The 72,089-nt window shown below is 34.1% G+C and overlaps 1 long non-coding RNA gene across 1 annotated transcript; it reads right to left on the minus strand.

Annotated features, from left to right (window-relative positions):
- Positions 1-14,639: 14,639 nt before the first annotated feature.
- LOC135154641 (uncharacterized) lies at positions 14,640-20,913 on the minus strand. Its single transcript, XR_010294014.1, has 3 exons — positions 20,620-20,913; positions 19,976-20,032; positions 14,640-14,724 (listed from the first exon to the last, which is right to left on the minus strand). It is a non-coding gene; the product is annotated as an uncharacterized LOC135154641 (long non-coding RNA).
- Positions 20,914-72,089: the final 51,176 nt, after the last annotated feature.

Genomic DNA, 72,089 nt, shown 5'->3' on the forward strand with positions numbered 1-72,089 from the left:
TCCTTATCATCTAGTATGATCCAATTTAAATCAACGCCTGGAGTTACAGTAAATTCCCCCCAAAGTACTTTACACATCACAATACCAATTCATTGTATTAAATTCTGTGAAGATAGAAGAATATACATGTTTTCATATGAATAAAAAAATGTATATGACCTAAGTGCGACTGCTAAAATAAAAATCTGTTTTTATCAGACAGATTTTTTTATTTTACATGAAAATTATTTATGATAGGGAGCCAAATCAAAGTGAAATTACTGCATTCCTTCTTTCTTTTTATATACCAAGAACAATCATTACAGTCAGTTTTCATATTCTTCCAAAATGACATGAAAAGAAGAAAACCAACAGTAATTCCACAACATGACTTTCCCTTTAATAATCTTATCTTTCTTAGCATCTGTTTATTTCTTTTCTTTTTATTGAATTCTGATAAAACAATATTTGAACTATCTCTTTCTATTGTGTCCTATGTCATGGGAAGCTTATCACATTCAGACGTTGATCAAACATTGTCTGCTATTTTCAAACACTGGTGTACAATAAGAACATATTTAGCATGAAATGTATATCATCTATAAAAATACATAATCACGATAAATATACATAATACAATATCAGACTTGAATGTTTCCAGGTCCAACATAATGCTTTAAAATTTTATTTGTAGGAATATTTTTTAAAGATTTTTTTTTTCAAATTCCATTACAGTGATCATCAGTTGATAAACTTTACAATTTACAGGCCCGGGAGTGTTTCCATCTGTTTTTATTAGCTTTTTTAGCAAATTTTTATATTTTATCTGTCAATATTAAAACAAATTATATTAAAATCTCTTTATATTTCTATAAGGCATGCTGAGGGCTAAAATCAACCCAAGGCCACCTAAAGCCATGGCCTCCGATGCCCTAAGAATGGCCTTGATGCCCTTCTAAATATGTGTGGATTGAAGGACAAAAATAAGTGCCCTTTTGCCCGGGGCCTTGGTGCCCTGCAGTTATCCAGTGCATGTGTCCCATCGAAAAGTACATTTTACTAGTGATATCCTATTTTAATGGCCTTGGATACCCCTTAAGACAGCACCACCTTCCCTTTCCCTCAAAGGGCAAGTCCACCCCAACAAAAAGTTGATTTGAATAAAAAGAGAAAAATCAAACAAGCATAACACTGAAAATTTCATCAAAATCGGATGTAAAATAAGAAAGTTATGACATTTTAAAATTTCACTTATTTTTCACAAAACAGTTATATGCACATCCTGGTCTGTATGCAAATGAGGGGACTGATGATATCACTCACTCACTTCTTTTTGTATTTTATTATCTGAAATATGGAATACTCTAATTTTCTCCTCATTGTCATGTCAAACAAAGTTTTATTTCTCCCTAAACATGTGGAAATCCCATTGTTTAAACACATCTTTGTGGTTCAGTCAAGTTGGTCTTTATTGTCAAATCTGTACAAATTGAAATATTGTATAATTCAAACAATAAAAAAACAAAAGAATGGTGAGTGAGGGACATCATCAACTGTCTCATTTGCATGTCACTAAATTGTGCATATAACTGTTTTGTGAAAAATAAATGAAACTTTAAAATGTCATTACTTTCTTATTTCACATCCAATTTTGATGAAACTTTCAGTGTTGTGATTATTGAATTTTTCTCTTTTTATTCAAATGAACTCTATGTTTGGGTGGACTTGTCCTTTAAGTACTTGCCCTATGAAAAATTGGCCTTGCTCCTTTGAATTCTTAATTCAAACCCCACATGCTTATCTGTTGAGATACAGGTACATCTCATTGTCTGGAATTATTCAAAACCATGGAACTATTATACTACTGTGATAGTAGGCCAGTGTTCAAACCAATGGTAGACAGGAGCAACATATATGCTTTTCACACTGTACTTTTTTTCCTTTACCCGGGAAATTGGTGGGGCTAAGGGGGGGCCTTAGCCCCACCAATTTCCCGGGGTTAAGCTTAGCCCACTTCGTTTTCACACTACGTTTTAGCAAAGTGGGCTAGCACGGTAAATAGTACGGTACCATCTGGCCCTGCAAAAAAGCAGGGTTAGCCGGCTTATTGTGGTGCTAGCACCACAATTGCGGTGCTAAGAGATGCAGTGTGAAACGAAACCGGACTAAGGAAAAGTGGGGCTAAGCAATAGCCAATCACAGAAGTCGAAATTGCACGCTAATCACGCTCTGTATGGTAAAATCATCAATATTCATGAGCTGTGGGATAGTCCGGGGTTAAGGCGTTAACCCCGGCTAAGCAGATAGTATGGGGTTAAGAAAGACAGTGTGAATATAAAAAAAGATAGTATGGGGTTAAGGATAGTCCGGGGTTAAGGATAGTATGGGGTTAAGGAAATGCAATGTGAAAAGCATATGAATGTCTTTGCAGGGTAATATAGGTCATGTTCAATAGTTTGCATTACAATGCACTGCACGGTGGACCTTGATCCATGATCATTTCATGTATGTATTAATGTAAACATTCGTCAATAATGGATGCATGTGATTAAATGATCAAACTCTATTCTTACAGAGCACATTATCTCCCCTGGCAAAGTGCTATCATTATGTGGTTTATCAATCATGAAATAGCATTAAATATGATCTAAAGATTAAAAAATCCATGCTATTTACTTCTTTAAAAATTAATGTGCAGAGAAATAACTTTCTTTTAAAAAGGACATTTACAGAGAAGGCAATGTTTCTTGACTTTCCATTGCCTGAGCATGGCTAGCCAGGGCACAAACTGCCACTTGGGGAGACATTAATCTGTACTTGTATTTAGCCACTCTGTACCCAGGTTTGAAATGGTATCTGGCTATGTTAGAGTTTAATTGCAGAGATAAAAAGGATGATTGGTGTCAAATATGTCATAATTATTATTCATTATCATGATTACCATTGACACAGATCTTTAAGGAATGATCAATCTGGGATCCGTTTGATAAAGACTTGTTATCATAACAAATACACAATTTCTAATACAAATTTAGCATCAGCCAATTAAATTGAATGATTTCAGTAGCTTTAAACTGTTATTGCAAATGTGTTATTAAAACAAGTTTTATGAAACGAGGCCCTTGGTGTCTGGCTCCCACACTTACATCGAATGTGTCAACAAATCTAAGAGCAATGGAGATTAATGTAAGAGTTTGGTCCAGGTTTGAATTATCATTTTTATTCTTATCTCTAAATTACAAAGTCTTTTAATTAAATTTGCTTTGATGTGCAGAAGAGTTGGATTCAAAGTCCCTGTGAAGATTACAGGGTCACAGACTTCACCTTGTTATCTGTTTACAATCTCTCGTTATCACCCTTTACAACTGTGTGCACTCTTCCATGCTTATGCACATTAATGAATCTGCTTCATACTTTGAAAAGTTCAATCAACTGTGTATTAACGTAGGTCTTCATTTCTTTGTGAATTATCGGATCACCATTTTTATATATATACCTGGGCAGATCCAGGATTTTCCGGAGGATGGGGCTTTTTGTACAGGAAAATTTTGACAACCCCCCCCCCAAAAAAAGTTCTTCAATGCCAAATCGAGATCATTTGTTCCAGGAACTATTTGACAAGCAAAAAAAAACGGAAAAATAATTTCTTCACTACCAAATCAATGTCATTTTGTTCCATGAACAATTTGACCAAAAAAAGGGGTCAACACTGGCCTATGCATATTCCACTAAAAATACTTTTTGTGCATCTCAAAAGGGGGGCAAGGGCCGGATGTGCCACCCCCCCCCCCCCCCCCCCCGATTCGCCACTTATATTAGTACCCCAAAAACAATGATACCTTTAAAACGCAAATCTTCTAGAAAATTTCCTAACATGATTTTTTGGTTAGAAATAATATTTGAGGGTTTTCTATCAGCTTCCACTTATGAACTAATTATTCTCACAGCTCAAAAAAACTCAAAAATTTATGAAGGTCTCAGACTCTCAGAGATTTCAAAAAATACATGGATGACTATTTGTTTTCTTAATAAAGCATTATTTTTATCCTTCATATAAAAGCCCAATTTGCTGTTTTTCTGCATGTAATTGTGGAATAAAAACAAGGAATGACCATGATCAAATACAAGTTAAAAGAGCTTCTTTTTTTAACTCAAATAGATTGATATTTTCCCCTGATGTTTGAAAAGAAACTTCAATACAACAGTATTCTGTGCTATTGTATCCAAAAATCATTTGCTATATTCTTTTTAAGCAAGCCCATCTGGAATGGCCCTAACTGTAACATATCAATCCACCTGTAATAGGATTAAAAACAGTTATACCAAGGGATTAAAATGTTATCAGAATAGTAACTGGATATGAAGGATTAGGATTAGAGTATTAGAGGTGTAAGATAAGGTAACTGAGAAGACAAAATTCCACTCAATGAATGTTTACTTAGTGTAGAGTCTTGTGTCACCATATTCTAAAGTTGATTGATTAAAGACAGTAGCAATAGCTTTACTTTGATAAATCTACAAGGGATTAATCACATTAATGAGAGATTAATGAAGAGATTAGCACACAGATGAGCATATATAGGGAAAACACAGGAAGCAATATCATAAGAGCAAATTATGCAGGCAAGCTCAAAAGTTAGTGGCATGCATGTGTTATAGGAATAAGTTATATGTACGAGGAGAGACTTAGGATGCTTGAAAGAAAAATATGATATTATACTTATGTACTTGTATATGGGTGCATTAATGTTTAGGTATATTATGTATGTGTATGTATATTGTATGCATTTATGTATCTCGTATCTAACATTTCATCCAAGATTGGTATTTTTCTTCTGTTTTTTTTTTCTTTTTCTTTGTATTTTTTTTTTTTTTATTTGGATACCTCGTTGTTACTATGTTATGTTTATGTTGTATTATTTTTTTTTCTTATGTTTCTTTGTTTTTTATGATGATCCTTAAATGTCAGGATTTTATATCAATAAACTTTTGAATTGAATTTGAATTGAATTGAATTGAATTTGCATGTAGAAATGAGGTTTCAGGAACTATAGGAAAACCAGTTGTGACTGATTTTGCAAGAAATAAAACTGCAAGATTTTTTATATTATAACAATATAGATAATGGAGAGTGAGCAAGAAACTTACACTTTGTAATGCACAATTGAAGAAAACCATTATCCACCTTTATCATATTTCATGTAGATATGCACAAGTTAGTAAGCATCAAGAGGGGGTAAATATATTTTCTCTATTTCAACCCATCCCCCCCCCCCCCCCCCATTCCAAGAATGTGGCAGAAACTGACACATTTATCTCAGACAAAACATTATACATAATCATCATTATAGAAGTTTTTCTTCAAAAATTTTCTCCAAAAAGAGGTAATACTGATCAAAATAATCAATTCTCATTTTGTTTATTTTCAGAAACAAAGCAAACAATATTGACTACACCTCCAACCTTTTACTTTGTACATGAATGGTGTTTTTTCTGCAATTTGATAATGTACAATTTCTATTCAATGCATTTCATATTGAAGAAATATGATGTGCCAGGCAAGCATATATTTTTTTTAGATAAAAGGCACTCACATGAATGGAAATATGAAAACCACTAAGAATGCCACAGATCAACTTAGTAACGGAGAAAAGCAAACTTCTTACCACTAAGCTAACCAATAGAAACCACCAACCTCATGATCACAGTCCCTTATACTCTGATTCATGTTAGGTTTCTGCTCTGGACAGCACCCTACCCGCTATACTTCAATATCAATCATCACACTTTCATTATAATACTAAATGCCCCCAAAACATAAATATAATGTGTGAAGACAATGTATTGAAACTTGATATGGAAGTTTACAATATCTGTCTCTTTATTTTTAAGTATATCCACAAAGCTTCACAAATCTAAATTGGGTTTTTCAGCTTGAATATAAAGACATCCCATTCTTATATTCAAATTGAACAAGAAAACGTCATCATTTTTCGAAAAATAACGACCTGCAATTTTAAAGCTTAAAGTCTCTTTAATACTATCAAATGAAAGTCATTATCATACAATGATTTTTGCAGGTATCAATATTTCTGTGTCAATAGCTACAGGACACTCTTCATACTCTGAAACTGTGGGGGAAATGAAGTAGTTTGTATTCCTGGTGGTTTTAAAAAAAAGACATTAAAAGATATCATTGAATTACACGGAAGGAAAATGCTGTGTGTAGTTACAATTGCTAACACCAAAATGTTCATAATTTAAATGAGATTATTCTCTCCATTTTCAAACCATAGAACTGTGCATGAATATCCATCAGGACTTTAAAGGATAATCTTCCATCATATATTGATTTAGATATAGATTATCATTCAAAATCATTACAACATAAACATTATCATTGGATATTATAAGCAACAAACGAATGCAGAGGACAGAGGGGGGAAATGAAAATTGAGTTACATATCCAGCCCTAAAGTGGGCAAATAACGGTAGACTGTTTTTCTCCACGGTGAAATCTAAGCTTACCCTTGTTGAATAGAGACCCACGCTGACTTTTCACGCCCCGCCTCAAGCCCAACAATCGGTCCCTCCACCCTTTTATCATCTCTCCCAAGCCTGCTCTTTTTTCATGACATTTGATACTACCAAAGGAGCATTCCATCAAAGAATATGAAAACTCCTCCTGCTTGTTTATTAATGAATGGACTTCAAATCACAAACTGACACATCTCTCTTAAATCGTGGATTTGGGTGCTTTGTTTTCAGGTTCATCAATTCACATGCCACTTCATTTTACCCCCCCCCCTTTTTTTTAACATATCACTTCTCAAAAAGAATCTGAAATCCAATTATGATATAAATATCACATTAAATTTGATGTTCAATATATATCCCATTAGCAAGAGGAATATTTGAAATATTAAAATATTCACCGCAAACCAAAACTAATATAGAGCAGTAGATAATGAAAATACTGTACAATTACCATGCTGTGTCTCTAATGGGGCGTTGCAATAAACTTACGCTCAATTGCCAATCGAGCGCAAGTCCCCAAATTAAGCATATTGGTGAATTGAAAGAAAGTTTAGATGCAACTGAAAGCAAAAAATTAACTACAAATGATTTGCACTTGATTTTGTTTTAGATTAAGTTTCTTGCGGCATCCCAACAGACAATGCTCAATTCAATAAATAGGTTCCCAAGAATTAGCTTTATAGAAAGGAAGCTTAATAGTAAGTGAAGTATTTAATTCATGGTGAGAAATATTAAACAAAGTTTAAAAATATTCAATCAAAGCTTCACAATGACAATATATCTTTTCAAATATTGAAATTACTTAATGTAATTGAGTTTTATTTTTAAAATATATATTGCATTCTATTACCACTATTGATACAATTAAGTTTTCCTACATTTTAACTTTGATATTGCTAGTGGTAATAGTAGAATGCAATATAGCAATATATATTTTAAGAATAAAACTATCTTTGCATTGCATAAAGAATATTCATTCAATGCTTTGTATGAATTCTATCAATGTATTGATTGTAATGCTTTGGAATATTTTGGATAATTAAAAGAAACTGTAGAAGAGGACTTGAGAATTTGCATCAACAAGTCATTTAGTTTTAAAAAAGGGTCAATTCATCAAGTAAAGATTCTTTTATGTTGAACCGTTTATTTTTTTATCTTGAAAAAAGAGTATGAATATCAGATACTTACTTTTTTCTTCATTTAAAGACCTAACCTAAATCATCTCTTATTTTATTAATCATTTTCAACAGTTCCATTTTTATATACAAAACTAATAAAAGTTTTATGCATTTTGAGGGGGCAGCATGGGCTATGGGGCAAAATTTCTAATAGATTGCAAGCAAGCAAGCAGAAATTTTGACCTTTTTAATACAAAATCAAATTTAGTGACAAATTTTTACATAATATTCAGAAAATGGTATATTTTACCTCTTTTTCTTTCATTTTTCTTGGTCATGAATAGTTACAGGGAGGGGTCCATGTCCCTCCCCCCCCACCCTCCCAGTCTGTAGACCGATGATCCTTAGACAAAACCTGAAGCAAATCATGCATCTCTTCCTTTAACGATGTTGGGATGAGTCACATGTGATTTTGTGATATAAAGACGCAGTATCAGGAGACATTCCAGCTAATGTAGCATTAACATGATAATTCCTTTCAACAGACATTACCTTCCCTCCTGAAATCACTTGGAACCTCAAGAACTCTTCTCATGCCATCCAACTCAGAAGCACATGGATATGAGCCATCGGGAATCTTAAAGACTCATGAGTAGGCCTATCCAGGAATCATAAGTATGATTATGACTATATAATGCTGATGAGAAGATCATCACTGCTTAAAGGGATGGTCCAGACTGGAGACATTTATATCTCAATAAATACAGTAAAATTCACACAGCAAAATGCTGAAAATTTGATCAAAATCGGATAACAAATAACAAAGTTATTGAATTTTAGAGATTTGCATTATTACGGTGAAACAGTTCTAGGCATGTCTTCATGAATATTCATTAGGGGGTTGGTGATGTCATATCCCCACTTGTTCTTTTGTATTTTATTATATGAAATTAGGTTTATTCAAAAATTTTCTACCAAGAACTAAAACAATTCGATTGACAACTGATTAAGTACATTAGTTATTTATTGCCACGACTTATTTCATCATAATGGAGACACATCATTTACACATGTATGGAAAAATGAAACATTTAGGATTTCATGTAATAAAATAAGAAAAAGGAAAGTGGGAATGTGACATCATCAGCCCACCTCATGAATATTCATGATGATGTGCATATAACTATTTTCACAAAAAAATTGATAAACTTTTAAATTCAATAACTTTGTTATTTGTTATCCAATCTTGATGAAATTTTCAGCATTTTGCTCTTTGAATTTTACTCTATTTATTTGGATATAAATATTTTCAGCCCAGACCATCCCTTTAAGAGAATGGCTTGAATAGTATGTCTATCACTTATATTTTTGTGGAGCTTCTTTCTAAGCTCACAAGCCAAACTTTGCTACACTATAATACAATTTGGATAGGACCCTATGAGAATTTCACAGGCTCCATGTCAACTTTCCAGGGCTTTGTGGGCATTCTTTTTTTTGGGGGGGGATGCAGATTCACCCAAGCCCCTGTTTGACCCCCAAAAATGTTTGGAAATTGTGGACTAGCACCTGAAGAAATGATATATGAAATACTCACACACCTGACCTACCCCGCCCCCCCCCCCCCCTAAAAAAAATCTATAGAGCGATTAATTGATACAGCTACTGAGCAGTAAAATAATTTATTTATGTTTGTTTGCTTAGAAATTCATTACAAAAACGAATGAAAATATATATATATATATAAATAAGTTAACAAAACATAGGAAGCACCAGATTGTTTGTTTGGGGTAATATTTAACAGTTTAATAAAATATATATATATATGGATAAATTACAATTTTAACAAGCTTCATCCACGAAAGGATTTCTGTATGAATTAGAAAAAATAGCTAAGAATAGACCCTATTTTTCAATTTCATAGGAAGCACCAGATTGTTTGTTTGGGGTAATATTTAACAGTTTAATAAAATATATATATATATGGATAAATTACAATTTTAACAAGCTTCATCCACGAAAGGATTTCTGTATGAATTAGAAAAAATAGCTAAGAATAGACCCTCTTTTTCAATTTGATTTAAATGTTAAAAAAACGATTTCATATACCAAATGTTGATTGAATTTGATATTAAAACAAAATTTCAGTAATTAAAAAAATTTCAAAAGATAGAATCAATCACCAGACTGCAAAATAAGTTAACAAAACATAGGAAGCACCAGATTGTTTGTTTGGGGTAATATTTAACAGTTTAATATATTTAAAAATATTTAAAAGTTTAACACTTTCAGGCAATCTATGACTGCAATTTGATTACAACAATATAAACAAATTAATAATGTTCCCTTTTTATTCATTTATGTTCGAACATGCAATTTAAAAGAAAAGTAAGTAATAAAATATGTATTTATTTATCGTGCAAAAAATATTTCTATGCATTCTATTTCACTGTGAGAGCTCCCTACATGTAGATGATGTGCTTACTACTGGAATAAATACGTTTTTAAGTTTAGTTTGAAATAAGGTAGAGTTGTTTAATTCCTAACATTGAGACACTGATATTCTAGGTATGTTAGTTGGGTTAATTAAATCTGATTTGCTTGTAATGTTGCAGTTCATTTGGGTTGTGGATTCAGGGGTGTATTCAACAGAACATGGAGTGAAAAGAATCTGATCAATTGAAAGTGATTTTCCAAATAAAGAGAGTCCACAGTATAATAAATAGATTGCATTTCAAGGAGGTGCTATGCATCTTAGGACAGCGGATCTCGCGGCACTTTGCAAGAACAAGAAGCTGACATTTTGAACCGTCAATTAAATTCTCTTACTGATTACACAGGCAGGAAACTCAACTCTCCATCAGCCTTTCCCTAATACTCTTTGGAGAGAGGGTCAATAGCGGAGAGTTGTTGCCATCGAGCAAATTACTCTCTCGGCCGGCCGGGCCGAAACACTAGAATAACTACTTTATCCTGCCGATTGGAATGTCAGACTGATGGGATATAAGGTTCACTAATCCAGCCCTCTGCACCCCTACGGCTGGCTGATACGGGGCTGAGCCGAGGGTTGAGTTTCCATCATGATGTCATGTACACACAACGTTCACCACTATCCGTCCATGTGCAATATACCGTGCTTCTACGCGTGAAACTGTGTCCTGTATGTCCAGAGTGGCACAATCGTCAAGAGCACAGCTTTTTAATGGTTAACAACGTGATATAATCACATTGCATTTGAATCAATACTACCATCTGAATATACTTCAATATCAATGAAATATTTAGGCAAGGTTCAATATCCTTACAAATTAGTTATTTTTTAAATCGCAATTCAAGTGGCAGACACTTGCACATTTAGGATAAGTGTCATATTCTCACAATGCATTTTTATCGTAATTCAAATTACAGACATTTTGCAAATTCAATGAATGGAGATTGCTACAGACATAGCCTAATCCATCTTGTCTTCCATTTCCACTTAAAAATTGTGGGATATACTTATCGTGGCATTTCTTTAAAAAAATCTAAGATTTCATCAGTCTCTGTATTTTTTTTCACAATGTCATTACAGCCTGACTTTAGCTTTGGCATAGAATTCCCCCAAATGTGTCAATTATTATTCCAATAACACGAATGGGTATGCCCTAAAGCAAGTATAATGTGGAGAGGATATGAAATAAAATTGGGTTGTAAAACATTATGCAATGCAGTATTAAGCCAACCACTTACGAAGTCAGGGATTTCAAGGGTTTTATAAGCAAAAACACAGTACATGTAGCTGTAAAACATGAAATAATTCAAATCCAACACAAACGAGACAATATATTTAATAAAGATATATCTCATTGATTCACTCATTCAGTCATTGAACAAATAGTACTGTATAATCTAAAACCTAAAAATAAAAGAAATGATCTGGTGGATAAACGCAAAATCATTTGATGAATTCAGCTTCAAAGTGGTTATCACATAGGGGGGGGGGTGTTCCAAATAAGGATTGCAATTTATTTCAATAGATTTGACTATTAGTCGGGTGCATTGCTATGTCACTGTATAACTTAGAAAACATGCTAATGTTGCACTTTTGAACATTAATTTTGTCCAAGTAAATTCAACAATTCAAAAATAACTAGCTTCCTCATGTACATCCATACTGGGGAATCTAATTAATAGATAATACCTAGGCAGCATCTGTACATTACTGTTCACGATCAATGGTGCAATATGGAAATCTGAATTCAAGGAAAATATCACACAAGCAATTATTATTGATATATCTCCCAAGAATTAATTCAGCATTCAAATATCCCTCAGAAGTTACCATAAAACATAACCCAACACACCAAGTAGGTTATAAACAGAAGAATTTCATGTGTACATAAAATGTCACTGTAGTCTCACATGAAAAAAAAATCTGTCTGGGTCTTTGTGTGGGTGTGTACAATAAAACCTTTACAAAGTCAACCTGTTCTACTCTACCCCTCTATTTGCAAAGCCGTTCTTGAAATATGAATAGCAGTGTGCTAAGTTTCATCCATGTCTACAGCTGACTCCGGTTTCTATTGTTGTTTTGAATATCATTTCATACATCTAGGTTGTTGACTACCAAACAAAAGATGCACCCAAAAACATTCGCACAACTGTCTGAGCACATTCATGCTACCGACGGAACGAAGTGATGTTGTACTTCGTGTCTGATCCAGGCAGGGCAAAACACAAAATAAAGACCAACATTGCAATATTCAGACTAACTACAAATATGTGTGCCTCCCACAAAAAAACAACTTGACTGAATAAATGATAAAACATCGGGGCCCTGTTGTAAAAAAGTCACCATAATTGCTATCCAACGGTTAATATGTTAATAATGCTCAAATGCAAATCAAAGATTTCTTGAAAAGTTTCCATACGACATGATATTGGAATCAGTTATCACATATTGGTAAATTTATGCAATAGGGCCCTGGTGAACTCTTTCAATTAAAAAAAAAAATCTTCTCAAACTTGCAGTCTTGTCATTTCTTGCTTTCTAACATGCATTGCATGTGAGTTTTTGTGGGGTTTTCTGGAGAAGGGTGGTTTTTTAATCAGATCATGTTAGCACCCCACCCTATTGAATATTTTGTACTTTCTGATTAAGCATGAAAAATAAAAGACAAACTCTATGTGGGGCTCTAATCTAAATGTTTACAGTTTGACATCAATATAACAATCTGATATGAAAACCAAACCACACAAATATGTTCATAAAGCAAGTATAACCTTTTTCAGTGATTACTTACTTGACCTTTTTTTAATATGTTTATTCTATACTTTGAACCTTATAATTCAATGATTTTTTTTTACTCCATGTTTATCACAATTAAATCATTAAATTTAACATATTCAATTTCTTGGAAATTAATCATTTTGGGGGAGTAAAAATGAAAATGTTATACAGATTGTAGTATTCCATGTGCATGATGTGGTAATCAAGCTTTTGAATATATACAATTTATCATGAGTGACTAGGGAAATTTTATATTACTTTCAAACTTAAAAAAGTTGAATGAAATTTTAATTACAAAATTGTAATTACAAAAATAGCTTTGAAGAATTTGCAGAGTTCATTTAGACAATAGATGGAAGGGATGCTGTTATTATATTTGATACAGAAGATATTCGAGAGTCACAACTGCAGAATAAGTTTTGAAAAGTTATCTCACATTAACCATCTAGGCAATACTAGAATGCTGGTAGACAACCAAGCCCCTGTATTCTATATATTTAATAAATAATCAATACACAAATGAATGGTTGACCAATTTATAAAACTGATATTAAAACTATTTTGAAAAATTGAATACACTCTCAAACAAACTGAATCAATTCAATTAGTTGCAATACTTCCAATTTAAATATTTTCAAGGGGTAGACTAATTATCTATTTTTTACTCTATGGGTATATCTTAAATTATCATCCTGAAAAAATGACTTTGACAATTTCCATCCATATCATTGAATAATTCTAATACAGTAATAAAAATCTAGATTTGGTCTAAAAAATGTAAGAAATCACAGCTGCTCCCTGGTTTTGACAAACAAACAGACACTAAAATTTTAGGTAAATATCAATTCCACACTTCAGGGACATTTCAAAGAATTTCAATTTGACTTAAGTGCAAAATATAATTTATCCATTATTGTTCCCCATATCTTACAAAACATTTGTAATTTCATATCAACGTTGTATGTTTGGAAGTTTGTTTGTTTGTTTTTATGTCTATATAGTTCGCACTTTGCTTCTCCTTTTTAGTTTTCTTTTAGTTCTTTTTCTCATGTTGTTTTAGTTATATATTTCTAAGTTCTATACATATTTCAGATGTAAATAACTATACTATTCAATAATTTGGTGGGGATGGTACGGTTCATGAACAAATTAGAATGACTTCATTGAACTAAAATGAACTAGATTGAACATTTCAAGCCTGTGAAACAAATACAAATACATTGGCAAACAATCGTAAGTGATGACAGGAAAACATACAGGAAGACCACAGAGCATCCAGTATTCGGGGCTTCCCGGGTCAAATAATCACTTTGATGATCTTATTCACATCAGAAAGACAAAAATCAAAACAACTAAGTGACATCTATACAGGGTCAACACGGATGCCCTGCTTCTTGTTGTACATTGCATAAACATGTGCAAAGGAAACAAACATTGAACTACACCAGCCATCTAATTTTTTTTTTTTTTACATTCATGATACCATCAATTATTATATTAATTCAAATACTGAAATGTCAGTGATTGGGCAACATAATGTGAAACAAGTATTTATGTTTTGACTTCATAGCAATGTAAATTATAAAGGCAGGAATAACTGAATCAACTCAAAAGTTGTTATGTCAGTGCATGTGTAATCCTTTTTTTAGGCATACTTGAATCCCCAGATAGAATTTACTATAAAAACAGCACCTTAACTGAATCAGTCTATATTTTTTCATATGAATTATGATTGTAATTTTCCTTTCCAGTTTTTAAGATACCTAACTTTACCAATAAAACAGGGTCTTCAATGCAGATTTCTTTTCCTCCAGTCCAAGATCTCTGTCAAGTTTTACAGATTCAAATATAATCCATTTATACAATAATATAATACCAAGCACTTGTTTACCCTTAATTCATATAATTACCATCTGCCTTTATCTGAAAAGATCTTTTCAACACTTCCGGCAATAACTGAGAGGATCCAAAGTTTTTATATCAGTGAATATAGTATTTTAGGCATACTTGAAGTTATAAATTACCATAAAAACAGCAACTTAACTGAATTGGTCTATATTTCTTCATATGATTGTTCTATTCATTTCCAATTTTTAAGAACCTTTTAGTAAATTCACCAATAAAAACACAGCCTTCAATGCAGTCTAAGATCTTGAAACCCCCAGTTAGAATTTACCATAAAAACACAGCATAACCGAATTTGTCTTTATATTTCTTCATTCATATGATTAAAACTTTCCTTTCCAGTTTCAAAGATCTCCCGATATTCCCAAATAAAACAGGGCCTACAACTAATATTTCTTTTTTCTTCAGTCCAGGATAAGTTTTAAAGATAATCCTTATACAAAATAACACTAGGTAGTAGGTACTTCTTCACCCAATGTTCCTACATTATCATTTGCCAGTAAAACTCAAGAAAATTTCTTTTCAACACCCGAACATCGCTTTTAGAAGTTTTTTCGTCTACACTCCCCTCTACCTAGCCTACAGTAAACAACTCGTTTTAAGGAAGTTCCGCTATACAGAAAACTAGATTGGCTCAGAATATAGCCCTGTACGGGAGTTACGTTGTACTTAGAATGCATGTTGTCGGGAGGGCAACAACTAGATTAGGCTGAGAATGTTACCATGTATGCATTGGAGTAATGTTGTAGAGCGTCGCAAGGGCAAGAGAGCAGACATTGTGACAGTCATGTTCAGTCTGTCTGGAGTACATAGGTCAGTAAGCAATGACCTCATGCTTCAAAGTTGGATATCTTGGTATAGGAGGCATTATAGACAACAACCAAAGTAACCCGGAAGGGAAGACATTTTCAAAAACTCGTGCGAGGGGCAGAGGTTTCGTCTGTGATGTACGGAGAAAGCGAACTTACACGAATGCCGGGAATAAGATTTTGGAAGGATTTTTTTAGACATAAACTGATCCATGATTTCTCTATGACAGTCAACATGATTGTCAATCAATGACTAGGCTAAAAACGTCTTAAGAATCAACATAAATTCTAAACCAAATAATATCGCTATAAACCTTAACCCATGCTTTTGAAGTAAAAAACCCTCCTATGATCCCTTCTCCCAATCTCTCTTCCTTTCTCTCTTTCTCTTTTTTTCTCTCTTTCCTTTTTTTCCTCTTTCTTTCTGCCATGATATAAACTTACTCTACCGATTATAAAATTCAGTTGTAAAACTCTGCACTGCTTAGATGACATAATTTAAAAAAATAACATCAATAAGCACTGCATTGGCTGCAGTTTGAGAAATTGGAACCTTTAACCAAGGTTATTTACTTTAGTTGAACTTAGTATATTAAAAATAATAAATTTAAATCTGATCATTAATTTTCAAAGAATTCATTGTCAGATAACATGAAAGAGCACATACAACACTTGAGACATGTGTGAAAGATGCAACTGAATATCTGACTTTTTTCATAAAGTTTATGGGTAAAGGTTCCAAGAAAAATTACAAATTGAAAAATTCATATCCAAAACTTTTTTAAGGATTTCAGTGAACAGATAAAAATTTTGAGGAAGAGATTGAGTTAATTTCTTTTAAAACCATGATGGTACAATATATAAGGAAATGGAGGATAATGTGGAATTTCACCATAAATATTGTATAGTCTAGTTCAAATATCAATATAAATCTTCCTTTTCATCAATATTTGTCTTTTGGGGCACTAATTGGTTTTCCTTTTTTGTACAATACTTTAAAACTACTTGTTAAGCATGAAATGGGATGATTTTTGTTCATTCATTCAAATAAACATTTATTTTCTTCCATTTTCACGAAATGTCATTTTTTTCAATATAAACTATGAAAATTAATGTCATAAAAGAGTACAAATTACATAACAGATTAGTTAACAGAAGAAGGCAATAATTATTTAATTATTGTAGGATACAATAACTGAATAGATTTCTTAATTGAAATCTAACTGCATAAGAGTAAATCTTATATAATAGATAAACCTATAGGTGTTTGCATGATCAAATCATAACAATTACCAAGAGCAGGAGAGAGATAGAGGGGGTGTAAATCTTATTAAAATTATCATATAATCATTAATCAGAACTCATATTATAAAGTTCACTACAAACTGTTTTCAGATTGGCTGTTAGAATATGACAGTTCAATATAATAATTCACATTATTAATGAATCTTCGTCCAAACTTTTGACAGGCTCTAAGATGTTCTGTATTGATTTGCACAAATGCATTTCAGAAAGTAATGCCTCCCATCACAATAGCCAGGATGTGAAATATCTCTGATTTTTTTTCTATCCATTCATATAATTTCCAATAACAAATCATGATGTATTTTCAAGAATATTTTCACCAACTTCAGGGATGTGAAATATCTTTTTTAAAATTATTCATATTATTTCCAATAACAAATCAAGATGCATTTTCAAAACATATTGTCACCAACTTCAGGTATGTTTTTATATCTATGATATTTTTTTCTATTCATACTGTTTCCACGGGCAAATTAATGGATTAAAACCCAATGCATTTCAATAAAACCTCAGCGGTTGAATTTATCTAGACAGTGAACAATTGCACTATCTCTAATATAGGCCCTCTGACACCTGGACTGCCCAGACAGATCAATTCAACTGACAATATTTTAAAATCAAGACAAGTAACTATTCCAGAAGGAGTCATTTTGAAACCCAATCATAATAAAAGGCTATAAACTTGCAAATCTTGAAAATACATCATTTTTGCAAAGCAATGCAGTTCATTTAAACTCAAAGCACAGCATTTATGTCTTCATGATTTTCTTTTTTCGTTTTTTTCGTTTTTTCCGTTTTTTTTTCAACTTTCTTTCAAGAGTGCATTTTCAATAAATTATAAATCATGCAAGCTTGAGAGTTAGAAAACAGTTAGACTGAGAGTTCTAAATAAAAATTTTTGTATGTTAAACATCTTTTGCATTTTTACATTTATTGAAACAAGTATGACAAAAAAATATATTTTCAAGAATATCTATATTTGTTTCAAAATGAAGATGCAGTTCATTTTAGAGTAAGATTTGTTTCATCATTGAGTATGAATAATAAGTCTGAATTGCATTTCAGTTGATATTTTCCAAATGTATCACCATTGTCAACAGTCAAAAGAAAATAATGAGGAACTTGTTCTTTCTGCATAAAAATATTAATTTTCTCAAAAGACAAATACCCTCTAAACAGACAAACTAACATTGTTGGAAGTGACGCTGAAAAAAATATTGGTTTATGTTTTTTATTTTTAAATTGCTACTCTGTAAGTACATTTTTCAGGATTTCAAGTTATTTCAGTATGAAAAAAGAATGTTTTTATTAAAGGATATGGTTGATTTTATATCAAGTTCTTACATTATCAACTTTCATCATGGAGTAGATAAAGAAGAATCTAAACATATATTATTCTGTATGCACAATGCAAGATTAAAGCTTGAAGGCCAAGCATATTACAAGTACACAATTCAGTGACAATGAAATTTGTTTTGGAGTTATAACACTCAATTACTTCCATCTTACCAATATTATTGTGTTGTTTGCAAAATATTTCATTTATTCATGTAAATACAAGAATATCAAACCCACTTTTGCTCATTTTATGCTTGGTTTGGAAAATATAGAAACAACCAAGAGAATCATTGCTTTTAAACGTAATTTTGGTGACCGTGCATCAAAAAACAATTGAATATTTTGTATACAAAATGAACCATTTATTTGAATTTGTTTAAAATGTATGCTATTTTTTCATTTACAATGTATCTGTGCATGTGATACTCATGTATGGAATGAGTTGAGAAATATAAAAAATCTTGAAAATGAAAAAAAAAAATTATAGGTCAATATATATCCTTCACGAAAATATAAATTATCCTTTAAAATACAATTATGAAAATAGTGTTTTTATATCTTCTATAGATTTACAATTAGTGCTAAAATCAGAAGGGGGCTCATGAGGTAACATGGAGACATTCTCCTGCTAAAACATGTCAATTTTTTATTGAGTGAAAAAAAAAATCAATATTTTATGGAGAGAAAAAAATGATAAGGGTAACCATGCAAACTGTTTGAGATGACTATTTGACCTATCATGGTAATAAAAGTGGTCTTAAAAACATATTAGGACTGTTGCTCACTGCAGGTGGTGAGAAGTCTTCTTTGCACCACTGGCTACTTGCAAGTTGATTCAGCACATTCACTTGATTTTTCTATATACAATATACTTATTCAAATCATAACGTGGATAATATGACTAGATTTATTCCTTTTAATATTTATACATAGTAAAACTTTGTTTAAAATTGTATATAATGTTGTTTACCAGATGAACATTACAGTATTTGTTTAACAGCTAAAACAACCATGCTTAATTTATTGAGAATAAAGTATTAAAATTAAACTTTGATTTTTTTTTAGATATTATACAATTATTGTTTAAACTGTTTAAACAACTACTGTAAGGTTCACATAGTTAACAGCATTGTGTAAATTTCAACCAGTGTCTTTACTGTGTAGGTTTAGTATAAAAGTGAACTGCCTTTAAATGGAATGAAGAAAAGAACTGATATCTTCTTCAAGAAAACACATGACTAATAGTGTTAAGACTTTTATCAAGGTCAACATACTGTTATCTTATGAAGATGTTATACATTCATCATATCAGAAGAAAACTGAAGTATAAGCCAACGTGTAATGTTATCATCGTTATTTAGGATTTTCAACATGTGTGTGCACAGCTGACTGAAGACATTTAGCCAAACCATAAGATTAATCTCTTATGTGATATAAAATGGTATACCTGTTGCACCAGTGCAGTGATGCATTCAACTGCATCACACATACAGATTAATACTCTTTCACAGTTGCTAGCTATTCATGCATCATTTCAAACACTCAAAATCAAATTGAAATATCATTTGAAACATACATATCCCCCTCTCCCGAATACAAATTCCATTCCCTTTCTCACTAGTATCAAAACTCTCTAATGTAATGTTTTATTTCCAATCATCATAAACAAAATATTTCAAGGAAATGAGATGAATTATGGTAAAAATAATGGCACGCACCTTGCATTTTTCTCGCTCCACGATTCGATGTCGTACCCAGGATCGGCTTGTGGGATGCTACAATGAAAGTAGAGAGAGAATAGTAATGCTGGTTAGATTGAGAGATGGAATACTACTGAAGCAAAATACGAGGTGATAGACTCTGACAAAGAATCGCATGACTTAATATTTACAGGCACGTACAAAAACATTGAAGGAGACATTGTGATTTTCTGGCGGGGGTACGTGTAAGAATCTTAAAAAGCTCGACATGCCAGCCACCGGGTGATTATCGGTCATCGAGTACATGCAAGCACGCCGCCCCACGCCAAAGCGTTAGCGTGAGCCATAACCTGCCGTCTGCTTCAGCTAAGCTAGCGAGCGTGCCTCCTTCGTCTAAACATGTACGTTCGATCACGTACGAAATATGACCGAGATCGGGAGAGGGGAAACTCAAGAAAAAAAAAAGTATGAATGAAATGGTATTGGGGGATAGGTGCATCGTGGACATGCATATGAGGATATGACACTGCTTGCACGTGGTGGATCGCTGGTAGACAGCATTACTACGTGCACGAATGTTGGGATTGATTTAAAGATATATTGTATGTTTTCTCCCTCTCCTTTCAAATTGAGTGTGAGAAGAGAGATGTTGGCAACAGTACCTCGCCGGCGCCATGGGGTGCAAACGGGCGAAGTTCAGCACAGGATGCGTCGTGGCCATTTCAACTCTCACTCGCCTTTCGTCTCCCAATAAAAATTCTCTCCTTTCTCAGTGCAGGTTGAAATCGTCGATATTGGCGCCCTGGACATGCTGTATTGTGTTGAGATACTGGACGGTCTTAATTGATGTAAACAAATATATTTACGATCCAGGGCCCGCAAAACTCCTGGTATATCACTTGCGAGCCCGTTAGCGTAGCAGACAAGTTCACAGCCCGTTGAATTTAAGCCGATCTTCCGCGTATGTATATACGGCACATGTGTATTGTTATCAATATATTGCGCTACGTTGGTCGGGGGTACTTGGGATAACATGGTAGCACAGCATTCATGTGATGAAGCATTAGATTCGAACGTGACGTCACGTTGCAACCATGCTTGAGTTTGACCTTCACTTTGACCCGACGCAGAGACTTTGGGATGTCTCTCTCCCTCCCCTAATCCTCTCTCTCTCCACTTCTCTTCCTCCCTTTTCATGTTCTATTACATGAATGCCCTTGAAAATAAAATTAGAATATTTCTGTAGGTTGAAGTTGGGCATCATAGCATTGTTTTCATCATCATTAGTGCTTGGCGGCGTTGATGAAGAGATCTGATGGTGATGATTACTTTGATGACGATGATGATGATGATGATGAAGATGATGATGGTGTGGTGGTTGTGACAGCGGTGTTACAGCAACATTATATTCATGTTCGAGGTAAGTCGGGCTGATTTGATGTTTGCGTGATGTTGGGGAATATTGGTTATCATCAAAGACAAGAGGAAGAAAAAATGAATCGAAATTAAATTTATTTTGGATGTTTGCATTTGCTTTTAAGATTCGCCTTTTAATCACCTAAATGAGGGAAATACTTTGAGTTAATTCCCTGGTTACATAAACCACTGATTAACAAAGAAAATCATTTATACCCAACCGAAGACTCTTGAAAAGAGTGACAGTGTCAACTTACAGCAGTCAGCAAATTTTTCATTTACGTCAACTTACAACCTATTACACCTTTCATATTCATTTCATATAGCAATTTCGATCCATATTCTGAAAAGTATAGTTTTGAATTTCTCCTGTCATCTTCATTGCTGCTCATGATACAGGCCAATCTTTATATATTTTTGGTTTTAATGAATCTCTGTTCTCTCTAATCAATATCATCATTGTATCACGTTCATATTAACATTTAACAAATTAAATCAAATGACTCACAATACTCCTATCATATCTCACCGAAAAATTGGGTGAAATAAAAAGGTACACTGTCATTTTAAGCACGTTGTTTAAGTCCGTCATCCTAACAACAAGATGTTTAATATTAAAAAAATAGGCCTATATTATCATTATTGTTATAACGTTTATAAGACATAGAGGCCTACCAAAAGGTACACCTTTCCACTAGGTTATTTACGCATTCCTGATATACTTATATAGCTGAAATTTACTATAGTTGTTGAACAGTTAAAACAACCATGCTTAATTTATTAAAGATTATATAAAAATTATATTTTGTTTTTTAATTTGAAACACCAAAAAGGTGTTAAACAAGTGAACAGCCTTTTTAAACATCGCTTTACTGTGTAACAACCGGGCTAAATTTATTGAAGATTAAATATTAAAAATCAAACTTTGTTGTTTGAGATGTTAAACAATAATTATTTAAAACTGTTAAACATCTACTGTAAACAGTCTTTATACACTGTAAAATATATTGAGTAAAATTTTTACCAGCACGAGGTTAACTATTTTTCCAACCAATTTGGAGCAGTATTTTACCCAATAACGCATATTGTCAAGTAAGGTTAAAAAAAAAGCAGCAATTACTTTAGAATGGGCAAAATTTTCATCACACTTGATAAATAAAAATGCCCAATGTTGGTTGGATACACGCCAGTAATTAAATGGATCAATCCATACCATGGGTTCAGAGTGGCAAATCTAGAAAGATGTCTATGCTAACGGACATCATAGCGTTATGCTGATCCGTCCAATCAGGTCCCATGTGGTCATTCTAAACCGCAAGTCCGTCCCAACAGCAACTCGATTTGAATATTGAGATTATAAAAAAGGGACTGAAAATCCTCTGAAAATCGGATGTAAGATAAGAAAGTTAGTATTTAAACAAATTAAATATTGTCTATAGGTGTCGTTGATATTCGAATGACAGAACCGATGATGAAAGGTTCCCACTGGAAAAAAAACACAGTGTTCCACATTGCGTTCCACAGTGTGGAACACTATGGAATCACCTTCACACTGTTTGAGCATTTCAACAGTGTGAGTCACATATTCATATAGTCCACTATGTGAGCATTTTTTATGATTTTCCAAGGGATGGGGCACATTTTTCCGAACAAAAAAGCCCTCACTTTCAAAGGGGGGGCACACTTGGGTATAAAAGCTGTATATTTACATTGCAAATTTGATACGGTTCTCAAAAGGGGGCACGGGCCGGCTGTGCCCCCCCCCCCCCGATCCGCCAGTGCTGTGGACACTCACATTGTTGACGTGTCTACAGTGTGAAATTATCCTCACACGGTTAAACTTGAGCATTTTAACAGTGTAGCTAATATTTCCACACAGTCCACACTGTAGACACACTATTATCACACTGTGTGAAAATGTGTTATTTCCAGCATGGTTGGGCCGACACTCACACAATTTGACGTAAACCCCCGTGTGTAAAAACAAAATCTGGATTTTTATATCTGCAAATATCTTTAAAGAAGTTTTTGATTGAATAAGTTACAACAGTGGCGATTTCACACTGTTCAATTTGATTATTTTCAAATTGGCCTTTTGCCAGTGTAACGTTATCTTGAAACTGAAGCAAGATGAAAATGATTGACATCCATGCACAACATATTCAGATGACGATGGTGGTGTTGTTGCATGTTGCCATGGCCATGATGGCGGTGGTGATTATGGTTGCAGTGATATCATAAGGATGGAAATGATAATTTTCATGATGATTATGTTGTTGAGGATGACAATGGTTGAAGTAGTGGTGATGGAGGTGGTGGTGGTAGCAATGGTGGTGGCCAGGCGATGGTGGTGGTGATGATGGTGCTAGTGAAGGTGGTGCTGATAGTAAAGGTGGTGGTGGCAATTGCGGTGGCGATGGTGGTGATGGTGGTGATACCAATTAGGAGGATTATGTTTACATGTATTAAGAGTTTAATTATAATCCTGATCATGGAGGTAATGATTGTCATCACCATCATGACCACCAGAACCATCACCATCATTGTCAGCAGCAGTAGCACCACCAACAGCAGCAGCATCACAATCATCATCATCATTATCATCACCATCCATCATCAACACCATCATCATTCATCATCATCATCACCATCATCATCATCATCATCACCACCACCATCATCATCACATCATCCTCCTTATCATCAAGATGACGATCACGTTCATTATCGTAGAAGTGTTAGTGCTGGTTGTAGTGGCAGTGATAATAGTCATCATCATCATCACCATCATCATCATCATCTCCACCACCATCAACATGATCACCATCATCATCACCATCAACATGATCAACATCATCATCATTATCACCACCACCATCATCATCACATCATCCTCCTTATCATCAAGATGACAATCACGTTCATTATCGTAGAAGTGTGGGTGCTGGTGGTAGTGGCAGTGATAATAGTCATCATCACCATCATCATCACCATTACCATTACCATCATCATCACTATCATCATCACCATCACCATCAAGATGATCAACATCACCAACATCATCAATATCATAATCACCATCACCATCATCATCACATCATCCTCCTTATCATCAAGATGACGATCACGTTCATTATCGTAGAAGTGTGGGTGCTGGTGGTAGTGGCAGTGATAATAGTCATCATCATCATCACCATCATCATCATCACCACCACCACCATCAACATCATCATCATCATCATCACCATCAACATGATCAACATCACCATCATCATCATTTTCACCACCACCATCACCATCATCATCACCATCAACATCATCATCAACACCATCACCACCACCATCACCATCATCATCACATCATCCTCCTTATCATCAAGATGACGATCACGTTCATTATCGTAGAAGTGTTAGTGATTGTGGAAGTGGCAGTGATAATAGTCATCATCATCATCACCATCATCATCACCACCACCATCAACATCATCACCATCAACATCATCACCACCATCATCATCATAATCATCATCATCATCACCACCATCACCACCGCCATCATCACATCATCCTCCTTATCATCAAGATGACGATCACGTTCATTATCGTAGAAGTGTTAGTGCTGGTGGTAGTGGCAGTGATAATAGTCATCATCATCATCATCATCATCATCACCATCATCATCATCATCATCATCATCATCACCACCATCAAGATCATCACCATCATTATCACCATCAACATGATCATCATCATTATCACCACCACCATCACCACCGCCATCATCATCACATCATTCTCCTTATCATCAAGATGACGATCACGTTCATTATCGTAGAAGTGGTAGTGCTGGTGGTGCTGGTGGTAGTGGCAGTGATAATAGTTGTGGTGGTGTGGTAGTGGTGGATGGTGGTGGTGGCGTGTTAGTGGTCGTGACGAGGGTGGTGGTAATGGTAATGTATTGTATTTATTTTCCATTCATAAAAAACATGCAAAATACAAAAAATACATCAGATATAATTACAAAATAAAATATAAAATGAATATATATGAATGTCTGGATTGCCCACATAGAGTGGTAATTATTACTACTCTGTTCTGCCTAGGGGTCCAGAACGTAATAAATGATAGATCAAACTGTCAATGGTAAACAAGCAATTACAAGAATGGCGATGGTAAGAGGGAGTTGAAAGGGGACGAGTCGAGACGTTGATAGTTCAAGAAAAAAGTGATCATTAAATGACGACGACGACGACGACATACTGGCGTATATAGGGGGGGGGGGGGGCTGGTGACACTGGACTCCCCAAAAGCTCCATGAGCAAGAAAATAAAACAAAAGAGAAGAAATGAAAGAAAAATAAAAAGGGTGAAATACTTCCTTTTTAAATATACGGTATATTATTTCAAAAAATCTCTCAGAAAAATTGTGAACTATTTAATATTTTCACTCGCTCGCAACGTTTGTGAAATATTTACCCCATACGCCACGTTTGACGCCTTCAAAATATATAGCTCATTTACGGTGGTTAAAGTGCTGAAGATGTTTATTATTGTGGTGGCCATCAGAGGCGTAATTTTTTTAGGGGGCCAGACATGGCGTATTGGGCTAAGTTTATTAAACGTTTAGAGATAGCTAAGCGAGAGAGCAAAAATGTTGAATTTTTGAAATTAAAAAAATCTGCTTTTGTGATAGATACTGACATAATATTTATAAAACAATATCACATTTCATCCTTTTTTTTTCCTTTCCTCCCCTTTTTTTTTCTTGGTCATGAAAATTTTGGGGGTTCATGGCCCCCAAGCCCTCCCCCCAATCTGTACGTCGGTGGTGGTGATGAAGTGATGTGGGTCTACATACATGGTGATGATGAAGGTTATATGCGGCTGTAAGGAGTACGAGTGTTGGTGGTGAAGGAGATGTTATATAATGATAATTGATGTTGTCATGGAAGTGGTATAGCAGTAAAATAATGTGTGCATAAATAGGAGATAATAACTCTTGATCTTATTTAATTGATAAGAAATGATGCAACCTTAATGCCTTGTTCCGTTACGATCCGTTACGAGTAACATTTCCGTAGCTGATCGCGATTTTGTTTTCTTTTCTATACAATCACGATTGTCAGGACTGACCTTCAAGATCCGAAACGATCTGACACGATTACTCTACGATTTAGACCACTGTAGAAATAAGGTTTCAGGTCGTTATGGTCCGCTATAACTATAGTCCTATATACAATTCTTACCGTTACTCGATAAAATAAATATTAAACAAACAAATCTTCAAAATTATGCGTATCAAGGAAGGAGTAATAATGTATTTTTCCGTCATCACAAACATTCTGAAGTTTCCGATCATCGTCATTCGTCACTCCATTATTTACAAGAAAAATGAGAAAAGGGAAATACGTGTAGGCCTATATACATGATATTGGGCCTGCCGCCTTTTCACCGTTTAATAAATTATCACGAAGATTGTTCGAATATCCTGTTTTCATTATCCGATCCTTAAATAGTATATCTTTCCTGTTGATATTGAGCTACGACTTGTTTCCCCGGATAAGACGGGTTGATTAGCATACATTTAAGCAATTTTTCATTTTTTTAATCAAAATAAAATAGTTTAAATCGCCCATTGATAAAATCACTAAATTGGCCATGTGCCCGTTTCTTCGAATACAAAACCGGTTGAATTGAATATTTCCCGATTTGAAATTCAATTGACAAGCACGAGAGAAGGCGCATTTACATCTAAACGAGGGAACTTGACGTTTTGTTTTTATTTTGGGGGGTTTTGAGATGGATTCATTCATTAATTCCAAGAGATCTTCGGTCTCCTCAAATGGGCAGCTCTCGCTCTCTCGCCAATCGGGCAAAGATGAAATTAATTAGGGCTTGCGTATATACGCGGATCAATCTCTGTTAATTTTGTCTGGTAGAGAAGCAGCATGTGGACGGTTGTTGTATGACCATACAAGCACTGGCACGTAGTCTTGTTGACTAATTTCTGTTTGCTCTTGAAGATTCGAGAGCGTTGACCACTGCGCGGTATATAGCCACTTCTGGTTCATCTCTTCAGCTCTTGTTCACTAATTCTTTAATATATATTATAAGACCTGCATAATTATTTCCGAGACTACAAATATTACATGAGGCCCTAAACTAAAATGACAGTATATAAGTTGTCTTTTATTTACTTATTTATTCACGTTTTGTTTTCACAGGGTAGCCCTTTTAGTTAACAAACTTATTTACAAAGGGGTCCTGCAACACTAAAAAAACACAAGATTGATATTACAGTATATACATAAAATAAAACCATCAACTTTTCTAAATGATTAAAAATCATTAAATGATTTCAATAAAATAACGAACACACATGCAAACGAGGGACGAAGCGACCGAATAAGACACGATAGTGTGCTTGCATTTGACGAATAAAGATTTTTATAATTATACGAGTCTAACCAAAGGTAATATTTTTCCTAGTCACGTCTCCCTTTTTAGAGTGGTGTTTAATTCTACTAAAATCTATTTAATGATGGTGATCTTAACAAATTATCATTATCATAATTATATTCATATATAGACAATTTTTTGTACAGCATGGTGTAGTCCCTATTACAATAAAAATAGTAAAAGGGCAGGGAATAAAACTAGGAGTGAAATGGAATTAATAGACCCCCTCTCACACCCTTACACCATTTGGGAATTCTTAGATACCCCCACACCCTCCCTCTCCTCACTTTTCCTATGTAGGCCTACAGTTGGATTTCTCTCTTACCACCCCACCCCTCCCCCCATGTTCCCTTCACACTCGAGAGAAGTGTAATGAGAATAGCTCATCTCTAGCTACTAATTTGGATTTTTAACTAATTTGTCAGATGTAAGGACCTAATCCATAATTATCCTGTTAATATTTGTTACTTTAATCTTACACTCATTCCGAATGCAATTAATTAATGATGAGTGATGACCATACGATACACATGCATGTCTGTCCCCCGAAGTGCTCTGGGTGCAGAAACACAGGATCAGATACCCCCCCCCCCCCCCCCCGCACACACACACAAGCCCACCCCAAAAGACGCTGTTCTCGCTCTTACAAGCAGTGCTACCCCATGTACAAGTAAGTACATTCTTCTTTGACTTGTAAGATATTTTTCAGCTCTTGCACCCCCATCTATTCCACACGGGCCCTTCTTCGTTTGCTCGTCTGAAAATTTTGTGTCCACTCTGGATGCGCCTGTGATGAAGTTTTATTGAACACGGTCGGATATAATTATGTTTCGACCCGTTTCCTTTTTATATTTCTGTTTATTTGTTCTTCTTCATTGCGTAGGTCAAAGGTCATCCTCTTAATTTATTATTTTATTATTATTATTTATCATAAGCTCATAGAGCTTATGATGCTCCACTCATGTATATATATAATATGAATGATTATACTAATATGAATATTATGTAATGTTGAAAATAATGTATATATATATATATATGAATAAAATCAAATCAAAATCAAACTTCGGCATATTCATGTAGATTAATAAACCCAAAACAGAATATTCTCGTCGCACTATCCAATACAGAGGTACATCTCATTATAATACTCTTCATCATCACATGAATTTATTGGAAAATATCGATGCATTAAAAAAAGGCCTTAAAAACATTTTTCCAGACTACTTGTAATTTTTAGTTCAGATCCCTCATTCTTATACTTTCTTACTTTGTTATCTTGTATATATATTGTAAACACGTTTTTTTTTTCTTACTTTTTCACATTTTGTCAACTTCTTTATCGTATGTCTAATAAGTTTTTTTCCTTTTCCTGTATTATATTTACATGTATATCTATGTAAGGGACCCCTCTGTAAAACAGCGTTGATAACTGAGTAGGGCAATCCCTCCGTCCTTTTAATGATAATTTCTTTGTAGTTGTAAATATATCTATCGTTGTTGTTATTTTTAATTGACGGAAAATAAATACAATACAATACAATGTCGTGTCAAGTCATGTGCATGATATAGGGGCCTATATGCCTTTTTGAACTTGGACGAAGTTATTTTTATATGCTTCATGAAACTCTCAGAATATTTTAAACAGGGCCTATATAGTTCAAAGAAGAAATGTTTTGGCGAAAAAATTATATTGAGTTAGGCCTACACAGACACCAGTATGATATTTAACACGCTTCCTGGCGGATAGGGGCAGGAGTGCATGTCAAGGGCGCGGGGGCTATATTTTTTCAAGTGATACAAATTACTGAACAAAACAAGTCATACTGAAAGAAATCATGAAAAAGTGAGAAACCTGAGCATTATTGATTAAGGGGCATTGCGTCATCAAGATGATTTTTTTTCTCTCAATAAACAATTATTTTTGTTTTCCAATTTTCTGCGGGAGAACAGATACATTCATTCTTCTCTAAACCCTAGAATATATCTATTATCCCCCCGCTGCGCTTACAGTAACATTATAAATCTACAAAAGCCTTATCAGGTGCATAAACGACATATACAAGCCATTTTCCCTATAAATCCATTGGATTTCTGCGACATGCGCTGGAAGGAGAAATTATGCCCCTTTTGTAATTTATTTTTAAAAAATAGCACTGTTTAACTGCCCTATTTGATCTTCATAATTATTACCTGTATTATGGCTATCAGCACACGATTCCGCTCGGTCGCTCCGCTCGCACGCCACTGTCGCTAATCGTATTCCATATTCCTGGATACGCAACTGTTAACTGTCCTGAATCTTCAGGCGAGGAGGAAGATTTCATAAGGCATATAAAGATGAATAAATATTTATTCGTCCTTTGAATAATTATTTTCACTGGCGATGTGTAAGATGTTGATGGATTTTTAACCAATTGACTTCAAAGTGTAGACAAGTTTGTGACAATATCTGACAGATATCCTACATTATCTAAAACAAATTCGACTGTATTGTGATACTTTGATATCTAATTTATAAATATGGGTATCATTTGTTATGTATTTGCATTTAGCTCCTTGTCTGACGAGGAAAGTAAAGTGCATTGACATATCTCACTTAAAGGGAAATGTATTTTGCATTAAAAAGTCAGAGTAGTGCTTTTATGTCAACGCTTTCTTGACACTACTGGAATCAGATGGAAACGGGGTTGCGGAAGGAACTTAAAATAAAAGCGGTTTAGGTGAAGGGGGGTCCAGAAATATGAAAAAGACGACTAGCTTGAGAGATAAATAGGCTACACACATGATAATGGAATGAACTACGAAGAAAAGGATGTTGAATTTTGAGAAATAGTTGTTCCTCCGTGGCGATGGTGTGTACTTAGTCTAAATCGTGACTGCTCATAAGACGCCGTGCACGCAGTCAAACAGGACAACCTACCGACAAAATCCATTGGAAATACGTGTGCATCTGCTAGAAGATGGCAAGCGCTGCGGTGTGCGCAACAAGCGCTGATGTGACATCACGTACTTAGCTGATGGCACATGCACTTGAGTTGCTCCGAGAAGTCGAGATGGTTACGTTAAAATCTATGACGTCAAAGTCAATAGAATACGACAAATATGAATACTACTACCAGCATATGGTGTTTCATCATACATTATTTGTAAGAATGGGAAATATGGGATGTGTTTTTATTTTGCTTTTAACACTGGTATCTAAAATGAATTATAAATATATATATATAGAGAGAGAGAGAGAACAATAATAATGATGATAGTAATAATAACAAATAATGATAATAATAATGATGATGATAATGATAATAATGATGATAATATAATTATCATTATTAACACTTATATACAGCATGTACGTAATGTAAGAAAACAAACAAAAGAAGTCAATATTAAAAAAAAAACACCCTACTATTTCCAATAACAATGTTTTTCATAAATTGTATAACTGAAAAGAAAAGGAGGTTAAAAAAATATAAACATCTCGAGGTATTATAAACTATTGATAAAACTAAAGATTGCATGGGAAATGTTGGGATTTTTTTTGCCCCAGATTAAATACGACCTCTTGTGTCGGTGGCGCAACCCCTGAGGGAAAAAATCGTGGCGCCCTGGACCCTGCTCTTTCGAATGTATACAGGTTTGTGGAAAACATGCAGTTCCATGACAATTGCTCCGGCGACAATTGCTCCGCTGTCAATTCCACAATTCCAAGGTGCATGTCATATGCCTACATGAGTCGATGTAGTACGTAGAATCGTAACTGTCAAAGATCTACAATCTTACATGCACAATCATTTAAAATTTCCTTTTTTTTTAAATACAGTTTATCGATTGCAAACTCAAAGTCACAAGACTTTTTTTATCTCACAAGAGTTGATTTTGTCACAGCTATGTCTGTGCGTATAATAAGTTTGCATTCTGAGGTCCGTCTTATATAGAGTTACGATTGATCCGATCAACCTCAACTCTATGAAAATCCATCAGTGTCATAAATTTTTCTACAAGAAATTTGCCCAATGTCCTTTGTAAACAGTGAGAAGCACACTGAATTTTCAACAACAAAAAAATAATGGACGTATGAATACACATCATATCTAGAAAACATTTTGAACAAAAAGGCCTTTTAGATGTTGACATTGCTGGCTTTCCATAGTTGTGATTGATCGGATCAATCGCAACTCTTTGTAAGACAGGGCCCTTGTCTATTTCTGCATTCAAGCATTGGCCTAAAGTATGATGTAAGTACATAAACTGTGTAGAGTTTGTATTGATTTATTAAGCAAAAGGATTAAGTGTCATCTTTGTCTCCTTAACCACACTCGAATTTCAGTAGCCAAGACGTATATGTATTATGAGCATTATAATGATTTTTTTATAAAAAAAACATGACATCTTTCTTCTTCTTTTTTTTGATTGGCTTCCAAAACATTAACTTATGTTTATTTTTTTTTTCTAATTTTATACTGCAGGGTTGTCCTGTTCAGTTTTGAAAAACTGCTTTACAAAGGCGCCCCGCAGTTAAACACACTAATCATAAACTATTATTAACAATACATCGAGAGTGGATAAATTGGTAATCTAAAAAGTAGATACATGAATAGCACTGTCAAAATGAAAGGCTTTGCATAGTTTTTTTTTTTTTTGGGGGGGGGGGATTTAATATAAACAGGCATGTACAAGTCTGAACATATACAGGGAGAACATTAAACAAACACCAGCTTCAACAAGAAAATCAGTCTGGTTTATATTTTTAACAACCACAGGTGCGGATCTAGCTTTTTATCCAAGAGGGGGGGGGGGGGTTTACGAGAAATTTAACAAGCAAATTTAAAAAAAAGTTTTCACTACCAAAAGCAGGTCTTTTGGGTATAGAGAAATTTGAAAAGCACAAAATAGGGGTAGGTTCCAAAATTTGTTTTAAAGGGGAATCCAGCCTTGGCTATACAATGTTGTGTTGGGAAGGAGAAAAATAAATTAAACAGAATGGTGAAAGTTTGAAAGAAATCGGACAAGCAATAAGAAAGTTATAGCTGCTTTAAAATTGAGATCACTAATACTATGTAGATTTCAAATTGGCAACTGGGTAAGTAAATTATGACAAGGGGCAAGGACAACTTTCCCATAGGCCATGTACTTTATTATGAGGGATTTGTGGTTTTCTCCTAAGTACCCATTCACCTGGGGCAGTAATCTAAATATAACCCAGGTAGTATATTGTTTTATGTCCTCATGAAAGAAAAATATAATTTGAAATAAAACTTTTGGGAAAAATGACATATTAGCCATAGTGTGTATTGGAGTACATGGAAGAGTAGTCCTTGCCTTACATCACTATGACATCCCATATGCGGCCAATTTGAAAAATGACATTTTAGCCAAAATATGTATTGGAGTACATGGAAGACTAGTCCTTGCCATACATCACTATGACATCCTATATGCGGCCAATTTGAAGTCTCCATGGGTATAGTGATTACCAATATTTACAACTTTTAAAAATTCATAACTTTCTTGTTGTTTGTCCAATATTGTTCAAACTTTCACCTATCAACTTGTCTGATTTTTCTTTTCCTCATAAAAAACAATTTTTTTATTTGGGTTGGATTCCCCTTTAATTGGCAGCCCAAAGGGGAGGGGGTTACCCCATTCCAGTTCAGTGGGTTACCCCCCCCCCCCCGTAGATCCGTCACTGAACAAAACAGCGTAAGAATGTGAGAGACATTTATTTCGAGAAAACTACACACGCCCTCACTCTCTGTTACACTGTTACAGCATTGAACTTGAATATGATTTGAAAATTGGGAGGTCTGTTTAAATTTGCCATAAGACCCTACTGCTTTAAGAAGCATTTATATATATATATATAATATAAATATATATATATATATTACGATTATGATATAGCATAATCTAATTGAATTTAAGTTAATTCAACTATAAAAGAGGTATATCTAAAATCATGGCAAACAGTCACGTATGCAAAATCATGGTTTGGACCATGATAGAGGTCAAATTGCTTGTGAGGGATGACCCAATTACAAAAACGTAGTAGAAGTAGTAGAATAATAGTATTCGTCGTCGTTGTCGTTACCGTAATAGCAGTTTTTTTTTAGTTTAGGGAGAGTGACAACACTCATTTTCTTTCAATAATAAATACCGTATGTAAAAACATACAATTGTCATACATTTGGATATAGATATACAAATATAATCATGAAACATAAAGATGAGATTTTTTTTAATAATGAAAGAAAAAGGTGTCCCAAATAGAAGTAGTAGTATTCGTCGTCGTTGTCGAAACCTTAATAGTAGTATTAGTGGTAGAAGTAGAAATATGAGGTGGTAGTATAGTAGTAGTAGTAGAAGTAGTAGCAGCAGCATCATGATCAGCAGCAGAAGTAGTAGTAGTAGTAGTAGTAGTAGTAGTAGTAGTAGTAGTTGTAGTAGTAGTAGTAGCAGTAGTAGTTGTAGTAGTAGTAGTAGTAGTAGTAGCAGTATTAGTAGTAATAGTAGTAGTAGTAGTAGTAGTAATAGTAGTAGAAGTGGTAGTAATAGTAGTAGTAGTAGTAGTAGGAGTAGGAGTAGTAATAGTAATAGTAGTAGTACAGTATTAGTAGTAGTAGCAGTAGTAGTAGTAGCAGTAGTAATAGTTATAGTAACAGTAGTAGTAGTAGTAGTATTAGTGGTAGTAGTATAGTGGTGGTGGTGGTGGTGGTAGTAGTAGTGGTAGTAGTAATAGTAGTGGTGGTAGTAGTAGTAGTAGTAGTAGTAGTAGTAGTAGTAGTAGTAGTAGTAGTAGTAGTAGTAGTAGTAGTAGTGGTAGTAGTAGAAGTAGTAGAGTATAGTAGTACTAGTAGTAGTAGTAGTAGTAGTAATAATAGTAATAGTAGTAGTACAGTAGTAGTAGTAGTAGCAGTAGTAATAATAGTAGTAGTAATAGTAGTAGTAGTAGTAGTAGTAGTAGTAGTAGTAGTAGTAGTAGTAGTAGTAGTAGTAGTAGTAGTAGTAGTAGTAGTAGTATTAGTAATGATAGTAAAAGAAAAAGAAGATAAGATATTAGTCGAGTCGCTAAGCGTTATCTACTACTATATACCACTACTGCTACTACTTCTCCTGTCATAATAAGTACAACATTATAAATCATTTACGAAAGTTAGGCTTTCCTATAGCGACAAGATGATCAACGATGTTTAGCATAATGTGACGTAATACTGTCACACACAATTACATGACAGACACTATCATTTTGTTTTCTTTAAGTCTGAACATCTTCCATTACATGGAAGCGAATGTAATATGTTCTTCCTTTTCATAATTATCATTTTCCTGAGACTCACTAGAATATTATGTTCTGCTCAAAAACATAATCCGTACAATATAACTAAAACGAAAATAACTTAATACCATTTTTTCATAGTGAGACCTATATCGAACCCCAACGCGGCTATCTCCTTTTTATTTTATATATCATAACTTTTACTCTCGCCTCATATATTCTGCTAATCAATAATTAATAGAAATTGCTATTACATTAATAATTGGATTTTGTTTATATTACAGTTAAGTCCTTAAATATACGTGTAATCTATTCAATTATACTCCATCCCGTACTTTACCCCAAAGCCATTTTTAAAAAGAATTTATTCATCAAAATTTTGATCGCAATAAGCAGATGATGGTAGGGAGCGGGGGGGGGGTCTGACTTTTGTGTACAAGTGCCAAATGAAATTATGTGGTAATAGAAATTGGCATATGATTTTCATATCAAAATATTGTAGTGAACTTCGTAAAAAGTCTAAAAGGTCACTGCTTCAGAATGATTTTTTTTAGATTTAAAATAGAAGTATGATTATGATTATTTTTTTCAAGACTAACAATAATTAGAATAAATATTAATTTTCAGACAACCCACATCGTCAGGTCTGAAAAACCTTCCACTTCTTATTTGAATTGCATCTATATGAGATGGATCTCATATAGAAATTTAATGAATATTCAATTCAATATACACGTAAATGTCACATGAATATTCAATTCAGTATAAATGCCACATGAATATTCAATTCAATAAACACGTAAATGCGACATGAATATTCAATTCAGTATATAAATGCTACATGAATATTCAGTTCAATATAAGTGCCACATGAATATCCGAATCGATATACACGTAAATGCCACATGATGAATATTCAATTCAATATAAATGCCACATGAATATTCAATTCAGTATAAATGCAACCTGAATATTCAAATCAATAAAAATTCAACATACAATCATATTAAATTAACCAAACAACCAAACCAAACTAATATCATGTTTACATAATAGAACAATTTAATCATGAGAGAAATCATGTATATAATAATAGACAGGTGCTTATGATTACTCATCACCAGGGTTGTCGATGTCGAAGTCAACGTCACTTCAACTAAACACTGTCTATGATATATCGCACAAAATATCCATGTTTTATCAGCATCGTGTGATGTCTGTACATTCTCAAAGATTCGAAACTCCTGCTCCCCCGTAAATCTTCAGCTTTAGTTGAAACATTCATGTGAATATAAAATGACATGCTTATTGTTAAACAACATTTAATTGGCTATGTATTTTAATCTCTTTATCTATCATAGTATTGAATTATCTTTATATCTATTTATCTACCTTTATATCTGTCTATCTATCTATCTATCAATCTATCTATCTATCTATCTACATGATCTATCTATCTATCTACATGATCTATCTATCTATCTACATGATCTATCCATCTATCTACATGATCTATCTATCTATCTACATGATCTGTCTGTCTGTCTGTCTGTCTTTCATGGCCGTAGGCAGACATTATTCCAGGGAGGGCAAGACGCATACAAACTTTCGCAGATGCTCGAAAGCGAGAGAGCGAAGCGACCAAGCTTGACATGGAGGCACTTTTATATTGTCTAAAGTAAAATTGAAGGATTTCGTGCACAATTATGGTGAATTTTTTTAACATTTTCGGTAAAAAATGCAAGTTTTCTCAATTTCGGGGACGGGGGAAGTCTCCCCCCCCCCCCCCCGCTGCGTACGGTCGGCCAACTGTCTATAGTTCTTTCTTTGTAGCTGGCTGTTAAATAACAAGAAGAATCGACTTTCTTGAAGAAGTGAATAAGGCTGCACTCAGACAAATATTGGTGTGGAAGTGTGCATGTGGTCCATTTATTTTTTTTTGTATTTCAAACCCATTCTGATTTTTCTTGCCCATTAGTTTATATAGAACATATAAAAAAGGAAAAATAAAAAAAAGTCATTGGATATAAGCCGTACACAAATTTCCACCGAATATTTTATATTTTTAAATTTATTGAGACAAATAATTAAGGTCTAAAAATACAGAAATGTTTGATAAATCCGTATAGTGTTGAATCCTCCATACTTTGAGATAGTCAAAAGACGGTTCCTTCAAGATGAAGACGTAGTTTATAATGTACTTGCAAAATAAAAGTTTTAACATAATTTGAGCCAAAAAATATATGAATCAATTAACACAATAATCTCTGTAATATCATAATTCTATTATCATTAACATTGTTATCATAATCATAATTTTTCAATAATTCATGATTATAAAATCATCATAATTATGATTACATTACCATTGTTTTATCTTTACTCTAATTATTATGACTACTATCATCATAATTATTATATTATCCTCCCTATCAACATAAGTATCAGCATATTAATCACATTGCTCGCCATCATTATTACAATTAATTGAATTGTAGATGCTTATAATGTGGTAAAAATGTAAACAAACAACAATACCAGATCTCAAATGAAAAAACAACAAACTTTTATATTCATATATAAGCACTCATGACAATGTTAACGAGTCTGCTTACGATAAAATCCAATATTTTACTTCCATGAATACATAATAGCAAATAATTTTCTTAATTGTGATTTTTATCGCAAAATATATCACATTATGTAATGTCAATGATTTCATCATTATTATGAACTGCTACTTTAAAACCTGCTACTGTGTTTTTGAGAGAGAGAAATTATGGTCGTAAATTTAGAGCGGGTTTAAAGTCGTCTAGTGTTTTTCCAGTTGCTTTTCGATTACTGATTTATAACTCTGAACATTTGGGTGGAACTAGTTCTCCGATCAGCCCCAATAAATCAAGAATCATTTATATTTTCAAATCAAAACCTCTTTCAAATAGTACTGAAAAACAATCTTAACTATATTATCCGATCAGATGAGTGTCAATGCGATTCTAGTAAAAATTACCGCAAACATATTAAGTCTATAATCATGATAATTCGACGAAATCATCGTATTCTACGGCTATCAGCATAGTTCTATAGCTAACATCAATGACGAGTATAATTATTCTAGCTACATTCTAAAAAAATCAAATTAATTCACTATACGAAGAGAGTAAACAAAATTCATTGAGAGAGAGTGAATTTCTTCCATTAAAAATATAAATAAATGTGTGTGAAACATTCGGGGTTTTTTTCCCAATAATTTTAGAAAGTATAAATGACCAGAATTACATATCACTATTTTCAGTTTTATCATTTAGAAATACAATCAAATTAATTTTGTGTTCATGTGATTATTGTCGTCATACGTTCTCGCCTTCTCGGCAATACTGGACTATATTTCGGGGAGGGGGTATCCCAAAATTCTGCTGATGTTAATTAGAACAGTACGAGTCAGTAAAATATTATTTACTTTACTGTATAACATCAACATAAAAAATACAAGAACTACGTCACAGGTTTAGCAGGGGTGACCGCCTAAATAAGTTTTGAAGTATATAGCAGAAAAATAGAAGAAAGGGAGATAAATGGAGATAAAGAGAATGAAGAAAGAAAAAAAAGAGAAGTTTGTGTCATGTAACTATATTATGTTCCAATCGTTAACGTGAGGAAAATGAAGTTACCCTTATAGTTAATCTTGCCTCCCCTATCCAAAAAAGGGGGCATGCCGTCGCCCCTGTAAGAAACGTGATGTGCTCTCGAAAATAATAATCTGTCACATGACATACATTTCTGGATTTCAAACTGCCTGGAAGAAAGAGCGCAAATTCATAAAAATAATTCTGTGTAGCAAGACTTAATATATATAATAAATAAAAAATAGGATCATTTATGTCATTCTTATAGGGTGTTGAAAAATAGTGCGGTTCAATTTGTTTACATAGGATGTATATCATTTCCCTTAATATAATATTGAAAATATAAAGTTGGGCGTTCTCGAGATATAAAACAGATAATACGATTGTTTTGAATTACTGTATTTCTTCTCATTATGGAATTCATGATATTTGAAAAAGGGGAAATGTGACTCAGAGAAGATTCATGATGATTTCGACTTCTACAGATGTGGAACTTTATCAGAAGGACGATCATAAACACAAAACCCTGAAGTATATTCTTTAAGACGATCATGCTGAGTAGTCTGACTGATTTTGAATCAACGGATATACGGATTGAACGGAAATATCATGTCTTATTCCGCCTGAGCCGAGTAGCTAAAATTCCACCCAGAAGTAAGGCGAGAACCCGTGCCTAATCGCCGATAGGTTTATACTTGCCGAGCGCTAATGAACCAAAATATCGTACTTTTCTTTAAAAATTGAGTTTTTAAAATAGTTGGATTACAACAAGAAACCTTTCTGTAATGAATCAATAATCATTTCAACAAGCAATGAGGTCGTACATAGCCACCAGGTCCCCCCCCATAAAAAAATTAGTGAAAGCTCATTGCGTTCGATCTCACTCAATATCATATTACTGGAATAAGGTTTTAAGAATCAAGAAAATTACAAGTAAAACATATTCGTGTACAGATCTGAACCCCGTGTCTATAGTGGTTTATCAAAACCCAGCGTTTTCATAAATTCATGCAAGATTGATGCCTTCTTTTGCAAAACTTTTGTCATTACAATGCGACTACGATAATATGGTTAATATAATTCATTTGCAAGTATTTATAGTGTTCTTTCTTATGATTACTTTAACAAAACCGCCACTTATGTTTGAACAATATAAAATGCATCCAACTTTATGTAATCTTTAGCCAATAGTGAGTAAACAATGGAAATTGAATGAATAAATGAAATGCACCGCAAAGGCAAATAGTATGAATTTGTATCCATATTTCACGTCGGTCTATATGTCTATAGAAAACGGATGGTGATGATGATGATGATGAGGATGATGATATTGAGGAAGAAGATGATGATGATGATGATGATAATGACAATAATGATGATGATGACGATAATAATAATAATAATGATGATGATGATGATGGTGATGATGATGATGATGATGATGGTGATGATGATGATGATGATGATGGTAGAAATGATGACGATGATGATGACTATAGTAATAGTTATGGTGGATATAATGGTGATGATAATGTCGATGAAAACGAAGATGACAATGATGACGACGACGACGATGATGATGGTAAAATTAAGAAGGTTGATACATCTCATAAAGCTTTGCAGGTGATGCAAAACCACTTAACGATTTTATTTATCAGAATATAAAATGACAAAACCCATAATTTTAAAGGCAAAACAATATTTTTAAAAACTTACCTAAACTGATATCGTAATTCTAAGCAACATGGATTAGATCTATAGATGCATATAATTATCTACTTATGATGATTACAAACATCATTGTTTGCATAATAATCATGGGTTTTGGGTGAATTACTAACATTATTTAAAATTTTGAAAATCTTTAATGTTAACTTTTTAATTATAAAAAATAATCACTTGGTTCAGAAACAATATAGTCTGCATTGTATTTTGATTATTAATTTCTAAAAAGACTCCCCCGGCTCTCTTTCACCAACCCCCTTCTCTCTCACCCCCCCCTCTCTCTCTCTCTCTCTGCACCCCCCCCCCCCCCATCCCCACCCCCGCATTTACACTCTCTTCGTATTTCTTGTTCCATCTTCCTGTTCTTTCTGCTTCGACTGACAACGTCCATTGCTGTCTATCCATCTCCACTTTTTTTAATCAGAGCTCAAGACTTATCCAAGTATTTCACCTTGCCTTAAACTTGGAGTTTTCTCTCTCTTCAGTTAACCCAAATCATGCCAATGTGAGAATAAAAGAACATTATTATCTGCGTTTGACGGTCTTTAACCAGTCAATATGCAACCCATTTGATGAGCGGAGGGAAGAAGCATTGGTCTTGTTTGCGCGGGTCAACAAGCCGACAGCTTCGGCTCAAGTGGGCTCGGCCGTGCGGTGGCGAGGCGTGACTCGAATCCGCAACAAGTGGGCTAAGAGCAGCCTAGCTGTTGGAATCATAAGAATTACAGAATTCTAGCATTCTGCCATTCTGTGTAAAGGGAAATATGTGTCGAAAAACGAAGTAACTTACGTGAATGTGTTCTACATCGAATAAAATAAATCATTAACTACATATTCGTATAGACATAATGTCTTACTGTAACGTTTCATAAATAAAATACAATTGATTCACTCATAAAAATTACACTGTTAAAGAAAAAAAGCAAAAGTTTTTACAGGGAAAAAAGAACGACTAGTTCTCAATACTTATAAAACAGAAAATTTTCTGCAATTTAACAGAACAGTTCCTACCCCCCCCCCCAAAAAAAAAACGGATTAAAAAAAAAAATTTATTACAGGAAATTTGTAAGGTTGTATAACCCCATGAAAAATTCTGTACTTTTTACACAATGTAAGACGTATTCTCGATCGAAATCTTGCTACAGGACACCTTTTGAAGAAGAAATGTTCTCACAGTGTAGCATTTCATATAAAGGGAATAATTTATTTCCTTTTTTCAGACACATGTTTTTGCCGAATAGGAATGACGATTGACACCTTGCAGAGTTCTTCAATAAAAAAAAACATAAACTTTTTTCTGTGACATGTGGGATGATGCGTTTTAGATGTCTTAATTATTAATCAACGTTTTGCTTTTTTTTTCTAATATATAGGCCTATTGATATATATCATCTTATTTGTAAATAACTCAATGCACACAAGTTGGAGATGATACGTGCAGAAAAGCGCTTATCATTCCATCGCTTTATTTGTCGAGGAAACATATATGAGAGGATAACAGTTCAATGTTACATGCAATGTCAATAAATAGGAACGTAATAAAATCGATATATATCCACATTCATGTGATAATGATAATACAGTTATGGCAGCGGCCAAAGTATGATACCGATAAATTTTATCTCCTCAACCAAGTCTTTAAATGATTCACTGAACATTGATCGAATGTGTTTTTCTATATTTAAAATTCTGATTGACTCTTTGGGCTCCCTTTTGATTGAAATGTAAGTAATGTATCAAATCACAAGACAAAACATTAGAATAAATGTCTGTATATTATATTGTCTGGTATCAAAGATAAACATTGAAGTACAGAGTGTCTCTGATATGATGCAGATCAATGGCATACAGATGTGCGGGCGGGGGGCACTTGCCCCAAAAATTTTCACGACCAAGAGAAAAAAAAAGAGAAACGGAAAGAGAGAAGGGTGAAATATGACATTATTTTCTGAATATCATATAAAAATCTATCACAAAATTTGAATTTTGCAACAAAATTATCAAAATGTTGCCCGCTCGCTAGTAACTTTCTATGACTTTTACGCGATACGCCATATATAGCCCCCTAAAAAAATTGGGGCTCATTACGCCACTGATACAGATATTCATGATATTGCAAACTATACATTGTATAAAGATTGCAGGAACATTAACCAATAGTTTTGAATATTATGATTCATGTTGTTACAAACATAAAATTGAAAAGAAAGGGAATAAGTGGAAAGTTATTGCATTATGGTAGTAAAATGTCTCTAGTTAGTCGCCTACTCTTTCGCGAATGTAAAAAAAAATTAATATCGAGCATAGTCACTGTAATGGTTCGATTACTTTTAGAAAGTAAACACACAGGTATATGTGAACCTAATCTAAACTTGGAATGGTCAATCTTAGAAGTTCCCATTTTATTCTACATAATATTTTGATGAATGTAAATAGGAAAAGAGGTTCAAAGTTATTTTACACCATTATTTCAAATAATATAAGTATTAAGTCTAAAGCTGAAGAAAGATGGATAAATATTTTACAAGAAGAGATTGATTGAAAATCTGTATGGTTATTTAATTTACAAACTGTCAAAGAAAATAGAATAACAGAGTTTAATTATAAGTTATTACATAATCTTTTACCTCATAGATATAATTTGTATAAATGGAAGTTAAAAGATTATCCTTTATTTTCACATGACAATGAAATACAAGACAGCGTACATTTATTTGTAACTTGTAAAAAAACACAATTATTCTGGAAAAAAATTAGTAGCATTGTGTATAAAGTTGTAGGTCTTAATTTTGATTTTAATGTTGCTACTTTGATAAAAGGATGTGAGTTAAAAAACAAAAGTATAGAATTTTGAATCTTATTATATATGCAAGGTATGCTATTTATTCAATTTTTATTCGAACAGAAAGTCGGAGTTGCAGATTTCATGAGTTTGGTATACTTTGTTTATTCGAAAGGTTGATTTGTAATCGTTTAGAAATAGAGAATCGTTGTAAAAGTAAAAATTTGTGTATTTTTTAATACAGTATTGTTGAAGAAAATATTTTATGCTTTGTATGGCATTGTTTACATTTTATGTAACTATTACATGTGATTATTTATCAATGAAATTATTTTTAAAAGAAAAAAAAGAAGTTCCCATTATATATTACTTGAATTAATATCCGACTGGTAAAATCTCTTAATCGCAATTAAAAAGAAATACTCCAATAAGCATTGCTCATTATGAAATATTTATGATTTCAAAGGAATGCTTAATCCTCTAAACAAAAGAATTCCGTTCTGAGAGAGGGAGTAGGAGAATAAATACGAAACCTAAAGTATTTTCAGACGATAACAAAATTGTTTCAACAATGATGAGAGTCTTTCTGAACAATTTCTTGTCACTAAAATGCATTATCATCAATGATAAGTACAATTTGCAAATGATGCATCATATATGCTCTTTGTCAGTGTCATCATCTTTACTCAATAAGATACCAAGTTAATGATAAAGTTTTTTTTATTCAAATGTTATTTGAAAACCAATGTTTAACTTACTAGACATCCAGAATTGGTATACGTGAGCCGAATAGGGTTATGCATGGGTGAAAACTTTGTCTCGACTTGGTCATAAAAGGAGGTTTCTGAAACTTGAGAGAAACCAAATGGTAACCCTTCATCAGAAATTGATCTCAGTCAGCGTACCAAGGCGTGGTTGATATATACATTAGCTCTCATAATATATAAATAAAATCTTACTAAGACCAAAGCTGTGGTAAACTAACGATAATTTATAAGTATTCACAATTTTCTTGTATCTGTCATCTTAAGTTGACAAAGTGTATCATTGCCTTATTAATATTTCACTTGTTTATTTTCATCGTAATTGCATCATTGAACAAAGCATCCAAATCAAGGCATTAAATAGAGTGCTGATACTGTATCATGTCAGAGGAAAATATGATATTTTTTGTTTATGGTTCTTTCTTTCTGATTAGTAACACTCTAAATCGCAGGATTTTCAATAAATCCAGGTGGTCTGTATAGTTAGGGACCAACCGAATTTTGGATTTAGTTTGAATTCTAATATTTGTTTTTAAATCTCGATGTATTTGAAATTCATATCCTTTGAGATTTAAAAAATAATCTTTAGGATTAAAACTAAATCCATAATTCGATTGGTCCCTAACTACAGCCCACCTGGATTTGTTTTAAATCCTTCAATTTAGAGTGTTTAGACCATCTGATAGGAGAGGAAAAACCCCGACAACTTCGTTTATCTCCAGTTCGTATGTCTGTTTGTTTGTGCGTCTATTAAATTTCAAATAAGAAAGTGTACACATCACGTGTAAGTGGAAATTCAAGAGACATACCACTTTGAGTCCTCTACGAGGGACTTAACGTTGAGGGCGGATGCTATACCAAAGGGCACTAATTCAGTGATAATGTATATGACCATGCAGGCTCAACATCAGATCACTTTTATCATTCGGAAGTGTTCGGTAACTCGTTTACTTTGCTTTAAATACCATTGAATTACTGATACTTTTTTTCAAAAAATGACCAAAAGTGACGAAAAGTATAGTTTACAGTCAGGCATGTTTACAGTCAGGCATGTTTACAGTTGACAGAACTCACAGACAACCACAGGCTCAAACATTTGATTGTGTCATAGTCTTCTTATATTATAATTTTGTGTTTTAACTTCCTCGTCGAAAACTATATAATATTGACTCATTCGTCACCCGATCATTAAACTAATTATGTTTTACCCTAGGAAGTAAACAATCTCCAAGGATCTAGTTCAGTTCACGAAAATGAGATGTTTTTACTTTTTAACATACATCATTTTCATCAAACATCAGGGGCAAGATTCGTAATCGATATGGGGTGTACTAGCAATTTTGTTGAAAATTGAAGGATTGAAGGATTGATCACTCGGCTCCTACTAAGAGGAATGTGCTTAGGGACATTATCTCTCATATATTTAGAGTATAAATTAATCTAACAATAATTAATTGTAGCTTTATAGTAACTGGTTTGCCAAAGACTTACGATCGATATCAATTGTGTAATTGATTGTATATTTTCTATGGACAGGGTATATCCTTTACTCAATATTATGGTATAACATAATGATAATAACACGTGAAATAATAGGTATTTTAATATCATGTGCGTAATCTCCAAAGAAATGAATCGACCATTATTTTCATGAATTTGATATTATTATGCACGGAAACAACCATTAATGTATATACAAACCACTTTTCAGGATTTCGAAAAGCAATTACCCCCTCCCAGATTTAAAAAAAAATTATGAAAAATAAACAGCCACGGATCCCAAAAAGATTCACAAGCAAAAAAACAAAAACAAAATGAAAAAAAGTCATCATTCAGACAAGAGGGGCATTTGGTATCTCGAAAAAAAAATTGACAAGCCAAAAAGAAAAAAAAAACGTCAATCCCGACCACAGACTTGAAGTCATGGAAAATTAATCTTTAAAAAAAGAGAAAGAGCAAGTACTTTGCATGTGCTCAGTTTTAAAATGGATTGCCTTGGTAGTATAGTGCTGGCCATCGCAGAGGGCAGAGTTGTAAAATGTAGTGAAGTGGTGAGCTACTCTGTTCGAGAGAGGTGAACTCGTAACTGTTATTTCATGATCATTTTTTCGATTTGAATACAAATTTCGTTCGTTATGACCACTGTCAAATTCATTCTCAATTTCACACTTATTCATTTCCAACAGAAAGACGTTTCTATTGATTTTTTACAATATAAATCAAATTATTGTCATGCAACAAATGAATTTACAGATGAAATAACTAATCAGCTATTATTTTTATTGTCCAAACTATCTATTTTGATTGTTAAAATTCCATGTAATAAAGTGATTGAAATTGTACTTTCTTTTAAGTAAAGTATGGTATTGTAATCAACTACTCTAATATTGGTAATAACAATATTAATGATAATGACTATTATAATGACGATAATACTTTACTGTAATAGTAGTAACTATTATTAACTCCAAATACTACTACTAATAAAAGCTATTTTCATCCCTTTCATCATTTTCGTTGGAAATTACATTTCGGGTTTCAAATGCTGTATTACTATTTGTCTTAATTTCAAAACGTTAGCGCTTTTGACAATGTATGTGTTATTAAAATGATTAATAGAACCATATGATTACATGATTGCAACATACTAATTAAACTGACAGATAAATCATAAAATTTGAAAATAAGACTTGTCATTATTTCTTGATGTTAATTGATTACTTTATGGTTTTAAATATTATCCTAATTATGATTTTGGATATATTATCAGAAATATACAATTAATCAAAATTAGACTAATCACAAATGTCTATCTATTTCCCATTGACGATAAGATTATGACATCATCAAGTCTAATGATTTTGGTGGTTTTGCATAAATTAGAATTTAAATTGTCATTTACCATTATGATGTAAGAGATAAAGAATTTCATATCACAGTTTTGATACCTTAATTGTGATTTTCTTTTGCGAGTGCTTATACAATTCTGCTAAAACTAACAATATAATGTTAATTGATATATGAATAATAAAAAGAAGGGGAATTTCTATGGAGATCCATTAATAATTGTAGATCCAATTCTTTCTTGAGCTAAATAAAATCAATTTCAACCACCCCCAAAACCGTGTATGAAGTGTAATTTTCATTATGACGATTACGACATGACAATCAACTGATCAAAATTGTGTGCAACTCGTTATAATGTCTCGCACGCTTCGGAGCGTTACGGTACCTCTTATAAGCCATCGAAGAATGTACCAAACCACGTAAAAATTATTTCATATACATGTAAATATAAATCGATTTCCTCTCCGCATTTCCTTCGTTAAAACCTACAAATAACGATCCCCTTCATTCGATCAATGGTTTATATTAGCTATCCATACGCAATCATAAATAAAGTTGGATTTTATTTGAGACTGAATGGATACGCGGAGGGAGTCTTGAAACGAAAATATCAATCAAAATCTTGTGAAACAATGTTAGGGAATATTGTGGTGGGCAAATAATTAATGGCTGAGGTAAAAAATCAGCACGAAACAGGATTTTCTTGGACTGACAGTTATTGCGTTAGAGTGGCATTGATTTTTTTTTATACGGATGTAAAAGGCTTTGGATGAATAAATAGGATGTCAGTCAAACTCTGAAATGAGATAAACTTACAAATTAATTATTCTTTGTCACCCATTCAGCTTAAAATCAATGAAGCCATACACCATCGATTATGATAAAATAACATATAAATATAGATTAGAAAGAAGTTATCACACACCAGCACAAAGCACGTTAATTTCACGACTTTCAAGACGAAAGGATTATTGTAGATATAAAACAAAATGATTGGATTGATGAATAAATGAAACAAAAATCAGAGTGTATTCGATGCTCTTAATGACCTCGCTTATCATGATCATCATCTCAGCACTAATTCTGCTTTAAGTGAAATTTCACAACAAATTACATTCAAATTTAATAATCAACTTGTCACTTCTTTTCAAACATCGATCTTCTTTAGGCTACATGTTAACCATTGGTGATTAGTCTGATACAAGACAATATTCGGGTTTCTCAAGTTATACTGTAAAACCTGGAGTGTTGATACACAAAACACGCAACTTGTGTCATTGGCAACAACACCATGAAGCATTTAATCTACACCGTGAAGTTTACATATAACACTGAATTAAAGAGTGTAAAATTATCAACCAAAGGTGTTGTAATAACACCCATAGGTATCATTGAACTAACACCTCAAATTAAACACCGACCGGAGTAAAGGACTGGTGTAGTCATCTTAGAAGTACACCAATCAACACTACATTTCTGTTGTGTATAGGTCCTACACATTAATATCACTAGGTTGTGTTTCTACAGTGTAAACAAATTCTCCTTAAAAGTTATTGCGGCAGTGTCGAGGATACCTTTAAAGGTCAAGTCCACCACATGATTGTTGATTTGAATAAATATAGAGAAAAATCAAATTAGCATAACGCTGAAAATTTCATCAAAATCGGATGTAAAATAAGAAAGTTATGGCATTTTAAAGTTTCGCTTATTTTTCATAAAAAAACCCAGTGATATGCACAACTCAGTGACATGCAAATGAGACAGTCGATGATGTCCCTCACTCACTATTTCTTTTTTTGTTGTTGTTGCTTGAATTATATAATATTTAATTTTTTAACAAATTTGACAATATGGACCAACTTGACTAAACCATATAGTATTAAACAATGCTATAATTCCAAATGTTCAGGGAGGAATTATTGTTGTTTCATTAGAAAATGGGGAGAAAATTAGAATATTTCATATTTCATATAACAAAATACAAAAGAAATAGTGAGTGGATGATGTCACCAGTCTCCTCATTTGCATACCGACCGGGATGTGCATAAAACTGTTTTGTGAAATTAAGCGAAACTTTAAAATGTCATAACTTTCTTATTTCACATCCGATTTTGATGAAATTTTCAGTGTTATGTTTGTTGGCTTTTTCTCTTTTTATCCAAATAACTTTCTGTTGGGGTGGACTTGTCCTTTAATCTCACTGCACTGAGTAATCTTACAAAAATGGTGTTTGGTGATTGAAACCTTACAAATTTCCTGTTAAAGAAACTTTTGTTTGCCCCCCTTTTTTAATAGACCCGTCGTATTGAATTGCAGAAAATTTCCCGTTGTAACAATTTACAGAATGTTTCTATTATTTTTTTTCTGTGAAATCTTCTGTTTTTTTTATTTTTATTTCTTCCTGTTAAATATTGTTTTTTTTCTAACTGTGTAAAACTTTTTGTTGTATACCACAATTCGTATGAAAAATACAAAACAATCTCGATTCACTGTATCGAAGAAAAATGGCAACGAAGCCCGATGCTTCTTTACAGCTTTATAACGAACTTTGGTGAAAGAAAGTTGGTTACGATACTGACAATACGCTTCTTATAATCCTCGCACGGACCAAACAGATCATGCACGGGGTGACTGAAACTGCCGAGAGACAATCTGGTGCAGGATTTTTATTTGCTCTATCATTTTTGGTGATTATTCGAGTGTCTCATTTTTTTTCTGCGTCAAGGCCAACTCTTTATTTCCTATGAATAGATTAACAAGTTTTTATCCTCTCTCCCTTATAGGCATATAGTTTGAACAGTAAAAAATAATAATTTTCATGAGTTATTGTGATGATTTAAACCTTATCACTTGTCAAAAATTTCTTCTTTATAATCCCCCAAAGTTCCTGCATGCACAGAGCTCGCGAACACCTGCAATCTTACTGCACTGTGAAATCTTACATGTAATGTGTAAAGTGGCAGAAAACTGGTATTTGGTGTTTGAAACCTAACAAATTTCCTATAAAAAACTTTCCCCTTTAAAAGAAAAAAAAACATGATCTGTTAAATTGCAGAAAATGTCCTGTTATAATTTTTGTCTTCAAAATCTCCTTTTTTAACAGTGTTCTATAAATATGTTAGACATTTTTAGTAATAATGAGCTTATCGTTGTTTTCAAGGCCTTTTCAACTCACAGACCATGTATTTTACCAACTACGATATAGCAAGCACTACATGAAATATTGTCAGCAGAATTAATAGGGAAATGACAACACTCATATAATCAGAAACAGATAGACAGAAAAGATAGATAAAGACAGAATCATTACATTGAAATCGAAAAAAAAAATCATAAGCATATATAACAAGCAATACACGCGAAATTGGAAAAGAAGGGAGCAAAACATATTTTTTTACGGTTGTAAAATGAATAGAACCAATATAGTACATTTTACCCTATAATATGCTGTTGAAAGTGATTATATCCAATTAAATGTAAAAAAAAATTGTTTAAAGTTTACATGAACCTGTTTTAATTGGATTCATGAGTTTCTAGAAATCAACCACATACTCCGTAGACCTATATCCTCTGAACAGAGAAATTTTGCATCTATTTATGTATATTGATGCATGGATATATGAACATTGTCATAAACGAGGAAAAACAGGATTATATAAATAAATACATGCATACAGGTTGATATCAAGACAGGACGATTTCAAAAATTGTGTAGATTTTGTAAGTATTGTGATAATAAATTAATTCAAACACATTAACGTTATCATTCCATTAAAAGGCAAACTTTTGCTAATAATATAGCAGTAAATCATCAAACTACATTTGTAATAAGCGAGGGTAAGTGGTGAAAATTACAAACTTTAGATCCTATTCAAGTTCCAATTGTAGGTTTCTATTGGATTAGATTTGGACGATTAAAGGAATTTTGGATGTGTTTTTTTTACCATGGTTTTTTGTCTCAATAATTTCTTTGCAAGCCACGTTGGGTCATTGTGTAGCTTAATATTCGATATGTTTGTACAAATGCTAATGGTAGATTAAATCTTGCATATCAAATCACAATTTCAAGTGCTAGCCACTCGTGTTGGAGTGTGCAGCGATGTAAACTGTCAGCGTTTATACGTGACTAAAGCAGTATTGAAACTTTTTTTTGCAATAGATTGCAATTTTTCCACTCCAACACTCCCTAAATGCGATAAGTAAGAACATTTTTTGTACTATAAGTTTCTCTTCTCATTTCTGTGACGGCGTCCCGTTTTTAAAAAGCAGCAATCCCAAGAAAAAAAAAATGAATAAAAATATGAATAGGCCTAAATAAATGATTAAAAACGACTCAACTAAGCCACCAATTTGAAAGCTGATCTGGAAGGCGTTATGATGTTTATCGGACTTAAAAATGTATTAATATTAATACTATTTGAATTAATGTCTACTTTCGTCTTCTCCGGATTTCATCAGTCCTCATAATGAACTAATCCAAAACTAAACTGCTCAACCATGCAAAGTAAACATATACAACATAGTGAATATTTTGAGATATATTTATTTGCGCAAAACATTCTCCTTTCTACAGAAATAGAAACTCGGTTGAATAAAAGTGACTTAAAAAACAGGGATAATCTTGACGGACACCAGCTCACAAGCTCAATAGTTACGACGCTTCGGTCTTCATAATTATGTACAAGACATATAGTAATGAAAGAAAATAAACTTGGTAGTCTCACCATAAGTTTGATGATTGAAATGATAAAATGAATTGTTTATACCATCCAATAAAGGGAGATGATGATTGTGATGTCGCTTTATGTCCGATTTCATTGCATGTCTTGAACTTAAGCACGTATGATAATTGCTACACCCATTTCAAAGATAATTTTAGGATGCAAAGCAATTTGCACATTATGCACGCGCCATTTTCTCAGCCCATAATGCGACTCTTAAGTCATTTTTGCCTCGCTCTCTGAAGTATTCTTAGTCGGTTAATTGGAATTGAATATAGGAGAGACACGTGGGAGCTAAAGTGAATGAAATGGAAAAAAAAACCGAGGCAGATCGCAATTATGACCAGGGAATGGAGCTCGTGGAAATGGCATTCGTGTCAGTGTCACGTTTGGCCAGAGAGTGAGGCGGTGAGTGAGAGGCAGTGTACGCCGGCCGGTGCCCACTGATCAGATAGTGGTGACCACGATGACTCGGTTTCACAAGAATGGTCTCACTTTCTGCTTGAATTGGAATACCAGAAATCCATTGCTTGTGTTTAAGATGCCTTTGGGACAGTTCCTCATTCTAACTTCCAATCTGATTTAATGATAATGTTTATCAAATAGGCTGGCGAGGCTCTTTGAAATTAGTTTACTATATGAAGATTTAGAGCATACGAGCCTAGATGGTAATCATACCTTTTCGTGCATGGTAGCTGGTCATGCATAATATTTGATGTGATAATATCTCCAATATTATTAACAGGCAAAACGTTCTCCAATACAGGGATACTGAAATCTCCTTTAATCAAATAAATAACAACCCGAAAAGTTATATATAGGCCTACTAACAATCTGGGAGCCTACAAGTAGACTATACAGTTTTGCCCGAGCATACTTTTTGAAACTACAGTTGTAGAAAAAATATACTGGATTACTGGTATACGAAACATTTTCAAATTGTGTAAACTTCTTTAGATACCAGGAGTTTTTCATTTGATCTGTTAAGTCATTGTCATGAAAAAGATGGGATTATGTGTCTGTCCCTATCAGAATAATAGCGTTTTACTTTTATCTTCGGGGTTTTCTTGAGGTGGGATATAATGAATCGTATTTTGACGTACGCCGTCAGGGCTCGACACACTCCCTGCCCGCCCGCCTGCCGCCCGGTCGGCGTCCTTGCACTTCACCATTCCGCTACACTGCTCGGAAAATGATGTACAACATTATTCTAACATTCATGAGTCGATAACATGTTTTCTAACAATGCGATACGTACCAGTGCTGTTGCATGACCCACGCTCGTTGGTCGTATCCCTGCGGCGGGCAAGCCCCGTTCGCCGAGCCATAGACGTCCGCTAGGCCCGGCCCAAGTTGGTGGTGTTCGGCATAAGGCATAGTGGCCCACCCGCCATGGTGGGTAGGGGCCGCGGGGACACTATAGGCCTGCGTGGTGAATAACTCCTAATTAACACCACAAATCAAACACAAGACACCACAAAATATATCCTCCTTTCCCCTTTTTTTTATCCTTGGCAGTTGGATTACGCAAATATCTACCAATTCGTCGGCGTCCAAATGTTCACAAGTGTAGAAGAAAAGGGGGAACACGTAAGCCTAAGAATTCAATCCCGGAAAGGAAAAAGTCATAGTTCCAATTCTTGTCCAGGGATTATTTGAAGTAGTATTGAAGATGTTGAAATATGATCGCGTAAGTGAATCATAAGAATGGTAATAGGTGATTTTGGCGACAAGTGTTACATTAATACACCCAGTAACTCAAGGAACAATACGCGTCACCAAACTTTATTTGAACGTAGGCCTAACCGAAAAAGTAATAATTAAAAAAATAATATTGCCGGCATGCATGGCAGTAGGATAGTAGACTCCGTGGTCCCACACATTACTAACTGGCTCGGTGGAAGCCGACCCCAATAAAACTGACCACGGAAATCAATTGAAGTGGACGCTATCTTCTGTGAAAGTCCATCGATGTCATCCTTCCAACATTGACAAGATAGCCGGCAAAAAGGGAAGAAAAATCATCGGTGCACGCTCGATAACCAATAACCGTGGCAACCAAGAATCTAGGGGCACCCCTCTCAGGCTCTCCCTCTCTCTCCTTCTCTCTCCGCCCGTCTCTTTTCTCCCTCTCTCTATTTCTCTCTCCCGCCCTTTCTCCATATATCCCACTCGTACAATTCGAAAAACCTTTCCTCCTCTCCTCAGTGACAAATGCATTCTCTTTTTCCCCCTTATTATTATTATTTACCACGCATTACCCATCCCCTCACCCCTACAGAATTAAATGGTCGAACCCTAAATTAAAGATAAGACTTTGTAATAATTTCTATATTATGTGATTATTGTTTGCATTGAAAATGTTTCATAGACTCATTAAATTGTGTTTAAGATCGAGAATCTTTTATTATTTTGTTTATTATTCATTACCATAATTCCCTTCACCTTTTTGAGTTCCATGATTTTTTATTAATACCAATATCCGAGAATATACTGGTAATATAAACACATTAGCGGATCTGAATATTGATATAATCCATTTCAAAGGAAATAAATGATTCTGAATTTTTTTCTTTATTCTTTTTCTTTCTCCTATTTTGGTTACATGATTACATTCATTAAATTTTATCAACCTATTTGACTTAATTATCTATTTATCTAATTCACATTACATTAATATATTCATCCATATACTTTTATATTTTGTTCTCTCTCTCACACACACACACACACACACCCTCTCACATACCCGTGCGCGCGCTTAAGCTCACACTGATACAATCACACACCCACATCTACCCCCACACACTCACTCTCCCTCTCTGCTCCCCCTCTCCCTCAATTTTATGTTCACTACATTCACCCGCCAACACACTCACACCCACACAATCTCTGTAGTTTATGCCTGGGTTTACACACCCACGGCATTCATTCACTCTCTCTCTCTCTCTCTCACACACACACACACACGTACACCCTCACTCTGTAGGTGATTATTCTTGGGTTTATTCACTCATAGTCACCTTTCCACCTCCCCCCTCACACACACACACTCACCCACTCTATGTAGATACCCGGTTTGTCATCCACATTCACTCTCTCACACGCAAAGACAAACCCACACACACACACACTTTATCTTTCTCTGCAGTTCCCTATACCTGGGCTTACTCATCCACAGTCACCCACCGACCACACACATACACACACACACACACACACACACACTCCCACTCCAGTTGACTATACATCGGTTTATTTACCTCCATTCACCCATCCACCATACACACATGCACCACACACACACACACACACTCTCTCTCTCTCTCTCTACCCTTCCAGTTTACTATCAATATTCACCGACTCTGCATGTACCCCCTCCCCTCTCTTTATCTGTAATTTACTATAACTGGGTTTATATTTTCATCCCTATCTCTACAGTGTATCTGTTGTGTTTTATTTGTTTGAATCCATGTTGATAAAACAAGCATGGTATCAAAGTTTAAGTGCATAAAATGAAGAAAAAAAGTAAAAGGAAGAGTAACATGAATGTTACATACAGCGCACGCATGCACAAACACATCAAAGTACACTATCCTTGTCATTTGTGTCTGTCTACGACCTTTTTTTGTGTGTGTCATTTGCATGTTTAAAAAAAAAGATCTTCCCCTTTTCCCTTTTATGTATGTAGTGCACGGTATTTGTCAAAGAGACCTGAACTATATATACATGGCATGTTGACATCGCGGTTTATCACGCTAAACATGAACACCTAGGCAACATTGGACGAGCAAAGGTTGAAAAAAAAAAGGATAAAGGGATAAAACGAGAACAATGTTATGCACACATAGATATGACGACAGAAGAACATAATACGGAAAGGATCAAGTTCAATACGTTAGATCAGGATATCGGTACGGGTCATAAAAACCCGGTTTTAAACGTTGTAACTTGTGTAAGCAAGAACAGAGGGGTGTGAGAGGTGGATGGTGGTAGGGTTTTATATAAGAGAAGAAGACAATTTGGTTGAATGAGTTTGCTATAGGCGTGTTGCATGTCAGTGTCCAAAGCAGCCAAGTCCACCCAAGCGAATGTTCATTCATCGTTCATAAAAAAATTCCCCCCCCCCAAAAAAAAAGAGCAAAATCTGACTAGGCCTAATAGTGACTTTTTGTTTACCTTATTGCTAAGAAAGCATGAATGTATGTAAACAAGCAATCAGATGACCGACAGCTTAAGGTCCTCTCCGAGGGACCTGGTAATGATGATTTAAATGCCTTACCAAAGGACACTATAGCTCACTAAGTAGGGATCAAACCCGGGTCACCGGAATCCGAAACCCCCGCTCTAGCGACTGAGCTTTCGCGCCTCCTGATGTCAAATAATGCAATATGATGTAAAATAACATTGAATTAAAGCATTTCTAAAGTTTAGCTTCGTTTTGCATAATTTGCACAGCATGGACAACGAGTGCAAACTAAGAAGCCCAATTATGTCATCCAGTGAGTGTCTACACTCTAAAAAGGTTTACACAATATTGGGTTAATTGGGAACATGCAGCATGCAGGTTGGGTTAAAAGATACCCAATATTTGGTAAATTTTACGCAATGTTGTGTTGAAATAGCCCAATATGGGGTGAAAATATACCCAGCAAACATGCATGTTCCCTTTTTACTCAATATTGGGTAGAATTTTACTCAGTGTACACTCTAAAAAACGAAGTGCTAATTCAGCTCTTAAAGAGCGTGTATAGTGACTGCACTTCGGAGTGCTGATTTTTTAGTTCAAATTTGAACGAGAAAATCAGCACTCCGAAGTGCAGTCACTATACACGCTCCTTAAGAGCTAAATTAGCACTCCAGTTTTTAGAGTGTATAATGATTTTGCCGCTCACGTGCTTAATACAGGGAGTTGGGGGTTCTCCCAACTCCCTTATTTAAAAAAAAAATTTGAGTCCGAATATGTGCAAAAACTTAATTCTTGTTTAAAATTTAGGCGGAACTTTGAAAAGATACATGTCCAAGATTTGTCTTCAGATTCAAAGGCAATAAGTTGTTTGTGGCGAGGAGGGGAAAGGGCTGATTGATAAAAAGAGAAAAAAAAAAACAGTTCGACGGTCGGGATGTACCGAGGGGCAGTTTTGAGATAAGTTTTAAGAAAGGGGAGTTTGAGAGATTGAAAGGGAGAATACACACTAAGAAATAGGGGTGCAAGAAAGGTGCAACTTAGGTTTAACTTGGCACCTTTAAAAGTGCAGACCACAATGGGAGCACCTTTAACATGTTTAAGGTTTAACTTTGTACCTTTCTTGATGCAAATAAGCACCTATGGGGTGACATTCTGCACCTTGTATGATTTGCACCTTTCAGAGAGGTGCAAAGTTGCACCTTTCCAAAAAGGTACAAAGCTGCACCTTAAAGGTTTGCCCAGTGTGACATCTGGTGGTCTGCACCTTTAAAGGTGCAAAGTTGAACCTATTTTCCTTAGTGTGTATATATAGAAATAAAGAGAGAGAGAGAGAGAGACTGTGAGTGGGAGTGGGCCGGGGGGGGGGCTGAGAAGTTTATCTAACTATAGACGTTCAAAGTCTTATGATCGATTCGATATATGATTTCGATAAGGAATGGAAGAAAATACATCTCATTTCATAAATTTGCCGATGACAACATAATTTTACTGACGATGTTGTGGCACCATACACTCTTCATATTCTACACATATTCGAACCCACGACACTCTGATAAAAAAAAAAAACGAGAGTCAGTGTTATTAGACAACAGCACTCTCACCGAAAAAAGGCTGAGCTATCTTCGATGTTTTTTAATAATAATCAATTTTTTTATTATTATTTCATTGTTCGCATTATTTTTATCTTCCTTGTTTCTTTTTTTTTTAATCGCATTTTTTTCTTTAACTTTAAAGAAAATTTGATGTCATACAAATGTAATTATGACACAACTTTTTCCTCCGAAGGATATCCCTTTCAAAGAAGCATTCAAAGTATTTTTGATATTAAAAAAAAAAATCCTTACAAAAAAAAACTTGGAAAAGTAAGAAGTAAAAACAGGCAAGTCTAGATAAACAAGGTTATTATCCTTCATCGTTTTAAATCATCAAGCGCTTCGTTAAAACTACCGGAACCAGTTTATAATTGTGGCTTTATTCAATGGCATAAAAGCCCATAGAGAGGATTAAAGGAGATTGTGTACACCCATTACGTGACGCGGTGAATCAAATATTTAATAGGATCAATATCTCGTGTAAATTACTAATGCTTATTAAAGGACTTAATCCGAGATTGAACATAGTTATACTGATGGCAAATTGCTTCAATGATTTTTATGACTGCATTAAGAAAAACCGCCCTTCTGAATGATTTTTTAAATAATCGTTGAATCTCTTAAACGATAAAGATAAAGAAATGAAGGAGTACAGTGAAAGGTTATTATTGAATTATGATTTATTACATAAATCTTTAGATTTAGATAAAATGTATTCACGAGTTAATCCCAGTTATATGGGTTCATGGATGAAAAATAATTTTAATGTGCAGTTTCTATTTACCACATTAACAAGACAACCTTTAGTACAAGGTGTTTTTTTTAATTTGAAATATTATTTTAAAATACGAGTAATTTGCTCTTGATGTTAAACACTATAAGAATCTAAATCTTCTTCAAAATAACCATCACTTGAAACACAATGATTATAGGAAATTCAATTGTATATCCAGCCCCATTGCTATAGGCCTACACTAAAAAATTGTGTAGAAAATTTATCTCATTACTGTATCTTGCACTATTTTTTAATAAACCAAACTGAATAAGAAATATTTCATTTTTAATAGCAGTTTCATAAAACATAAGCCTATATACACCACAAATCCACACTCTCTTCCTTAATAATTTCATTATCAAATGATTGGCATGCCAATAACTGAAAAATTCCCATGACAAAATAAATCGATAATGACGGAATAGATGATATTTCGTTGAAATCTTGAATTAGAATTGGTAAATTTAGCGAGTGAATTCTCGACGGTCAGGTCACGGACCAAGCGGCCGAGAGTTCCCCGTGGTCAGTTGGTCATTCCCCGGCTAGCGCATGGTCAGCCAGGTGTGATACAAGGCGCGGTCGCTGTTTAACGAATTTTTCAAAACGCATGGAGCAAATGTGAGCAATGATGGTTTAATGTGATTTCCACATATCTATTTATTCAGATCCTTCACATCGATGATGACAAATGGGGGGGAGTTAGGGTGGTTGGGTATGGATTTTTACGACTCTTATTGCAGAAAAAACGAGGTTAGTGAACCAATCTTTGGCGATTGTCTGCGAGTTCGACAGACATAATCAATTTCCCGCCTGTTACAGGTGATTGTTTTTTACTATCAGTTAGAAAAAAATATATAAAAACAAGTGCTTGAGAACTATAATGTACTAGTATACAAATCCGGTCAATGACTCAGTATTGGAATCATGCGCAAAGCGAAAATATGGGCGCTTTTTCTCTTTTCTCATCTTTTCCTTATTGGCGTTTTGCATATCCTTACCTTCACTGTTGAATTAAACAAAAACTTGATTCAAAGTAGTTGGATTACTAACTTGAATATGTTTTTGCATGCTTGTTTGTTTCCCATAAGGCAATACCGCACAAAATTTGTTTTTATCATGACAGATCACCCAACGCAATGTATAAACCTTGTGGCCTGATTAGGATCCCCTAAATTTGGAAATAATACAAAGTATTTGATTATTTTAGAAGCGCAAAGGACGATTTCATGTGTCCTCGCATTCATGGTGAGAAAATGTTAATAGGGTTCACTGATATTGATTTTTAAAAAAAAGTTCACTTCTCTTGTCACGATTTGCTTTTTAGAACAACCACACACTTTGCACTAAACAACATGTTGTTTCACACTCATCGTCTCATTAAAATCAGTGCTAAGTATCCTCAGAGCGAACAGAAGTGATAACAGGATCGAACTTCAACTGTTGCTGCCTTGAGAAAGTCTTCATTTCTTCGTATTCTCGCAATTGGGGAAGCTTGCAGAAGAAATCAGTTTGATAAATTTGACTATGAAAACAAGCACTTTTTGATGAACTACACAGTATCTCAAAATCACATAAGTTTACTATAGACTCATGATTATGAAGATAAACTTTTTGAAAGAAATTATAGTTTTGACGATTTGACAAGGTGAAACAAATTTATTTGTCACTTTTTTATGAGCAATGAATTACCTTAATTCTTTACCAAATTGTCATGAAAACAACTGTCATCTTATTCTATTGAACTGACATAAAATATGGGCGTTGGGGCTTTGCCCCCCCCCCCCAAAAAAAAAAAAAAATAATAATAATAAAAAAAAATAAAAATAAAAAATGTCCACGACAAATATTTTCTTGTTTAACAAAGGGAATGAAAATGAGAAGGTGTGATTATATTTTTTTAATATGTTAAATCCTATCACAGAATAAGATTTTTAAGGTCAAAATTTTTGCTCTTTCGCTTCGCTCGCTTTTTAAGAAATTTTGTCACAGACGCCATGTTGTGCACCTCAAATTTTGGGCTCATTACGCCACTGATTGAACTGTATAAATTAAAGGTTGTTTTTTTTTATTAAAAAAAATATATATATTTTTCATTTTAAAGTGAACGATTTGATAAAGACAAGTTGAACTTGAGACTGAACTCTGTGAGGAAATTCCTGGAGGGGAGGATTGTGTAGAAAATGTGATGGGGGAGACAGGAATGATCAGAGATTATTAGCACATGCTTTTCGTATTGATCCCATCATTCCAACAGGCGAGGTTTACTTCCGCTAACCGTAACCTTATCCACACATTGCATGCTGGGTAAATTAATCACGTGGTATTGTCTTACAAGGAAAGCGACACTAACTCTTACAGCTTATCAAAGCTATACACTCCGATCAAGACTTTCATGTCATAATCAAATACTAAAGGAAACTTCCTTTCTTGCAAAGTACAATATCCTACCCAAATGTTTTAACACTAGGACTATTCGTAAAATTTACATATTTTTTTAGGGGGGGGGGGTTCTTTCTATTCATTCCGTAACATGGCCCTGGGACCAAAATCACCTTCATTTCGAAAAAAAAAAATATTGTTTTGCTTGTCAAACTTTTTAAACAAACCAGCACACCCCTTTTTCAACCCTGATGCGGGTAAATTACCAATTCGTCTACTGACAACTCGTCCACTCACCACATGGTCTACTTTCATTTAGTCTCATGCCATTCCGTCCATCTACATGTCGTCTAACAACCATTTCGTCCAATAACCATTGGGTCAATCATCACTTCGTCTATGACCACTTCGTCTCATAACCAGTTGGTCTAATATCCATTTTGTTTTCATTCATTTTGCACAATTAATACTTAATCCAATTATTGGACCAACTGGTTATTAGACGAAATTGTTAGTGGACGAATTGGCAATTAGACCATGTGGATAGTGGACGAACAGATGGTAGACCGAATGATAGTATACGAACTGGCAATTGGACGAATTTGCATTAGACGAATTGGACGTAAACCCTGATGCGTACTCGAATCAGCAATGGACAAAATGTACAAGTATTCTTTAAAACTAAAAGTTGTACTTGACAACGTGAAGTTAGCCACACACTTGCCAGACATGGCTGCCGACTGTGCCAACGAGGCTGTTAAGCTAAGCTTAAAGCGCTTTAATGTTGGATTCAGAGAATCGATCATCAATCGTCTCTTATTCGTTACAAATTAAACATGTATGTATTTGGTAATTGGAACACAATTGTGATTTTTTTTGCGGGGGGGGGGGTTAGTGCAGCGACTGTGTTCGAAATTAATACATGTTCGTTCTGTGGACCACCTAACGTTGAGTAAAAAGGTTTCTTAATAATTTAACCAACAAAGTGTGGGGGAATACATGCCAAAATTTGGACTGCACACGATCCAAAGCTGGTTAAGAGTTGGTCAGAAATTGACTAAGAAAATATTTAATGTGATGTTTTTTTTTGTTTCAATATGAATTAGTTTTTAGCCTGATTTACTTTTAAAAAATAATTAAGTGATTTATTCAAGTAACATGAACTGAACATTATAAAAATGTTTTACAAATTAAAAAAAGGGTATGCATATATCAAAATTCACAATAAGGTAATATTATATATTTATATAAAAAAAACCATGATATAAAGTCAAACGATGAATATATATTGGTGAGCAATGACATGGTTTAACAATTTAAATGAAAATCGTAATGATCACGAATGATATGAAATATTACAAATATATGTTAAACAATATTTGCAATATCTTTCTTAGATATACACATCAATTAAAATCTAGATATTTGATGTTCCCAGGCAGAGCTTGTGTGATTGAGATTTGAATGAGTAATTTCAAACATGTAAAGTTAGTTACTATTCATCCATTAATCAAAAAGTAGTCATAATCTGGACTTATCAAATGAAAACACTTGATACGGAGTTTTAATAGAGCCTCTCATGAACTTCCCAAAGAAGATGTGTTTTTTTGCCCAGGGGCATGATATCTCGAAGTGAAAGAGGGAGTCTGAGAAGAGTTAGGAAGGAACTCGGAGGAAAATATTAATCCGCGATTAGCTGGGGATTAGTGTAAGATTTCTGACACTGAGACTCAGACGGGCTAATCTCACGCCTGTCATGAATAGCAGCTTATCTGCTCCTAAACCAATCATCAATGGTAAGATAATAAATCATCAGTCTGAGTCGATTTACTAAATTGAGACACATTATCAATGTCTATATACAACCAGTGGCGTACTGAGCCAACAACTTTGAGGGGCGAGACACGGTGGATGGGGAAAGTTTTTTATCAAAAACGAGCGAAGCGAGAGAGTAATAATTGACCTATTTTATATTACCATCTCAGATCGTGCGTAGATTTTGACATAATATTAAAAAAAAAAATCATATTTCACTATTGTTTCTTTTCCTTTATTTTTCTTTTTTTTCTTGGTCATGAAAATTTTGGGTGTTCAAGGCCCCCTCCCCCATCGGCGCGCCGGTGTACAAACATGGACCTATTAATAGGTCCATGGTACAAACCACCATTCCTTGTGTGGTAACAACTTACGGAGAATGGAATGCTTGCAACAAGTTAGCTAGTGTTGAAACAGAAATATCAAATAAGATCCAAGATCGGTATACGAACATGGCTTTACGCAGTGAGGGGGAGTTGAGGTGGGAAATTGCCCCAAGAAATGTCGAAAAAATTACCCCAAAAAAAATCAAAAAATTCACCATAAGTGTGCACAAAGTCTTTCAATTATACTTTACAAAATGCAAAAGCGCTCTCATAACAAACTCGATCACTTTGCTCCCTTACTGTCTAGTTTCTTCGATTTTTTTTTTTTTGGGGGGGGGTGTTTTGCCCCAACCCGGAAAAAATATCTGCATGCGACCATGTATACGAAAGGGAGCCCTAAAAAGCGCGCAGAATGATATTTTTCAATCTCTTACAACGATCTAATTTTATCATTGTATATAATACCCGTAAGTGTTCAACAAATGAAAGGTAATGACTCTTTAATATGCGCCGATTTCAGAGAAAAGCGGGCATTTTTGTCCAAGACGTTTGATTATCAAAGATAGGAAATGAATCAATTAAACTTGGATACAATAACAAGGCCTTGTTTGCTTGTTTGTTTGTTTGCTTGCATATATTTCTGCGTTCAAAAACACAATACAAAAATATTTACAATTACAATATACAAAATAATGCACAATATAAACAATGTAGTCATATTACATGATAAATACAAATAAGGGTGTGAGTATAAATTAATCTTTTATAAATGTAAACACATGTATATAATGTAATAAATGAACGCAGGAGACCGCCATCGTGAGCGGTTAGGCTTGAATTGATGGCGGCCTCATAAAAAGTAACCTTAATAAAAGTAATCCATCACCCTTGTGAACATGAATGTGTTTCAGTTGATATTATCATCAACGTGATCAAGGTGAATTTCAAAAAAACATTATTGAATGATAACGTTATTATTATTCAAACAGTCAGTCTTTAACATCAATTCAGAAATGTTTCTGTAGTTTTAATTACTGAAACTATTGTTCTTTATGCCTCTCATTGAATAAGCGAATGTGGTGGTGTTGTTTTAAACAGCGTTAAACTATTTATATTATGTACTGTGTGAAATACTTTTCTTACAACTTTCAGAACTCTTCACAATAATTTTTTTTTTCAATTCAACATATTTTGTTCCAAATTACATATTTTCCAAATAACATATTTAGTCTCAGTCTTGATAGCCAATAGCCAATAGCCAATTTTTTTATAAAGCGCTTTTCCCAGAATGGCTCAAAGCGCGTCACAGCATATTATTACCCCGGTCATTAGATTCATTTCAATCCAACCTAAAACTTCTATTTTGGGGTCATGATCTGTCCTGTTTTCCTTAATTGAAAATAAAACATAAAATTCATTCTCATAACCTTTTTTTTTTCTTTAGAAGCTTTCTTGTGTCCTGTATTTTGTCCTTGGTCTGTGTTTTTTAAAAAATAAATTCTTTGTTGCTTGTATCTCTTTGGGGTCAAATAATATTCCTTCCTCTTTTTTCTTCTCCTCATTCTTATTCTTCTTCTACTTCTTCTCCTTTTTTTTGGGGGGGGGGGGGTGGGTAGCTTATAAATGAATCCCTACTCCACAAATATTTACTGATCTTTCATATTTTCATTTGTGAATACAATCTGAAAGAAAAAGCGTATATTAAATAAACATTTTAATTTACCCATAATTTATAAATTCATTTATTTTATTTAAAAAAAGTTACATCAGATCAGCTTGTCACTGACTTCTCTTTCCAATTAAAGTTTGAGTATAGAGCTTGTGAAAGACATGCTTAATTAGTAGATAATCAATCTCTGGATTAAAACTTAATCGCTCATAAATTCACAGTTGTCATTCAAAATATAACTTCAAACGAATGTGGAGGAATGAGAGGAAGTTCACTTGCGCGCTCGCCGCACACAAATACAGACACACACCATGGCACATGGCACAGGAGGGGGGGGGGCAAAAGAATGGGGATTTGAAGAATACCAAGGAAAAAAGATAGAGAAGAAAACAATAAAAAAACTACAACATCAACAACAAAACAAAAGTGAATAATAAGAACGGCGCGTGATATTGTTAATCAGCTTTTCAAAACATATGTGTGTTTTATTGAGTATAATGCAAACAGAATACAATAGGCACAAAAATGGTTTTATAGAAAAACAATAAACACGTAAAGCTATTACATAAACTTCCAAATAATGACTAAAAAACAATAAACTATCATAACGGGAAACAGGTGAGTATAGGCCTAGCTATTATCATCATAACTTTGAAGGGTGTTGTCCGATTGGTTAAATATGTGTCACGTGATCAATCTTAGATTTGCCCAAAAAGGTGAGGTTCGATTTGCTTTACGCTAATCTGTCAAAGTTCTCAGCTGTGATAAAAAAAACTCTTATGAAACGTTACCACTATTTGCAAAAGTGCGTTGCCCTGTGTACTATCTGAGTTAAAAGTTCGTTAAACTTAGGGCAAACCGTGGCGGGCACAAAGAAAAGATTGAACATTATTTCAGTTTATGTAATTTTTGTCAATAAAAATATAGATATTCTCTCCTTATTTTAATTTTTTTATCTAATATGTATTTATTTATTTATTCGTATATTTACTTATTCTTACTTATTTCATTTCCAGGCAAGATAATTACAAACATGATAAATATAGTACAAACATTGCAAGAATAGTTTGAAAATGAGCACTAGCCAATGCCTGGGGATCACCTAAAAGAACTGAAAATTCTGTCGAGAGGTTCTCCATATCCGCTGTTGCCCTAAAGTAAAATATATATAAATATAAAAATCATAATCGAACTTTGAAATGAACCTTCATTGTGATATAAGAGCAAAACAAATAAAATTAAAGACAAGCAAAGAAGAATGCAAATTAGATCAAACCAGCAAGTAATGCATTAATTTTTTATCAAGTTAGAAAAAAAAAGAATGGTAAGTCAATTGGTTGAACTTTGAGAGTATGAAAGGGAATTTAAATGACATTTATTTATTTATATATTTATTTATTTATTTATCTATCTATCTAATTTTATGATTACATTGCTGTTGTTGTTATTTGGTTTTTAAAGACTCTCTAATTCGTAAAAGATACATTATTAGATATTTTCAGATATGGATTATAAAGCAAATAATCACATTCTGATTTCAGATGATGAGACACGCGAGTTAAACTTTCGCTCAATGAAATTATTTGCTTGCTCTTCGGCAACTATGAATAAAAAAAAATCGATCGCGCCTCCAGTTCCCTTCGCAATACATTAATAAAAAATGAGTGTAGCGGATTCATACAAATTTACATTATGAAAAAAGAAGAAAAAAAAACATTAATGCTTCGCCGAAATTAGGAGTCTAGTCAGAGGTAGAATATGGCTGTAGAAAAAAAAGTTGCATGACTTAAGAATTTCCTGAGTGAAATGGTGATCTACTGGAGTTCAAAAAAAGTAAAGAACGGAATCAAATTAGCAATGGAAATTTTAAAAGTAATCGAGTGACATTTCCGCTTTGCTAATATTGTAGTGAGCTAAGATTATAAAGACAAAAAAAATCCATACATAGGTCAAAACAGAAAGTTCGTTTCACCCGGCTTATTTTATATTTTAAGCAATTCTTCTTCCTTTTGAATGTATATCTCGAAATGCTCCTTTTCGATGAGGGGGATGCAATGTGAAAATATCACATCTGTATAGCTACAGTCACACCAGAGCAACCGACTCCAAACCGACCGATGTGATGTCATTGGAAATAACGTAACAGATTTGATCGGTGCGGACTTGGGATTCGCTGTTGTGACTGCGGGCATAAACTACACACAGATGAACCGACTATAGACAAACAAATCTACTGGATAAAGGTAGACGATTAGGTGGTCTGTTTAGAGTTTGGAGTTAAACTCAATCTGGTAGGGGGTATTGATGTATACCAGAAGGGGCGGGGCTACGGGGGTGGGCAGGGGCGACAACCCCCTATGATTTTTCAAGAAGTGAGAAAAAGAAGAAAAATTGGGGGGGGGGGGGTAGGCCGGGGGTAGGAAGGAAGAGGAGTATAAAAAGGAGAGGTCTGGGTGATTCAAATGAGAATAGAGTGACGTCACCTTGGTCGTCTCCCCCCCCCCTCTCTGTCATCAGGAAACCTAAAGGTCCTAAATCAGAAGGGAGAAGGTCTACACCCCGCCCAGCACTGACCCTTCCCCCTCCAAGTCTTCGCACAAGCATATACCAGCATTATTCTTCCGCTCTCAGACTAGGTGTTACGGGGAAACATTCGTTGCCATCCGACTGCACCCACACTTGTTTCATGTATTCGTGCACGGTTTTTGAGACAGCATCATGTTCTGGAGGAGTGAGGGGGTAAGAACAGTTCATAATTTGCCTTTTCTCACACAAAAGGCGAACCTACAGTGACCCAGGAACGGCGCATGTTCTGATGACCCTACCCCGAAAGGTCAGACAGAAGGGTCAAAGCAGAGTCACATTTTCGAACATGAATGATTACTGCCGAGGAACATTCGTGTCCTCTTACTATATCCCTAACACACAGCTAGTCTTACGATCTAGACACCAACTGGTAAATAAAGCCACACTGAGAAATTTACCAAACATAGACTAATTACATTTACGCAAATTTGAAAAAAAAATTAGGATACTGGTAGTTTCTTTTCTTTTTTAAGTGATGATTAATGTATGTTTTTCAGATAAAATATTGATGCAATTTTTAACATCTAGAAATTTCAGGAAAGAAAGATGGAAGATATTTGTATTCAAAGAGGCTATTTATGCAGACTAGACAATGTTCTCTTCGATTGTAGGGTGTCTCGTTCGGTTGATATCAGTGTGCAGAATTATAAAAGGACGCCAGCTCTTATTCTTGGAGGGTTAACAAAATATCCCTTATACCTGCAAGAAGGTAATAAGGGTATTAACAGGGGTCACGAAAGGGAGGGGGCTGCGGGGGCTCCAAACCGTGTACAAAAACGTAAAAATGACCATCCGAATATGATTTTTTTGCATGGTCATCCCCTCCCCCCCCCCCCCCCCCCACTTTCGGCTCAGCCCCCCACTTCCAAAACCGTTCCGCGGCCCCTGTGTTATGTGTTTCTTGTTCAATATAGATAAACCTGGTTACATCCTCTAGCATGAGCAATTGATTTGTGAGACACTTGCCTTTTTTTCGACACAACTCGACGTTAATCACAACACAAAACAGCATTAACAATCACAAAAAACAACGACACAATTGAGAATAAAAAGCCAAACATTTTAAAAGAAATAGCATTGTTATATATGCCTATAATGCTTTGATAAGATTGCTAGTTTGTTTGTATATACTTCCAAATAAGAACAAAAATATATACTCATATATGACTGAAATTAACAAATCATGTAAAATATGCCGAATAGCCATTTTCAGCGGCATTTACAAAATGCCACTATTTTTCCACTTCCTTTGAGAGAAAATAAATGACTCCCAAAATAAGATAACAAGACAATAGCGCAGGTTAATATTGATTTATTGTTGGGAGCAGGAATCGGTTATACTTGATATCTATCCCGAACGGACTGGATTCTTATGATAAGAGAAAAAAAAATTAAATGAAATATGCAAAGTGGTGACCTCTTTATAAACTTATCATTAATTGTTTAAGAATTAACGATCAGTTTATAAAGAGTGAATGAAAATTTGTATTCATGTACCAATTCCTTCAAAACTATACCGCCATTTTTCATGTTTTACTTTATTATCATGATTATCATAAAATTGGGTTGAATATAACGGGGTTTTTTTCACCGTGCAGCACAGAGAGCTCTGGAAAAAAATAAACCGCTTTAAAATAGGCCAAAATAGTTTGATTATACTGGAGAAATGCGGGCAGTTTTTCCTCAACCGTAAAGGGATGGTCCAGGCTGGAGCTATATATTTCTTAATAAATAGAGTAAAATTCATAGAACAAAATGCTGAAAATTTGATCAAAATCGGATAAAGAATAGCAAAGTTATTGAATTTTAAAGATTTGCCTTATTCATGTGAAACATGCAGTTCTATAGGCACGTCTTAATGAAAAGGTGGGCTGATGATGTCATATCCCCACTTGTTCTTTTGTATTTTATCATATGAAATTAGGTTTATTCAAAATATTTCTACCAAGAACTAAAACAATTGGATTGACAACTGATTAAGTTCATTAGTTATCATGTATTGCCGCAACTTAATGGAGACAAATCATTTATACCCATGTATGAAAAAGTGAATCAATTATGATTTCATGTATAACTTAAGAAAAAGGAAAGTGGGGATATTAAATCATCAGCCCACTTAATGAATATTCATGATAATGTGCATATAACTGTTTTCACAAAATATTGATAAACTTCAAAATTCAATAACTTCGTTATTTGCTGTCCGATTTTGATGAAATTTGCAGCATTTTGCTCAGTGAATAATTTATAATCCTAGCAAGTAATATTTTTATTTGGATGACAATAATTTGCTTGATAACCATTAATTGTCTGAAAGTTAATTGATGCGAACATATTACTAATATCGTTTGTAAAATATCTCGGGCAATAGGTTGTGTAAGGCGGTTTAAGCACTTACTGTCCTTTGATATTATGAAGAAGCTGTACTTTTCTATGGTTTTACCTTACATTGATTACTGTATTACATCTTGGGGAAGCAGTGCAAAAATACATTTAGATAAGATACAAAAACTTCAAAATAAATATGCCAGAATGCTTTTGAAAAAAATTTATAATACATCACAAATTTCTTTGTTGCAGTCACTGAAGTGGCAATCAGTAGATCAGCGTATAAAATATCAGTATTGTGTTCTTGTATATAAAATAATGAATGATTTAGTTCCAAATTATTTAAAACCTTTAGTATGTAAACGGCCCGTGAAATACAGGACACGGTATTCTTTACGATGCCCCCTTCAGCTTCCCAAAGCTAGAATTGAACATAAAAGAAAATCTTTCGCATATGTCGGACCCAAATTATTTAATGCACTTCCTTCAAATTTACAAGTTTGTACCTCCTTGTTAGTTTTTAAAAAATGATGCAAAGCCTTTCATACGAATTGATACGAAATGATATTCCTTTGATTTACAATGCTATGTATGTTTAAATTGTCACTTCCCACTCTATATTTTGCTGTTAATTGTTTCTGATGTTAGATATTTTGTATTTTGTATTTTTGATGTTGTTTGTTGTTGTTGTTCATAGTTATCTTGACATGTATTTTAAACTGCAGGGCGCCTTTGTAAAGCAGTTTTAAGAACTGAACAGGCCTACCCTGCAGTATAAAATAAATAAAACAAAATAAATAAATAAATAATAAATAAATAAGTTGTGCTAACGCTTAATCGGTCTCAAACGTTCCTCAATATGATTATTTTATTTTATGTATTCTTCAACTCGTGGTTAGAGCAATTAAAAGATTAAAAGGTTGTGAGTTCAAATCGCATCTAAATCTGCCATTATCTCCAATTTAACCCAAAAATAAGAAATAAAGGCCAGAGCGTATTTTCTGTCGTTTCTCTAATGGTCAGCCACTATGACTGTTTATCTAGATGTAAAATGTTTTATGTGTAATTGTTACGTGCCAGCTTGGCGTTAATACGACGGAAAGCTGTTTTGCTGAGTTCCTAAGGAGTTACCCCCACAGAAACTCCAAAGAAAATGTGAACTCTTCACAAAAGAGTGTGAAACCTAACGTAGATGGCAGTATTATCTGATAATACGAATGTCAACATTCATCTGTCTTTGGATGAAATTAAAAAGCAGAATACTCGGCTCAGAAAAAAATACGGCAAAATAAGTGCGTCCTAAAATCATAGATGGCGTTGTTTGAAATAAAGATCAAGAGAACATTGAGTCCTGCTGCATCTTTGCTAGATCGTACGATAATTGTACAGATTCACGATCTCCGTATAGCCTCTGCGATTTGGTTAAGAGTGGATTTATATGAATTTCCGTAGATCGTAGTCTTTTTTTAAAGTAATGTTTTATTTCTCTCCAAAAAAAAAAAAAAAAACATATATTAGAGTACAATCAACAAAACATTTTCACTTTTCATATAAAAAGAAATAAATAAATTGATAATTGTTTAAACATAATGAACATGCAAGATAATTCAACTGAAGGTCTGAGAGACGTTTAATCTGTCTTCAAAACACCCCCTCCCCCCTTCATCTAAAGCACCAGCACAAAAAAACACGATCGGACACACACACCAACCCAACACCCGCACAATCCCCCCCCCACACACACACCCTCACACACACACACTCACACCCGTACACCCTTGCACACCGCACACCACCCCAACACCCGCACAATCCCCCCACACACACACCCTCACACACACACACACACATCCTCACCCGTACACACACCGCACACCACCCCAACTCCCGCACAATCCCCCCACACACTCACACCCGTACACACACCGCACACCACCCCAACACCCGCACAACCCCCCCACACACACACACACCCGTACACACACCGCACACCACCCCAACACCCGCACAATCCCCCCCACACACACACACCCTCGGAAGTACACAGCCCCCTGTACTATCATAAATCCATGATGTCCGTGCCTGCCTCGCCACCTCTATTGGTGAAAATTTTCCCATTTACTGAGATGGTGCACTTAAGTGCCCCTCTCTTCTGCTTCTTTTTTTCTCCTCATGTTCATTTTTTAAATAATATTTTTGTTTTATTTCTTGAGGTGAGGGGGTTTATTTTTTAACACATCCTACGATCAATAAACTACATAATGGGAATTGGGTATCATACGATCTACATACGATTTCCGAGGATAATGTTACGGTGATATCTGAGCTAAAAAGCACTATCTCCTTAATACCTTCGTACGATATCTGTACGATCTCTGTGCGGTATCTGTTGGCTTTGTCTTTGGCCCCACATAATTATGCCATGGACATGAAAGCGTACGGTGAACGTAAACAATGTTAACATAAAAATAGTAGTCCGTAGGCTATATACCTTCGTTTCCCTCTAAAAATCGTCAAAGTGGAAGTTCACGCTGACATAGGTTTATTGTAAAAATAGCAACAACAAAAAATAATGAAAATATTGCCGAAGGTTCAAGAAAAATCCATCAAAGAATAAAAAAGCTATAAGAATTTTGATTATTTGATTTGTGACAATTTTAATTACTAGTATCCATCACAAAGTCATGATGACAAATATAACTAGTCATGAAAGATAAATTCAGTGTGGTTAGACTCGATCGTATATGCTTCTGTAACTACGACACTAACAGGGGCCACGGAACTGGGGGAGGCATTTGCCCCCATTTGTTTCCAAAACCGTGTACAAAAACGTAAAATGACTATTGATTGTGAGT

This window comes from Lytechinus pictus, chromosome 7, assembly GCF_037042905.1.
Source record: "Lytechinus pictus isolate F3 Inbred chromosome 7, Lp3.0, whole genome shotgun sequence".
Classification (NCBI taxonomy): Eukaryota; Metazoa; Echinodermata; class Echinoidea; order Temnopleuroida; family Toxopneustidae; genus Lytechinus; species Lytechinus pictus.